This window comes from Helianthus annuus, chromosome 14, assembly GCF_002127325.2.
Source record: "Helianthus annuus cultivar XRQ/B chromosome 14, HanXRQr2.0-SUNRISE, whole genome shotgun sequence".
Lineage (NCBI taxonomy): Eukaryota > Viridiplantae > Streptophyta > Magnoliopsida > Asterales > Asteraceae > Helianthus > Helianthus annuus.
Genome location: NC_035446.2, coordinates 73071204 through 73143292, shown reverse-complemented (window position 1 = coordinate 73143292; position 72089 = coordinate 73071204). Strand labels below are relative to the sequence as shown.

The following is a 72089-nucleotide window of genomic DNA, read 5'->3' as shown; positions in this document are numbered from 1 at the left end:
GAAATCATAGTGATTGTATGTCAGATATAGTAGTTAGGATTAATTGTGTAACTAATGGGTAATTCTATCGCACCTTACACTTGAAGCGCATCGCAAAACCCAACGCGCAAACAAAATGCCGAAACTCAAATCGTCGGAGCTACTCGATCGAGTGACCGCTCGATCGGACAGTCATCCGACCCTGCACTTTCCTTTTTGGGAAACCCTATAAATACCAACCTGTCACATCATTTGTGATGTGACAGCTCTCACTCGACCCAGCCGCACTCAAGCTCTCCTTTCTCTCGATTTCTCGTGATTCTTGTAAGTTTTCAACCTAAATCTTGTACTTTCATAATCTACACGCACTCCTTCACCTTTGTATCTTTTGAATCTTAACTTTTAACCGTGAAATCAGTGGATTTGAGGTGTTCTAGGGTGATGTCATCATGGAGTTCTTATGAACTTCATGTTTTGGCTTCAATCCACCAAGAGCAACCTAGATCTGAACGATTTCCACCTGAATGAACAAAGATCTCTCGTAAATCTGAACATATTCATGGTGAAAATGACTAAAAGATGGTTTCTAACTTTCTTTCAACTCTTTTACACTCAATGCACTAAAGAACCGATAGAATCGGAGCTCGTTCTGACCTTCTACTCCTTGTTGATGTGTTGGTTCAAGATCTGAATTCTATCCGAGAGACTATCGATTTCTGGTTAAACATGAAGCATCGTCTTCAACAATTTAACTGGTCAGACTAGGGAGGTTCCTATCCGATCGGGTCACTTGAGTCTTGACGAGGCTTCTGTTGTTTGGCACGTATCACATCGTCTCGATCAAACTGCAAACTTTCAAAAACAGTCAAGTATCAAGACGATCAGAGTTGTTAGGACAGATTGCTGTCCGATCGGATTGCCATCGATCGGACAGCCGTCCGATCGGCTTGCACTTGGCCCCACACTTAAACATTATTTCAACTTTTCAAAAGTTTTGAACGTCGAACGGGTTGCCGTCCGATCGAACAACCATCCGACCATGTGATGTTGGAACTTCAACACTAAACAATTTTCAACATGTTCGATGCACTACCAGTTCTAACGGATTGCCACCCGATCGGTAGACCATCCGATCGAGTGAAAACACTGCTGTGAACTTGATCTCTGAGAAATACCTCGCCGAACGGATTGTCACCCGATCGAACCGCCGTTCGATCGATCGACCTGAAGGGTAGAGATACTACTCTGTTTTCAAAATGCGACAACGAAAACTTCAAAAAGGCAAACCATCATGCACAAACACATCATCACCAAACGAGATGACAATTCAATCGAATGATTACCTTCCGACACTTGGTATTGTTGCACCGTTTTACACGTCGCTTATCGTTTATGCTATCGTTAACTGTTCAGGCTAATCTCTCTCAACGCTCCCTTCAATCCAAGGTTGTGTTTATTTGTTAAACACAATCTGTGAGTATACTCGAACCCTTTTTGCTTTTAGCACTTTTGGGTGTTACATACGTTACATATTCTAAATCACAATCTACACACAACGCAAACACTATTTATACGCTTATCGCTCTCACATATTATGTGTTATTCGATGAATGCTTGTATGTTATGTTAACACGGTGATTGTTGCCTGACACCTTAGCAACGATAGTACTATAGTTTGGACTCAGCACCTGTTGTGGACAGGGGTTGTTAAGGGCTTTACTTCACGTGTCCCAGTGGGGATATGTGTTGCGCATTCTACAACTCGCAGTCACGTATGTGCATATTTCTCTGTCAATAACCTACTTGCCTTCACTTTGTATACGTTACATGCTGATTATGCGTAAACTATTTCAAACTCTATTACTATTATCAAACTTGTATGCTCACCTTTACACTATGTGTATTGACCTGTATTTTTAACGTATGTGACAGGTGTTTAGGATGCTATCTACTAGGACGCTGTGTTTTTCCTGCTTTTGTGTAATCAAGTAGGATGGAGTCTAGAAACAAACGAACAATTTATTTTTATTTGAAATCTGAGTTGTCGAACATGCTTTTGTTTGGAAAATATTGTAGTCTGTAATAATTAGATTACTTAATGGGTTATGGTATGGGACATAATGTTAACTATTTGGTAATTTAGTCATTATGGAATTTCTCTTAACAATCTGTTCGCTCAGTGCCATGCCCCGAGGTTTCCGCCTTCGGTTGGGGTGTGACACATACACTTGTCACATTCATTGATTTTGAATCCAGCGTCAAGCATGACATGATCAAACTTTTGGTGCCATTGTTTTGGAGCTTGCTTCAATCCATACAAGGATTTTATAAGTTTACACATTTTCTTTTCTTGCCCAATAGTTGTGAAGCCTTCGGGTTGCTCCATGTAGATTTCTTCCTCTAGATTTCCATTCAAGAAAGTTGTTTATACATCCATTTGGTGAACTTCCAAATTTTTAATGGCGGCAATGGCAAGCACCAACCTGATGGATGTTATTCGCGTAACTGGCGAATATATATCCAAGTAATCTAAACCTTCTCGTTGTTTATATCCTTTGATAACCAACCTTGCCTTGTACTTATCGATGGGTCCATCTGGTTTCATCTTCTTCTTGAAGATCCATCGATATCCTAGTGGTTTACATCCTTGAGGAAGATCCACTAGTTCCCATGTATGATTTTGTAAGATAGAATCTATCTCACTTTTGATGGCCTCCCTCCACTGAGGTCCTTCTGAGGAACTCACTGCTTGTTGGTATGTTTGAGGTTCCTCTTCTACCATATAGGTGAGGAAATCAGGGCCAAAGGACTTTTCAGTCCTTTGCCTTTTACTTTTCCTGATTTCAACTTCCTCAGTCTTAGATTGTTCTCGAGGTTCATCATTTTCAACCTCACCTTCAGGAACAATTTCCTCAACTTGTCTCGGTTCACCTTTATCTAGGCATGGGAACACATGTTCAAACCATGATGCATCCTTAGATTCTATTATAGTGCCTTTGCATATCCCAGGGTTCTTAGAATCATGCACAAGAAAACGATAAGGACCATAAGGACTGGTGTATCCAATAAATACACAATCCACTATTTTGGGTCCTATTAGTAGCCGCTTTGGTGGTGTGACCACCACCTTGGCTAAACACCCCCACACTTTCAAGTATTTATATGGTGGTTTCTTTCCCGTCCACAATTCGTATGGTGTTACATCTTTTTTTCTTATTGGGTATCATGTTCAACACATAATTTGCCGATAAGATCGCTTCCCCCCACATGTTTTGTGTTACACCAGAACTTATCATCATGGCATTCATCATTTCTTTCAATGTGTGATTTTTCCGTTCCGCTATGCCATTCGATTGAGGGGAGTAAGGAGTCGTGAGTTCATTTATGATTCCATTTTTCGCACACACATCAATAAAAGGTGAAACATATTCACCTCCTTGGTCGCTCCTTTCGATTTTTATCTTCCGATTTAGTTGATTCTCAACTTCGGCTTTGAACAAGATAAACTTATCAATAGCCTCATCCTTACTCTTAAGTAAGTACACATAGCAATACCTTGTACTATCATGAATGAGCGTGATGAAGTACTTGTTTCCACCACGAGTAGGAATTGTTTTTAGATCACACACATCAGTGTGGATCATCTTGAGGGGTTCGGTGATTCGTTCGACGTTTTCGAATGACGTTTTCGTTTGTTTTGTTTCTACGCAAGTTTCACATTTATTAATTTAGTCGATATCGAATGTTGGTATGCAATCAAGTTTAATTAAACGAAGAATGGAATTATAATTTACGTGACCTAGTCTACCGTGCCAAAGATTAGAAGACTCAATCAAGTAAGTAGAACTAGTAGCGCTTTCTTTCATTGCATTCACGACCATTACATTGAGTTTAAACATTCCATTGAGGGCATAGCCCTTACCAATAACATACCATTTTTGGTCACACGACCTTATCCGACTCATTCACCATTTTGAACCCAAAGTTGTTCAATTTCTGGGACATACAACACATTGGACAATGTGAGCTCTTTTCCAGAAGTCATCTTCAAAACCACATTACCCTCGCCTTTAATTTCTGTCGTGGCGGAGTTTCCCATAAAAACCTTTTCGCCATTAGTCAACTCCTTGAAGGTGTTGAAAAGGCTTTTGTCGGAACACACATGACGGGTAGCCCCCGTATCAACCCACCAATCCTTGTTATTTTTCCCAACCAAATTAACTTCGGTCACCAAAATCGAGAGATCCGTGACCATGGCAACAAGGTTGTCGACTTCATGAACCATGTTCACTTGTCGAGCATTTTCCTTCTAGGGAAGCTTGCATTCGCTGGCTTTGTGGGCTTGCTTTTGACAATTATAACAAGTTCCTTGGAACTTCTTTTTCCCAACTCCTCCCTTAGGACCAAGGTTGGAGCGTTTCCCATGACTTTTCTTTCCACCGTTTCCACTGTTTTTTCCCTTTGAAGATTGGCCATGTTCAACAAGATTGGCCTTCACAGTTTCAGGGCCATCAATCTTTTTTAGGGCCACTTTGTTGTCTTCTTCAATATGAAGACGAACAACAAGATCTTCGATGGTCATCTCCTTTCGCTTATGCTTGAGATAGTTCTTGAAATCAACCCAACTTGGTGGCAGTTTTTCGATCACTGCAGCAACTTGGAATGTCTCCATAGCGATAATGAAAGGAAGGGGGAAATCGGATCCCCTTGTCTAAGGCCCCTCCTACATTGGAACTCTTGGGTTGGAGGCCCATTCACTAAGATTAAGGCCCTAGCCGTGGATACCACCGCCATAATCCACATCCTCCACCTAGGAGGGAAGTTCATTTGCTCTATAATGGAGTCAAGGAAACCTCAATTAAGTGAATCATTTTCCAAGTCCACTTTACAACAAACATACCCTCTTTTTTAGCCCTTTTCATCTAAGCCACAATTTCCTTCAACATAAGTGGGTCGTCCAACTGCTCCTATTTGTCAAGAAAGTCGCTTGTTCCTCCGAAATGAGCCCATGGATGACCGGTTTCAAACGGTTCGCCAACACTTTCGAAATAACTTTGTTTATACAACCTACTAGGCTAATGGGCCGATAGTCCGAAAGACCGCGAGATCACCAACCTTGGAGATCAAGGCAATGAAGGATGACGAGCACCCTTGTGAAAACCCCGGGTTCTGAAAAAGTCATCAAAAACTATAACAACCCTCAAAATATTTTTGACACCCTAAAAACAATTAAAATATCCCAATATGTCCTAAAATACACTTCGAATACGAAGACGGGCCCCGAATACCTTTATTTTTATTAAAATTAAATAAAAACAAAAATTAATGGTCTCTGGCAGGCCGCGTAAGACCAACCCTTGGCTTACGCAGGGCGCGAGTGAGAGGCCAAACGGCAGAGCCCGGTGCCGCCACGTGGCACAGTCGTGTCGAAGCTAGGGATTGAGTCGGATCAGCTAGGGCCTACCCTAGCTGCCCTCACGGGCCGCGTAGCCCTTGGCTACAACCTTCGCAGGGCGCGACGAAGTGTCAGGCAGACACTATAAATAGATGCAATCAGCTTTTCAGTCGAAATCGTTCACAAATCTTTTCTCTCTCGAATTTCTACATAGTTAAAGTAATTTCCAGGCATAATACCCCCTAAATAACGAAGTTCTGCCTCGTTGTAAGTATCATAACCCCGGTTACGTATTAGATACGCTGCCCGATTGATCCAGGGTTCCGTAACGGCTGTCGAGGTTCTACCCGACGTAGTCGTTGGAATGCCGTCTCGGGGAGGGTATTACTAATATAAATATTGGGTTATTATACTAACGCGTGTGCAGTTGTGTATTTAATAGATAATCACCAGGAAATCCTTAAAAAAAACCCTAAGACAGCAATGTGAGTAATCTCCTTTTTGCAAACTGTTTTTACAAAACCTCATACAATTAATATTGTATTAAACAGTGATTGAGTATTTGTATTCTACAATTATCATCGGTATGTTGGGGTTTTGTATACAAAATTTGTTACTACATTGTGAGTAGTAACATGACCACAAGTCGGGTTGACAGTACCGTGGATGGTAATTAAAGTAGATGGAAACAAATGTAATTGCGCGACCGCCCTCAATACTGTACAATGGTTTTACTTAACTTGATTAAACTGAGATTCACTCACCAGTATTTCCCACTGACTAAATGTTTTTAAATGCGTTTCAGGTAACAAAATGAGAAAGCCAAATAGAAGCCAGCTGGACAGCACTGAAGGCTTGGAAAAGTGGCTATAAAGTTACCTAAAATAAAGAGATGTTTTTATTAAATAAAATAGGGTTCATCCCTATGAAAATGTGTGTACTTAAAACTTGGGATTTTCCCACGTGTTTAATATTACAAAAGTGTGGTATTTTACTCTGATAGAATATTTTCTAACTACGGTCTTGATGAAATTTCCGCTGCCAAAATGATAAACACCGATACCACTGAAACTGGCCGCGGCCGCCCGTTCCCGGGCAGATAGGGGACGGGGGTTGAGACAAAAACGCCATAAAATCAGTTTGCACCTCATCCCAAACCCGTTTGAGTAAGCAAAAGTTTATACCTTCCGGACCCAGTGCCTTATCACCATCGCACTCCCACACTGCATTTTTCACTTCCAAGAGTGTAAATGGTCTCACCAGATCTACGGCCTCCTGATCTGATAACGTATTCAAATTAGGGCAAACCAGCTTAGGTCGTAACACCATAGGCTCCTTGAATCTGTCAAAGAAAAATGAATGAACATAATCTTTGACCAATGGAGGAGCCGTTGTCCACACACCATCAATCGTCAACCCATTAATTCTATTACACTTGGTATTTGCATTGATAAATCCCATGGAAATAAAATGTATTCTTACATCAATCGTTATACCATGTTTACTGTCATAACATTAATCATCCTTTAAAAATAGTTAATATTTTTACTATGTCGATTAGGCAAAAAAAACCCTTTTTTACACCAAGACACTAAGGTGTTGTTTGTTTTTTAAGAGGTAAAATATCTACAGTCTGCGGACCACATTTGCAGGAATCTATTGAAGAAGAGGTGGACCAAACCTCTACAATTTGCAAGAAGAAAGCTGTTTGTTTTTTAACGTATATAGACTTTAAAATAATCTGGTGTTTGTGTACGGACGCTGGTGGTGGTGGACGGTGGGTGGTGGTGGTGGTGGTAGACGGTAGTGGTGAGTAGTGGGTGATGGTGGAGGTGGAGACGGACGGTGGTGGAGGTGGGTGGTGGTGGTGTTTAACCCTCTGCAGATCTTAGAAGGTCTTAGAAGTGGCTGAGACAAGTCTGCACCAACAAGACCTCGCGCGGACGTTTTTTAATAAATCGTCTTCAGAAAAACAAACAGTCTAGACAAAAGAAATTTTGCAGGTCTTTTTTAGAAAAACAAACAGAACCTTAAATTTCTCTAGACCGATTTCGAACACACCAACATCATCATCATCATACTCAATAAATCCCACCAATAGCAAAGCAAAGATATGGTACAAAGAGAATAAAATATAGATAACTGTTAGGCCCTAAAGTGTGAGACTGACGCATCAAATTAACACAACGGGTTATGGTTACGAACTGGGGTTTACCGGGTTAGTTTATATTAGGTTGTGGACCTTTATAGGTCATTTGGGCCAAGCTTTAGGCCATGTGGGCCAAGCAGGCCCAAGGGGAGCCCATGTAGGGAAGTAGGCTTGACTTAGTATATAAACAAGTTTCTAACTTGTTTTAGGGTTGGAACCTCATTGTTACAGAATTCCTAGAGAGAGCTAGAGGAAGGCGATTGTTTGTGAACACCTGTACTAGACGGTTTTGCTAGTTGATAGTAATAGAATCGTGTGCAAGTGTTTAAAGGTGATTCGTTGTGTTCTTCGTTTTGGTTCGTATTTCATATTTTTCGGTTTTCTTGAATCATCTTGTGATTGGATTCCGCACTTTCACAAGATTAGGTTTGATATCATTGAAAGATCCATTTCACGGGACTTACAAGTGGTATCAGAGCCATTAGAACCTATTTCTAGGCTCGGTGTGATATCAAAAATTCAAGAATTTCGTAATTTTTGGTTTGGTGTTCTTCGTGTTCTTCGTAGTATTCATCAAAATTTTATAAGAATCATCATATTTTGCTCATTCGATCTGTTTGAAAGTTGTTAAAGGCATTTTTTTCAATTTTTAAAATATTTGAAAAATTCTTTGTTTTAGAAAAATCCCAACTTTTTAGGAAAGTTAACTATTTGTTTTGGAAATCTGTTTTCTAGAAACAAGGAAACAAAATCCTTTCACTTTTAAAATTGTTTAAATTAAAAGGATTTGACAGAAGATTCTAGTTTCAACAAGAGGTTTCGAGTGATCTCCTACGGTCTCGAGTCACTGGGTTGTGATGCGTGTGTAGTGTGTATATAATTTAGATATATAATGAAGCCCTTTTTACACCTTTAGCCAAGTTTTAAATTTATAAAAACACGATATTCACTAACACTAAACACACATATGGGCAAGTGCACCCATCGTGGACGTAGTATAGTGTTGGTAAGATACCGAGGTCGTCCAAGGACACAAGAGCTTTTAATACCGGTTTATCCTCAACGTCTAATCAAATCAAAAAGTGAGAAAAATGTTTTTTAAACTAAGAAAATAAAAACTAACTAAATGCTGAAAAATAAAATAAAAATAAAAACAGATAGACAAGATGAATCACTTGGATCCGACTCGTGTATTAGTATAACCTTTGATTATTTTCGCACTTTTGCACTTGTTTAAGAGATTATCTTAGTTATTGTAGTAGGCCCCTCTTTTGAAGGCGACGTTACCCTCAACCCAGTAGTTTGAGTCAGCAAGGATACAATCCTAAAGGGTCGGATTATTGGAAGATAATGAATTAAGTTATTAATGCAAATTATGGTAGGCCCCGCTTTTGGCGGTGACGTTACCCTCGGCTAAGTAGTCTGAGTAACGGTGAGGTCTTCTCTATACACAGCAGGGATACAGTCCTAAATAGCCGGGTTATAGTATTAATAGTAGTTAACTTATGAGGGGGTCAAAGAGTTTGGATCCCCGCCATCCAATACCTATGGGCATTGAAGGAGATCCTACTAAATTTGACCCAGGTCCCTTGTAGGACCTCTAAACGCTGAACAAGGGCAAGACCCTTACCAAACCGTTCCCTTAACCCCGGACCAGGTAGCCAACATACCCCCATATAGACCGTGGAGATATGAATGGTGAAAATCTTTTATTTTATATAGACAGTAAAATAATGCCAAGACACCACGGACAAACGATAAGGAAAGATCACCTTCAACATAAGCAACTAGTTATTAAAGTCATTAATACAAAACCAAATAAAAAGTGCAAAAGATTAAAAATAAAAAGTATTATACTAAACACTTGTCTTCACCAAGTGATGTAAGAGACTTAGGCAAACATGGCCTTTGATTGTCAAGAACTCTTACGATCAATCTTGGATCCCGAGACGACTCACACACTCTACGATGGACAATGGATGATGGTGGTGGATGATGGTGTTATGGTGGTGGTGGGTGGTGGATGAGGTGTGAGAGAGGTGGTGTGCCAAGGGATGAGATGGAATGAAACCAAGCACCCCTATTTATAGGCTGAACAGAAGGCTGGGCACGGCCCCGTGTCCGCTGGACACGCCCCCGTGCCCGTCTGACAGTCTCTCTCCTCATTAATTGTAATTCGCAATTACAATTAATGCGCCTGCTGTACTTTCACCACGCCCCCGTGCTCACTGGACACGGCCCCGTGGTGGGCAATGGAAGCTTCTACAAGTTTGTCTTTTATGCTGCTTCTTGGGCACGGCCCCGTGCTGGCTGAGCACGGGGCGTGTTCAGGCTTCTGTTTTCTCTTCTTTGCTTTGGAGGATGCCATTGAGGGTCCCGGCAGTCTACTTTTATTCCTTTTCTTGTATTTATACTAGAATTAGTTGTCTTTTTGTTTCTTTTGTGAATTTGAGCTCATTTCATCCTGAAAATACAAAAGGAAGACAAAAACACTCTTTTTCCAACATTAGTACTTAAAAAGGGTTAGTTTTATGCCTTAATTGATGTGATTTATATGTTGCATTTTACACACATCAAATACCCCCACACTTGAACTTTTGCTTGTCCTCAAGCAAAACTCTTTAAATGTGGCTTACACTCCCAAATGGAATAGGTAGAAGAGAATGTTTTTGGTTTGTCATAGAGTGTCGGGAATCCAAGATCTTTTTAGGTTTTATTTTTATTTATTCACAATCCTATTCGTTATGATTTATTGAGAACGTCTCATAGGATAAATTACTTATTTTGGCATAACATGCCTTTTTAAAATTTTATTTATATACAAGTTCACATACCTCACGGGATAAATCACTCAACACTCGGCCGTAGGTGTATTTTTAGTGAATCACTCGAGAGCGGCATGGAACTCACGCCTTCCATAGGCTTGCCAAGCAATCAATCCTCCTCCTTTTTAATTTTTTACCTTTGTAAATATCAAGAGGACTTTTTGGGTGAAGGGTTAGGCTTGGGCTAAAGGTGGGTGGTTGGGTTAGTGGTTAGTAAAAGGGCGAAAAGCGTAAAAAGCGTCGGTTTTCGAAAAAAAATTTCTTTAGTGACTTTTTATTTTGAAGTATTTCTCCAAACAAGCTTTTGTTTGTATAGCTTTGTTTGTTTTTAACTTTATCATTATATATATATATATATATTTAGTCACATAAAAGAACGAGCTTGCGAAAAACCGAGCTTTGTTACTAAAATAAGGGGTGAAAAATAAAAAGGTTTTTGGTGGGTAAAAAGGGTTTTTTTAGGGTAATGAAATGAAAGGTTTAGGCTCAAAGGGGTTAACTAGGGGGATTTTGGGTAGGTGGTAAAAAAATTGAAAAATAATGGTGTAGAAAGAAAAATGGTTAGTCCTAATGCCTCCATTATTTACTTACTTGGGTTTAAGTTGGTAAGGACCGGGAATGAATCGTCGTGGCAAGTTCTAGAGTTGTAAGAACCAAGCGGCTATTCACACAAGAAACGAAAAATGAGCATTTAGTCTAAAGATGTAAATTTGTATGCTTAATAAAGGCTCAAAACTCACTTTTGTGGGAATGGGTTTTTAATGTGATCAAGTATATATAATTAAATTTTAACTAGACTTGTTATGCCGTTTCGTAATTTTCTTATGTTGGTTCTTGTTATCACGACGCTTTCGGTTGTAAATTTTTAAAAATATAACCTTATTAATCTTGTGATTCCCAACTTAAACTTTAGACAAGTAAAAATGAAAGGATTTTTGAAAAAAATTTGGGTGTTTAGCGGTTCCAATAGAGTTTTGTGTAAGGCTTGTTGTTAGGACTTGCAAAATTTCAAAGTGTTAGCTTCCCCCCCCCCCCACACACTTAAATTACACATTGTCCTCAATGTGTCCCAAAAATAAATTTTTAGGTTGATTGGATGTGTGGTGTGGTGTTAAAAAGCAAAGATTTCTGTTACTGGCAGCCTGGACACGGCCCCGTGGTGACCGGGCACGGCCCCGTGGTCAGGTGCCAGTAAAAGAAATTAAAGAAATGAGACAGAAGCCTGGACACGGGGGCGTGTCTGGTGAACACGGCCCGTGTCCAGTTACCTGAACTGGACGTTTTTCTGCAGGTGGCTCAGCACGGGGCCGTGATGGTTGGGCACGGCCCGTGTTGAGCCTTCTGTGATGGAGATTTGTGTCAGGTTGCTCTGTTCTTTGTGCATGGGGCCATTTTTTCTCGTTCCCTTTTTCATCCATTACCACCATGAGTGTGTTTTATTCCTGCAAATTAAAACTAAAAGATTAAACTAAACTAAGGATAGTTCCGCGGAATGCCTCCGTGGTGCGCCACGTTTATAAGGGTCCTTGGCTAGACCCAATGCGAGGTTATATGTTTTCTGAGTGGGATGCTTGGCGTCCCATGTTACACCGTCGGAGAGCAGCATCCAAGCTCGAATCAATAACCTTCATGTAGTTGACCGGGTCGTCGTCCTCTATTCTTTTCCCGACTCCGAATTTTACTTCATCATCCCCATATCTCAAAGTGAGTGTTCCGTCATTCATATCTACCACCGCTTGGGTTGTGGCAAGAAAGGGTCTTCCTAGTATGAGGGGAACCTCGGTGTCTTCTTCCATATCTAGTATGACAAAGTCGGCTGGATAGACGAATCTGCTTACCTTTACCAAAACGTTTTCGATGACACCCTGTGGAAATTTGACGGAGCGATCAGCGAGTTGTATGCTCATTTTTGTGGGACTCGTGGTTCCCAAGCCGAGTCTTTTAAACATAGATGAGGGCATGAGGTTAATGCTAGCCCCAAGGTCGGCTAGAGCATTACGAACGGGGGATTCTCCTATTGAACAGGGAATCGTGAAGCTTCCGGGATCGATTTTCTTTTGGGGAAGTTTATTGAGCACGAGTGCAGAGCATTCTTCGCCTAAATTGACTAATTGCAAATTTTCAATTTTCTTTTTATGCGTAAGGAAGTCCCTCATGAATTTAGAGTATTTGGGCATTTGGGTTAGGACCTCGATAAAAGGAATATTGACATGCAATTGTTTTAACAGACTTTCGAACTTTGCGAATTGCTCATTGGTCTTTTGACGAATTAACCTACCGGGGTATGGAACTCGAGGAGCCTTGGTAGGCTCTGGTGACGGAAGGGAGTTCTTCTCCTGCAGAGGTGTGGGTACTGTTTCTTCTGTTGGTGGTGGCGCTTCTGCAGGCCCTACGGTGCGGTTTCGTAGCGTGATGAGGTGAACTTGCGCTTTTGGGTTTGTTTCGGTATTGCTAGGTAATGCGCCTTGCGGTCTCTCGGCAAAATTTTGAGCTATTTGATTTAATTGTTTTTCTATGTTTTGAATGCTAGCTTGTTGATTTCTAAAATTTGATTCTAATTGTAGAAATCTTTCCGAGTTTTTCTTTTCAGTGTCGGAGATGAGGCGAGATGTAGTATCTTCGAGCCTTTCTCGTCCACTTTGTTGAGTGAAATTTTGTGACTCATTTCTTGGTTGTTGAAAGTTTGTTCGTTGGGTTTGTTGGTTACTACTATTGCCGGGTTCCCTCCAACCAAGGTTTGGGTGGTTTCGCCATCCTTGGTTGTAAGTTCCCGTTGGGGGACCCGACGGCCTAGGTCTATTATCAATGTAGTTTACCATTTCTTGTTGATCGTCCGTTTCTTTCATACAACTCCAATTTTCATGTGACCCACCACACCCTTCACAAGCCATAACCGAGACTGTTTTTGTCATTTCCAACTTTTTTATCTTTGAAGAAAGGACCTCGATTTGGGCTTGTAAAGAAGTGCTTTCATCGACCTTATGGGCGCCCGGGGCAATAGATTTATTTCCCCGAGGGGTGTGCCATTGAAAATTGGTTTGAGCAATTTCCTCAATTTGATTATATATTTCGTGTGGGCGTCGATTACCTAAAAGTCCCCCGGAGCTAGAATCAAGTGTCTGCCTTGTGTGTGGCAACAATCCATTATAGAAAGTGGATACTTGTTGCCATATCGCAAGGCCGTGATGCGGACACTTGCGTAATAACTCCTTAAACCTTTCCCAAGTTTCATATAAGGATTCCCTGTCCTCTTGTGAATATGTATTAATTTCAGTCATTAATTTAGCAGTTTTAGCGGGAGGGAAATACTTATATAGAAATTTTTGGACTAGTTCATCCCAGGTGTTTACCGATCCAGCTGGGAGGGCGTTGAGCCAAGCTTTTGCTCGGTCTTTCAGTGAGAAAGGAAACATACGGAGGCGGATGGCGTCATTTGATGCTCCGTTGATCCGAAAGGTATCACATATTTCTAAGAAATTGGTGATATGTAGATGGGGATCCTCGTCCGCAAGCCCGTGGAAGGTTGCGGAGTTTTGGAGCATTTGTATCAAATGCGGCCGAAGTTCGAAGTTATTAGCTTCGACATTCGGAGCATTGATAGCGGCGCCTAGGTTACCTACGGTAGGTCGTAGATAATCCATGAGGGTACGTTGGTCCGCCATTGGAGGTGGATCACCCGAAACCTTCTTTTGATTTTTAGCTTTTAATCTTTTTCTGAGAAAGCGTTCGGGTTCTTCTAGAGGTTCCTTTATGTCCTTATTAGAACTGGAGCTCATACACTATGTAAGATTGGCGTCGGGTTCCAAGTCCTGCAATAAAAACAGAAAAGAATGCTGGTCAGAAGGTTCACCACGGCCCCGTGTTCAGCGAACACGGCCCGTGGTCGGAGTTTCAGTTAATATTTTCCAGACCCCAGTTACTGGAAGTTGGACACGACCCCGTGTTGCACCAACACGGCCCCGTGGTCAGCCTTCTGTAACTTGGAAAACTAAAAACTGCCAGTAACGATGCTGGGCACGGCCCGTGTCCGACCAGGCACGGCCCGTGCTGAGCTCTGCAGAACCTGAAAAACTAAGAAAAATCCTAAAAATTAAAAAGAAAAATAAAAATATGATTAGGCCGTTGATTCCTAACTTTCTTAAAATCCTTGTGTCCCCGGCAACGGCGCCATAAACTTGATGCGTGTGTAGTGTGTATATAATTTAGATATATAATTAAGCCCTTTTTACACCTTTAGCCAAGTTTTAAATTTATAAAAACACGATATTCACTAACACTAAACACACATATGGGCAAGTGCACCCATCGTGGACGTAGTATAGTGTTGGTAAGATACCGAGGTCGTCCAAGGACACAAGAGCTTTTAATACCGGTTTATCTTCAACGTCTAATCAAATCAAAAAGTGAGAAAAATGTTTTTTAAACTAAGAAAATAAAAACTAACTAAATGCTGAAAAATAAAATAAAAATAAAAACAGATAGACAAGATGAATCACTTGGATCCGACTCGTGTATTAGTATAACCTTTGATTATTTTCGCACTTTTGCACTTGTTTAAGAGATTATCTTAGTTATTGTAGTAGGCCCTCAACCCAGTAGTTTGAGTCAGCAAGGATACAATCCTAAAGGGTCGGATTATTGGAAGATAATGAGTTAAGTTATTAATGCAAATTATGGTAGGCCCCGCTTTTGGCGGTGACGTTACCCTCGGCTAAGTAGTCTGAGTCAGCAGGGATACAGTCCTAAATAGCCGGGTTATAGTATTAATAGTAGTTAACTTATGAGGGGGTCAAAGAGTTTGGATCCCCGCCATCCAATACCTATGGGCATTGAAGGAGATCCTACTAAATTTGACCCAGGTCCCTTGCAGGACCTCTAAACGCTGAACAAGGGCAAGACCCTTACCAAACCGTTCCCTTAACCCCCGACCAGGTAGCCAACATACCTCCATATAGACCGTGGAGATATGAATGGTGAAAATCTTTTATTTTATATAGACAGTAAAATAATGCCAAGACACCACGGACAAACGATAAGGAAAGATCACCTTCAACATAAGCAACTAGTTATTAAAGTCATTAATACAAAACCAAATAAAAAGTGCAAAAGATTAAAAATAAAAAGTATTATACTAAATACTTGTCTTCACCAAGTGATGTAAGAGACTTAGGCAAACATGGCCTTTGATTGTCAAGAACTCTTACGATCAATCTTGGATCCCGAGACGACTCACACACTCTACGATGGACAATGGATGATGGTGGTGGATGATGGTGTTATGGTGGTGGTGGGTGGTGGATGAGGTGTGAGAGAGGTGGTGTGCCAAGGGATGAGATGGAATGAAACCAAGCACCCCTATTTATAGGCTGAACAGAAGGCTGGGCACGGCCCCGTGTCCGCTGGACACGCCCCCGTGCCCGTCTGACAGTCTCTCTCCTCATTAATTGTAATTCGCAATTACAATTAATGTGCCTGCTGTACTTTCACCACGCCCCCGTGCTCACTGGACACGGCCCCGTGGTGGGCAATGGAAGCTTCTACAAGTTTGTCTTTTATGTTGCTTCTTGGGCACGGCCCCGTGCTGGCTGAGCACGGGGCGTGTTCAGGCTTCTGTTTTCTCTTCTTTGCTTTGGAGGATGTCGTTGAGGGTCCGGGCAGTCTACTTTTATTCCTTTTCTTGTATTTATGCTAGAATTAGTTGTCTTTTTTGCTTCTTTTGTGAATTTGAGCTCATTTCATCCTGAAAATACAAAAGGAAGACAAAAACACTCTTTTTCCAACATTAGTACTTAAAAAGGGTTAGTTTTATGCCTTAATTGATGTGATTTATATGTTGCATTTTACACACATCAGTTGCAACCTGTCATCATCTTCAACCTTGTACACTGGTCTCGAGTCCCATCTCCTCGGTCTCGACTCTTCAACATCTTCACGGTCTCGACTAGTCAATCATCATCTGCTACCAAGGTCTCGACTCATCACCAGTCGCAATCAGAACTGAGATCTCGAGTCTCTTCCAAGCCGCAACCACCTTCTACACTACAGTCTCGAGTCGCAATCTTGGTTCCGACTCGCACCGTTCAGACTCGCAAACGTCGTTCCGACTCGCAACTTCCATCACCTCCACCGGTTTCGTGTAACACTAATACACCATCACTGCCGGTTTCGACTTCACAACATCACATAACCACCCTTCGTTCACTGTTAACTCTCTCGTCACCGAGTCACAGCATTCTCCGGTCATCGTTCTTCAATACCATTCATCACCTGTGGACCACTGTGAATCGTCTTAACCTTTACCGTCCGATCACCACTTCCATCGAGCAACTTCATCTCCATCAACACCGTAGTATCACCATATAACACATTGTCAGCATCGTCATACTCCGACCACCACCTTAGTCTTCATCATCTTCGAGTTTCACGTTTCGAGTTGATCTTTATCATCATTGATAAACACTGAACCACCATTACTGATCTTTATCGTCATACTCGCTACCAGACGTCTTCTTCAACGTCATCAACTGTCATCTCCGTCGCCGTTACCTGCAACAACCAGCGACCACCACCTCCGACCACCACTCCAGTCACCGTCATCATAAATCGTTACTGGTGGTTGATTTTTTAAAAAATTAGGGTTTTGGATATTCGGTTTAACGTAGAAGACGACGTACAGGGATATTTTAGGTATTAATCATTAATAATAATAATCAATTAATCATTAACTCATCATTACATAATCATTATTTATAATAATAATAGTTAATAATAATAAACCTTTATTTTTATTAAATTTATTAAAGTAACTTAAAAATCTTTAAAAATTTAATTATTATTTTCTAATTAACAAGGGTTTATTCTATAAAAAAAGGGTTTGTTTGGTGGTGAATTCAGTTTGACAGGTTTTGAGGCGCGATTCAGACAGCGGGTTCATTCGTGTGCAAAGGATTTGAGTCGGCGAGTACATGGGTTCTCGCTTTGAGCTTGTGTTGAGGAAATTGTTAAAAAGGGTCACATTTTTGGGGGATCATATCTTAAAATGTCTTCTAAGAGAGAGGTGCTTGAGCAGGAACTTGAAGGGTTTAGATACTCATATGGTGAATCTATAGAAGCACTTACAGGCCGTTTTGCTGAACTGCTCTCTAAAATGGAGAAGGCAGAGATGGTGGTGTCTACTCACATGAGCAACAGAAAGCTTCTGGATGCTATAAAAGGGATTCCAGATCAGGCGAACTGTAGTTGGTTTCGCAGTGTTAATCAGATAATAGTGACAACCGACTGCCACTGTTACAAAATGAAGTCAGATGAGCTGATCTCACTAATCAAATCTTATGACAATGCTGACTCATCACAAAATTCAGCATTTATGTTTAACAAACCCCTGGCTCGAGAAATTACTAAATAACGTGAAGAGATTCTTTCTGTTTTTTGCACTCCTGAGTGTAGAAAAAGAAATGAGGTGTATCGATTACACAACGCTGAGCTAATCGAAGATTATAATGACATTAAAAAGAAAAATTTCACTTTGGCTAAAAATGAAAAACTTTATAAAGAAAAGATTGAAGCTCAGCGAAAAGACATCATCAAACTCAAGGATGATGTAAGTGTGAAATCAAGTCAACTCCTTTATGTTCAGGAGAAACTTTGCACTGTAACTAAGGAACTGGAAGATATCAGAGATAGATATCAAATAAATGAGCTTAATATTAAGAAATTTGATTCTTCCAGCAAATTAGTCCAAAACCTGTGTGATCAACAACTTGCATACAAGAAAAAGAAGGGGTGTGGGTTGGGATTCAATCAAGTTCCTCCTCCTTATAATGACAACTACACATATTTACCCATGACTGAGGAGGAATTGATGAATGAGGACAAGATGGCTTACCGTCCTAAAACTGATAAGTCATCAATCAACAGCAGACCTGTTGATAAAGGAGCGACTCCTTCGGTAAATCTCGTTTCAAAGGGTATTTTTGATCCTAATGCTTCGTCTTTCCCTGCAGATGAAGTTAAAGTTGAAGGTGTCGTTGGAGATGAACAAGCATCAAGTTCTCATGTGTGTGACATTTTTTGCTCATTTTTTCACTCTATGATTAATTTCAGGTCTGATAATTTGGGCAAAAACGTTGATGCTTGCGTAACAGAGATTGAATCGACAAACGAAACGAATGAGCCAGTTAAACCATCTGATTCCAAATGCGAATCACCTGAAGCAGCTGATTCTGAGAAATTGGAATCAGTTGATTCTAGTGAATTCAGCTCAAGGGTGTCATGTGCAGAACCGTCTTGTGCTGAAAATTCGTCAAATGTTTCAGCTGAAGTTTCTACTAAAGTTTCTGGTATTTCATCCAACAAACCAGAACTCTCGGATCCTACCAAAGCTGATGAAGTGAAAACTGACGTGAACAAGGCTACAAGTGCGCAAGCTGAACAGTCTGAACCCTCTGTTAGTGAAGAAAAGGTTCGGATCAAGCAACAAGAGCTGAAGCGAGCAGGTAAAGGATGCGGAAATAAGAAGCCTAAACATCACAAACGATCAGGCTCTCCACAGTCCTCAACGGGCAGCAATAGTCCTCAAAAGGCCCGTGTTGTGAAAAATGCCTTTGTTAAGCCAGTCAGTAATGGCAAATGTGAAAAATATGCATTTGACTGTGCTAACAAAGCTTTCGGAAAGACTGGTGAGATTTCTGAACAAGACTTGCAGTCTCATCAAAACAAGAAGAATCAAAAGAAATCTCCACCACAGAAGGCCCCGGCAAACGACAAGTATAGGCATCCAAATTCATCTTCGTCTGCTGGAAATGTGCAACAAAAACAAGCACTGAAAGGACCGGTTCATCCTTCAGGGCCTGCAAGAGCTACACAAGCTGATCAGAATGCCTTCTATGTGAAGAGACAAACATGCTTCAATTGCGGCATTGCTGGTCACATTGCTAGAAACTGCACACATCGTCCCTATATACCCTATTATATGCAAAATCGGAGGGTTACGCCAAAGGATAACTACCATTCTAAGCCGATGAAGGTATCTTCACCTAAGGCAATGAAGAATGTGAATCCCAAGGTTAAACCTTCTGATAAGGATTGGAATGCTGCCAAAAACAAACGCAAAGCTTCTCATGAACAAAAATGTTTTTTTTTTTCTAAAACTAACAAACCTGAAACAGCTAAAGGTGCTCAACCGAAGGCAACAAATGCGTTTGCTAGACCGAAACAGATTTGGAAACCCAAATCCAAAGCAGCAATGTCTCCAATCCTTGAAACAAAAGGGGACTTGTGTTTGAAGGAAGTGTCTTATTTTGATGCTTCAGGAAATCCCAGGACCACGATGGCCTGGGTACCCATGTCTTACTAATCTCCTTACTTTTCAGGAACAACCAAGGAGGAGCTGTTGACAATCTTTGGAATGTTGATAGCGGTTGTTCCAGAGATAAAAACGGGTAACATTTCACTGTTGCAAAAAGTTCAATTTTTTTACAGATGATATGTTTCCTTTGGAGGAGATTAGAGAAGTAAGATAAGATCAACAAAAGGTACCGTTTAAATTCAGTACTTTGATTTGAATATTGATTAGTCTTTAATCTGATGATAGAACGGTTAAACAAAAATATTTTCCCTTTTTCTTAGTTTATAACCTTGTATATAAAGTGTCCTTTCTCTTATAAATGGTAAATTTGCGCAAAAATACAAGATTTATGCACAAATTTAGGGGGAGAGAGAGACATATATAGAGTTTAGGGGGAGAAGATGAGAAAAATACAAAAACATTAGAAAAATGAAAAAGCCAAAAAGAAAAATTGCATGATATGGGAAGTGAAATAACTGTTCGTGTTAAAGGGTTTGACTAACACATGTAAGGTGCCATAGCTGAAAAGACTAGGATCTACTGCGATATGTCGATAGGCTTGACGCTCAAAATGATAAAAGATACTAAGTGATATAAACATAACGAACTATGTACCATGTGGGTAACTTACCAACAGCGTATGATTTTATGGTCTTAAATCTTGCGTTGATTGATAGCCAACATTTGAGGTTTCGGGTCTTTATATTGTTGAATCGTCCGGGGATATCTTGGCTGTTCTTCTGCTTAGAACTAAAATTGTACATGACCCCAGGAAAGAAAGTCACTTGGAATTAGCTCATTTCTATTTGAATGTCTGTATGTTGTCCCGATACACACAATTTTGATCTGATTCTGAAATCTTCTCTGAAAAAAGTCGTGTACCTCCTCTGCTGCATCCAGATATATGCTGACCTAGAGGTGCTAGGCAACGTCAGGTTCTGCTGCATCCAGATACATGCTGACCTAGCTGTACGTTGTCGCGCTGTAGATCTAAACACCCGAAAGAGGCCCTCAAGTGCCCAAAAGAAACCCAAAGAAACCTATATCAAATTGAGAAAAACTCATTTGATCTGTATATTATACCATCTCTGCAAAAGATCTATTCTGTTCTTTTCTCAACCTATTCCCAGTTAAGATTTCAGAAATCTGGATTGGACTTGTGAAATATGTGGTAGGGAAGATACTTGCATGATAGAGTGTGCTGTTTACATTTCCGGGATTTGATTAGTCTTTATTTGGGTGTTCATTGTTAAGAAATCAAAACATGATAAAACAGATTATATGCAGATCTAGACACAGTCAGGATATCTTAAAGTTGACATCAGTATACTCACCTGCTACGATGAATCGTTGTGCTTACCTTGATCGCGAGGGTATGTCTTGGAATGGGACACACGGGTATAATAGTATAATATTACCTTAAGAATATCACGAAGTTGAAAAATTGAAAGTTGAGCGTTAAAGTTTAAGTGGACAAACATATTGACAATCGCATAGACCAGTTTGATTAGGCTCGTGCTGAAAAGTGTTCCTTAGTCTGCCTGAGAACGAATTTTGATCCCGTTGAAATTGTAATTGTATATTATGGTAGTTGTTTATATTTTGAGTTTTTATTTGTTTTTAGTTCTTAAAAATTAAAAAAATTAAGAAAATAGAAAAATTCAAAAAATACAAAAATAGTGTCTCGTTTTTCTATAAAACCAAAAATCCAAAAATAGAGTGTTTATTTGTTTCTTAAAATTAAAAAAAATTATTATAACCGTTCTTGAAGATTTGACTGATCATAAAAATTTGAAAGAGTTTGAATTGTGAAATCCGAGTACAAGTACTTGGATGTACCTAGTGTTTATATGGTACTCTCCCTGTGGCATAAGAAATGTTTGCTTATGAGTTTGTGAGCATGTGCAGATCTTGATTTCAATCAAGAACAGGGGTTGATGAAGATTGAGATGCTGTTAGTTGCTGAAGAAGCCTGAAGCAGCACAACAACAAGATGTACCTGAGTCAGAAGAACTGGATACGAAACGCAGTCTGACAATGAAAGTATATTTAAAGAAGTACCGTGAACCTGCTTGGAAGAAAAAGACTGAAGAAGAAAAGAGCTGCTGAGAATCCTCCTCTCACATTCTTTTTGACAAAGATTTTCAAGCAATGCTGATCGTGATCCTGATATGAAGCTAACCACAAAATCTGAAGAAAGAGACCCAGAGCTGAGAGTTCAGAAGTCAAGAACTTCCACAAAATCTGCAGCATAGCGACAACCATAAACTACGTTGAAGACGTTGCTGATTTCAAGTATGAAGACAATTTGATGGCATCAGTCTAGGGGGAGATTGTTAGGCCCTAAAGTGTGAGACTGACGCATCAAATTAACACAACGGGTTATGGTTACGAACTGGGCTTTACCGGGTTAGTTTATATTAGGTTGTGGACCTTTATAGGTCATTTGGGCCAAGCTTTAGGCCATGTGGGCCAAGCAGGCCCAAGAGGAGCCCATGTAGGGAAGTGGGCTTGACTTAGTATATAAACAAGTTTCTAACTTGTTTTAGGGTTGGAACCTCATTGTTACAGAATTCCTAGAGAGAGCTAGAGGAAGGCGATTGTTTGTGAACACTTGTACTAGACGGTTTTGCTAGTTGATAGTAATAGAATCGTGTGCAAGTGTTTAAAGGTGATTCGTTGTGTTCTTCGTTTTGGTTCGTATTTCATATTTTTCGGTTTTCTTGAATCATCTTATGATTGGATTCCGCACTTTCACAAGATTAGGTTTGATATCATTGAAAGATCCGTTTCACGGGACTTACAATAACCTTATCTCTACCCGTATAATTAATCGGTATTTCCTTGTATTACATTACATTATTACAATTACAAATTACATTACATTACATTTACGTTACATTACAATTACAAATTACAAAGGGTTACATTTGGCGAAGGACGATGGCGGATGCATAACACGTCGGCTCTATAATATAACGATTTCTATCTCTCTCTCCAAGCAATTCTCAACAAACACCACTCTTTCAACCCACCAGATCCTGCTCCTTTCCTTTCCTTGCATGCAATCACCAAATTCACCTCAATTTCAATCCAATTCCTTCACAATCTCAATCCACATCTCTTATTTTACATCAATCCAATCCCAATCACTCATCAAACCAACAAAACCCTCTGTTTCCTCCATCTAGGGTTTGAGCCAATCGCATAACAACACAGATCAGCATCAGAACCAATGGATTCGAGCAGGAGAGCGGTGGAATCCTACTGGAGATCGGTGATGATCGACGCAGCGACTTCTGATGAGGATAAAGTTACGCCTGTGTACAAATTGGAAGAGATTTGTGAGCTTTTACGGTCGTCTCATGTCTCTGTTGTTAAAGAAATTTGTGAATTTGTGTTTAAACGCCTGCAGCATAAGTCTCCTATTGTTAAGCAAAAGGTATTGTTATTACTGATTGATTTGATTAAGTTAGATTAGATCTGAAGTTGTTGTGGAACTGGAATTGGTTACTTAGGTTAGTTTTTGTGGTTGTTAGATGACTTATTTGTGGTGTGTTTAAGAGCATGTGATTGTTTTGAGTTTGAATTTGGATGTTATTTAGTCTAATTACTGGAGTTAGGTAGGGGATCAGTTTATAGAATTTGAGATCCTTAACATCTCCTAGCTTTGAAATAAGACCTATGTTGTCAAAAGCCCAAGGCGCGCTCAAGACGGAGGCCAGAGCCTAGGTGCTTATAAAGCGAGGGCTTTGTTAAGCTAGGTGCATAGCTAAAATACCATTTTTAGGGGTTTTCGAGCCGAGGGTCTCTCTGGAAGCAGCCTCTCTATCCCTATGGATAGAGGCAAGGTCTGTCTACATCCCACCCTCCCCAAACCCTATAAGTAGCTTTGCTATTTGTGGGATTTTACTGGGTATGATAGGGGTTTTTGACATGTTTTGGGCTTGTTTAGGGCTAGTTTAGGCTGTTTTATGTTGATTCCAGCTTTATTTAGGGGCTTTTATTTAACCATCTTTGGCCGGAATTTGACAAGAAATGCCCTGATTCCCTGAAGCTGCGCCTGAGAGCATGAAAGTTTGCCTTTCAGAGTGCATCGCATTTGGTGCGCTGGGCTGCGCCTAGGGGGCTTTTGACAGCATAGAATAGAACACAAAGTTTTGAACTTTTGATGAATTGGAACAATCAAATCTCATCCTTTACATTAGCTCTCTTTGTGTCCCACTAAAGAGTCTACAAATCCTACATAATAAATAAACGTAGCCTGCATAATCCCACTCATAGCAGAGCTATTGGTAGGGGGTAGGTCTAAGTGAGTGTGATGTGGCAAACCTTGCCTCTCTGTCGAAGAAGAGAGGTTGTTACAGCTGAGATCCCCTGCTCCAAAAATCTTTTTTTCTAGGTGAACAATATGTCTTTTATAATTGCAATTTGCAAATAAAGTGGACTTTAGTTTGGCAGCATTTGTTCGAACTTTACAGTGTAAATAAGATGAGTTGATCATTTAATTGAATTTTGAAGTTTAATTAGTAACTGTACTGTGAAGACTAAAGAATAAACTGATGTAGAAGATGTAGATGAGATAGCGAGAACCAAAAAAATCTATTTGTACTTCTTGTTAAAAGAAATTGGTTTTGTACAGCTAAGTTTTTGTGATTTGTATATGTAGGCTTTAAGAGTGATTAAGTATGCTGTGGGGAAGTCTGGTGTGGAATTTAGGAGGGAAATGCAAAGGAACTCGGTGGCTGTTCGGCAACTAGTTCACTATAAAGGACAACCGGATCCGTTAAAGGGTGATGCACTTAATAAGTCCGTTAGGGAAACTGCACAGGAGGCTTTAACAGCTATTTTTGCTGGTGAAGACAACAGTAAACCGCCACAAACCGAAGGTCTTGCACGGCGGATAGAAGGTTTCGGTAATACCAATTATAACATGCCACCGTCTGAGGATAAGAAGTCGTTTCTTAGTGAAGTGGTTGGCATTGGAAGCGCGACAATTAAGCTCGGTTTGAATAGCATAGCACAAGCTCAAACCCCTAAAAACGACACGGGAACTTACAGGAGCCCGAATTTGCGAAGATCATTGACTAATGAAACTAGTTACAATGATAACAATCGGTTATCAACAAATGCTTCCGGACCATGGAGTCAGGATAATAAAATAAGTCAAACGTATAATGACAATGGGAATGCAAGCTCAAGTTATTCACAGGAAAAGAGCCGTGAAGAGAGGTTATTAGAGACCATTGTTACATCTGGTGGTGTTCGTCTTCAACCAACTCGGGATGCCATTCAGGTGTTTCTTTCGGAGGCCACAAAGTTGAATGCTTTAGCTTTAAGTCGCGCGTTAGAAGTCAAGCTCCAGTCGCACATGTGGCAGGTATACGTACTCTTGAATCTATTTTATATGTTTCTAAAATCTTCTAAATTCATAAAATATAGAGTAAAATGCCATTTTCGTCCTTGAGGTTTGGCCAGTTTTGCGACTTTCGTTCAAAGGTTTGTTTTTCCGCATCTGGATCCAAGGTTTGAAATCTTGCCATATTTATCCGGCTCGTTAACTTCATCCATTTTTCTCCGTTAAGTCGGGGGTATTTTCATCTTTTTTTTAACCTAAAGAGCAATTCGGTCTTTTTCACTATATGTAAAAGCATTTAGTGTAATGTACGAGTATTCAAAATACCCTTACTAAATAAAAAAGGCGAAAATACCCGACTTAACAGAGAAAAATGGATGGAGTTAACGAGCCGGATGAAAATGGCAAGATTTCAAACCTTTCGGATCCAGATGTGGAAAAACAAACCTCTGGACAAAAGTTGCAAAATTGGTCAAACCTCAGGGACGAAAATGGCATTTTATTCTAAAATTTAACATGCCAAAGATCACTAATTTTGATGCCTTTTTTGCAAGTCATTATGTATGTCTTCTCAAATGAATTACAGCAGTAGAATTTAGTGTTTCACATTGTAATCCCTACGTACCCACATCGTTTTTCTATTCAACGTTTTTCAGGTTCGTGTGAAAGCTTTGTGTGTGCTTGAGGCACTCTTGAGGAAGAAAGAAGATGAACATTTTTCTACCGTCACCTCTTACTTTACGGAAAATATAGATGTAGTCGTAAAATGCTCGGAGTCTCCCCAAGCCTCTTTGAGGGAAAAGGCAAATAAGGTATGCTACCAGCAGTTCTAATCATGTTGCATTTAGTACAACCTTCTTCTCTAGATTAAATGCTTCCAAATTAACCACTCAAAGTTATGCCAAAACATGTTGCATTTTAAAAAATATAGAATTGCTTGTTTTTTGTCTTTCTGCATTTAGTACAGAAAATAGCATACTTTTCTGGATTTGCTTGTTATTTAGTACAGAAAATAGCATAAAGTAAAATGTTATTTTCGTCCCCGAGGTTTGGCTAGATTTGCGACTTTCGTCCAAAGGTTCCAAAAGGTTTTAAATCTTGTCATTTTCATCCGCTCGTTAACTCCTTCCATTTTTTCTCCGTTAAGTCAGAGGTATTTCTGTCTTTTTTATTAACATAAAGGGCAATTTGGTCTTTTTCACTTTATGTAAAAAGAACGAACACCCCTGGGAAAACCGAATTCCCCTTTTTGTTAATAAAAAAGACGAAAATACCCCTGACTTAACGGAGAAAAATGGAAGGAGTTAACAATCCGGATGAAATGACAAGATTTCAAACCTTTTGGATCCAGATGCGGAAAAACAAACCGTTGAACGAAAGTCGCGAAACTGGCCAAACCTTAGGGTCGAAAATGGCATTTCACTCTTGCATTTAATTCACACACATAGTCACCTAAGGTCGAACATTTACTTTCATGTTCAGGTCTTGAGCCTTCTTGACGGGGACCAAAGCGGTAGCAGGATTAGTCAGCCAGATAAAAGTTCGAAGACCGAGAAAACTGTCGTTCACATGCCAGACTTGATCGACACCAATGATTCAGATGAAAATGCAAATTTTATCACAACACAGACAGATGAAAACATTGCATCTCTCTCAACACCAACCGCCACTTTCAGCAACGATTTCTTTATGGATGGTTCAAGTTCAACCAGCGACGTGCATGGGGAAACTAAAACCAGTGATGATCCCTTTGCTGATGTGGCATTTCATGGCCAGAACAGTACAGATGAACATGAAACAGCTGATATTTTTTCAGGAATGGCCACACAGGCACCAGCAGGTGGAAGTGGGCCTGAACTATTTGATATTTTCGGGTCTAACTCTGAAAATACTCAAGGCCAAGGAAATTTGAAAAATGATCTTAACGACTTGATGGCCGGTTTGTCTGTCGATGGGAATGAATCCTTACAAAAGCCGAATGGAAACTCTCAAGTGATGTTTTCGGATTCTATAACGACTTCAAGTCATCAATCGAATGATGTTTTGAATAACATATTGAAATCTCAAGCACCTGGGAATGGAATAGGCGTTAATAACCCCATGTTCTCGATGGATCCTATGACGTATAATGCTTTATCTTCGGGATTGATGTTTAATCCTGCAACGTTTACGTCACAACAAATGAATTATGGTGCCATGAGCAGCATTTTAGCTCAGCAACAGTTTTTAGCAACCATGAGTAACCTACAACAGATGGGGAACCTGCAATCCCATAATATGGGTGCAACGAATGCTTCTGGAACTCAAGTTGGGGGGTATGATTCAGCTCTTCCGGATATCTTTAATCCAACCACTGCAACTCAACCACCTAGTTCGATGATGAACAACTCAAAGAAAGAAGATACTAGAGCGTTTGATTTCATATCGGTACGCTCTTGCTCTTTAAGTTTGTGACTCTTGCTAATTAACCATCACCATGACTTCCCTTCGTTTTATATTTCTTGCATTCTCGTCTTTTGAAACAGTTCCTTTATTTTATTTTCTTGAAAAATAAGCTACTGCACGGGTTTTTTGAACCCGAGATCTTCATGTATGTTCCTATAGATTAAAGTTACCACCTTTCTAATCCAATAGAAAAGATTGAGAACTTGATCAGACCTTGCATAACCTTCAACCCATTCATTTTATTGATCAGACACATTTGACCTTTTTGTTGATGGGTCTTGCAGGATCATCTTGCAGCAGCTCGTGACCCGAGGAGGGTGAACCAATGATCGGGTGATTTTTTGTTTGTGAATGAAAAAATAAAGTTGGATCTGGAGTTTGGACACACCCATAACATTGGTTATGTTAAAAAAAAGTAGATGAATATTTACAATAATAATATATATGCAAGTGTGTATTGTCATCTGAGTTGTTAGATTTAGTACAAGAACAAGGCCCTGTTAATGTTTCTAAGTTGAGCTTGTTTTGAGGATTTGTGTCTGGACAATTCGTTCTTTCTTCTTAATATTGTTGTTGTCATAATCTAAATCTTGTCGATAAAACTGAGTTTCCTGTATAGAAAATTAATTGGAAGAACTTTTTAACTGAGCTTAGAAAGTTGAATACTAATTGAAAGAACAGTTAAAATGCGTCTTTTCACCAACTTATGTGCACATTTCATTTCACTTTAAAGCATTCGGTTTTGAACACACTATTTACAAACAAGTTCAAGGTGAGCATTTCAGTTTGAACACTTCCGGATGCTCAAAAAAGATGTACAAGATAGCGTCATTTCCCAACGGTGTATGATCATTGAAAGGAACATTTTGGGCACTATGCGTACCATGTATGGCTTCTCAAAGCTTGTTATCGTCGGCTGAAAAAACATCACAACATCCGTCATCATCATATGCGTGTCCTGTCAAAAAGATGTTTTTGTTTTGTCAAACACGTGATGTGTTAAAGTTAAACCAACCAAAGGGAACTAAAGAACCAACAAGGTATTTCATTTTTGCTGCTTGGATCATGGCCAACGACTTCTTTTTCTAGTACTCCTTGTAGGCCTCCTAGTTCCACACTCCTTGTCAAGAACGTTTTCTTGAAGCGTGTTTACAGCATCCATGATCACCGTTGTTCTTTCTTGTTTCTTCGGAAACGCGACAGTTTAGCAACTACCTTGCCGGGTTTTTTCCTTCTTGACTTCAGGTTATGAAACAACATAAAATAAGAAAAGGTTAATATATCGGAGAAGAAATGACAGTAGTTTTTATCTGTAGAATGAATGTCAGTCAATATAAAGCTAGGCAGTCAAGGCGCTGGACGCAAAGGGTGAGCCTGTAGCCTGCACTTAAAAAGCGAAGGCCCAAAATAAGCAAGGCACACAATATTAACAGGTCACGTTTAGCTGTTTTAGACATGTTTTGGACTAATTTAGACTGTTTTTGCAAATTTTTGGCCGGTTTTTTCCCAAGTTTTTTGTGCCTTTGGAGCCTTAATGGACGCATGGCACTTTAGCTGAGCGCCTGGGTGTGCGCCGACGCACCATTGGTGCCTTTGACTACTATGACATAAACAAAGTCTATAAACCCACTCACATGATCTGCAAAACCTTTGTGTTCTTCGTTGTCATCTTCAAGAAGACGTTGCAAATCCCTCACGGCTTTCTCCACTGCATAAAGTGCCCTTTTCTTGACCTATAATAAGAATGTTAGAAATTTACATCATTTAATAGCAACTTCTAGAAAGAAAAAAAAAATTGTATACCTCCAACTTGTCTTCTTTTGCCCTATGATTTTGGGGAAGAAGACGCGTATCTTCATTCAATCTGATGCACTCGGTAAAACTTTCAGGAGAAATGAAATCCAGTGTGACGTTTGTACATGACTAAACAATGACAGAAAATGCAACAAGAGACGTATATTAGCACTTAATGAAGCAAGAAACAAATGAAGAATTAGTAGAAATTTAGTTAACCTTCAAATTTCTAACTTGATGGGCACAACCGGCAGGTATAAAGACCGCGTCTCCAAGCTTCTGAACAAATGTCCATGGTTCAATTCCTGATGAAAAGTAAAAAAAAAAAAACCCATAATTAAACATGTCATATGCATTATATTTAAAAAAAGACAGCCCACATTGGACGGGTGAATAACTAACCAAACTCCTCCTTGAGCCGCTTTTTGTGGTCCATGGTTAAGTAAAATGTTTGGTCATGAATAGGATGAATAACCTGAAGCAACAGCATACAAATGAATACAGGAAACAAGTGAGAAACTTATGATTCTTTCCCTAGTTATGAAAAAATTGGTTTATTTTTCGATTTCAACGTTCATAAGATGGTCAAGAATTACACCATATCTAACGTGTCACATCAAAGAAATCAGTTTTAAAAGGGAACGGGTTAAGTGTCGGCCCATATTATTTTTAATGCACAAAACCCTCTACATAAATTTAGTTTAAAGAATTAGATAACTTTTAGAACCGAAAAAAAGAACCTTAATTTTTTGACTTGTTACCTTGTCTTACGGGGGTGCAAACTGCAAACAAGCCGAGCCTTATCGAGCCCGAGCCGAGCTTGAGCCTAAAATAAAGCTCGTTTATTTATCGAGCCCAAGCTCAAGCCTGGCATGTGAAGCTCGTCAGGCTCGTTGAGCCTTATCAAGCCTAAGTGTAATATTAGTTTTTATTAACATTTAATAACATTTACCCCTTGTTTAAAATTTTCTAGTAAACGAGCCAAGCCGAGCTTATTTAAACTTGTTTACGAGCCCAGCCCGAGCTCGAGCTTCACTTATCGAGCTCACGAGTCTATTATTTATATTATTTTTATTTAATATATTAATTAACAGATAACAAATGAGCCGAGCTCGAGCTTGAGAAACTACCAACGAGTCGAGCTCGAGCTTTGAAAACAAAGCTCGAACCTAGCCGGGCTCGGGCTTGGCTCGTTTGCACCCCTTTACTGACCCGCTCCTCTACCACACACACATTACAAGAATATTCTTTTCAACTTGAATGTTCATAAGATGCGTACAAGAATATCACTATGTGAATGTGTATCATTCAATATAGAAAACTTGACTTGTGACAACTAATTACGATTTACCTGCTGTAATGGAAGACAGTACACATGCCTAAACTCTTTAAAATGTTGTTTAAGATACAACTCCAATTTAGGAGTATCTTCCCTTCGGAATATGTCCCACAGAGCACCTCCATCTGCCACATCGAGTCCTTCTGAATCTGTAATGATGACATCGTCAAGTGCCGCCACCTTCCCACTTTCTCCAAAAAATTCCAACCGATCCTGAGCCATGTGCTTCCTTTTCAATCTATTTATGTGTTTCAGTTGATCAGGATCAAGGGTCACAGTTGCAGTATGAGTCAACACATTCACCTGTAAATCAACCGAAATTAAAACTATATATCATAAACAAGTATTATCGCTTACATTATTGAGCTAATATTATAATAGATAATAGAGTAATAAAGTACACAGATGGTCCCTGTGGTTTACCAAAGTTTTGGATTTGGTCCCTAGCTTTCCAAAAGTACACGGATGGTCCTTGTGGTTTGCACTTTGTAACGCATTTAGTCGCTAACCAACAAATCTAAAGGTTTCAACAAGGTTTTAGCAGGTCCAAGCTTGGGACTAAATGCGTCACAAATTGCAAACCACAGGGACCATCCATGTTATTTTTGGAAAAAGTTGGAGACTAAATGCGTTACAAAGTACAAACCACAAGAACCATTTGTATACTTTTGGAAAGCTAGGGACCAAATTCAAAATTTTGGTAAACCACAAGGACCATCTGTGTACTTTACTCTAAATATATATAAACAATACTTGATTTTTAACATAAAGTTAAGCCCATGTCATATCTTAGATGACCTCATAGATTAAGGTATTTTAACAGAATAATAATGTTACATTAATAATTATCTAATAATCATCATCAAATTCACATATGAAAATCTATCATACCACATCAGACATGTTGAACCGAAGTTTAGTTACAGAGTCTCCACGTCCCAACTCTTGAATAAAACCATAAGATATATGTGTTTTGGGACCCAACTCCGACATTACGTCTTTTTGACCATAAATAAAACTTGGTGGCTTAGACAGCTTTGTAGCGTAAAGATTTAAGTTCCCATCTCGAGGATGTGTATATTCTTTGAAGGGTAAACATGATATAAATTCAATAGCATGACGCTCTGATGGAGGGTAGTCAGTTAGCTTTAGGATCTCCGGCCACCCTTTATCATCATACCGGCCCTCTCTATACCATTTAAAGAAATTGCTAAAACTAATATCTACCTGCATGGCACAAAAAAAAATGTTAAATAAAATATTACATTATATTCTGTATGACTTAAATCGCCTCTATGTTAAGAAAATTTACTTGCAACATATTCACTAATTTATAATTTTTTTCGTTCTAAATTTTTACCAAAAAAAAGTTGAGTAAAATACTATTTTCGTCCCTGAGGTTTAACCAATTTTGCAACTTTCGTCCAAAGGTTTGTTTTTCCGCATCTGGGTCTAAAAGGTTTAAAATCTTGCCATTTTCATCCGGCTCGTTAACTCCATCCATTTTTCTTCACTAAGTCAAGGGTATTTTCGTCTTTTTTGTTAACTTAACACGCAATTCGGTCTTTTTAACACTTTATGTACATTATGCTAAATGCTTGTGCATGAAGTGAAAACAACCGACTTGCCCTTTAAGTCAACAAAAAAGACAGAAATAGTTAACGGAGAAAAATGGATGGAGTTGACAAGCCGGATGAAAATGGCAAGATTTCAAACCTTTTGGATCCAGATGGGGAAAAACAAACCTTTGGGTGAAAGTCGAAAAACTGGCCAAACCTCAGGGACGAAAATGGCATTTTACTAAAAAAAAACTAAAACTAAAAAAGAAACTGATAACAAAATGCTGATAACTAACCTTTACCCAATCCAAACAATTGATGGCTTTCGCATTCAGAACCTTGTCATGATTTATATTTGAAATCTGCCGAAAAGATCGCCACATAACCATGGGCTCCCAGCTCAGCCCAAGGCCCATTGCAAGAACATTACTGACCATAACAGGCTCGCCTTTCGACCAGTGACACTGAAAACGCTTTAAACCTTCAGATTCAATATCTACAGCACTCGGGCAATACAGATAATTGTCGTTTGAGTTTTCACGAGAAGATGCTTTACATAGGTGCTTGTTGCCACCATCGTTTTCATCGGTGGAATTACACATCATTGGCACACGTTCCAAGACTTTTTCGCTTTTTAACAACTCTTGCGCGTTCTCCAACAATGTCGAAACCTCGTCAAGTGACCATACGTGAATCAAGTCCAAGATTCCACGACTACAACCACCCATATCTCTTGGAGGACAACGAATGCTACCGTTTTTTAAAGGTTTCCATTCGGCTATTTTCTTAACTTTTGGTTCCGGATTTCGAGTATAACTTTTAACGGCAATATTTGTTCCTTCACCGTGCAAGTATCGTTCACCGGGATTGTCAAAATTTAAAATGACTTCTTTTTTACATCCTTGAAGTTGACCATCGCGTAATTCCCGACAACATGCCAGACAGAGGTCAAACTCACAACGTGGACACCTTCTGTGCAAATCTAATATTGTTGTTTTACAGCAGTCACTGCGTAACGGTGACAACGTCAAAAAACCGAACGGAAGTCTATCGAATACTAGTAAAATCTTCGCAATAACATACCAGTATATATGATCCCATTTGTCAACTGGTTTCTTCAATTTCACCTCTGATATAGAACATCCTTACCAACAACATAATATTATTTAATTAAAATGTAAGTCATAATATTATATAGAGTAAAATGCCATTTCGTCCCTGAGGTTTGGCCAGTTTTGCGACTTTCGTCCAAAGGTTTTTTTTTTCCGCATCTGGATCCAAAAGGTTTGAAATCTTGGCATTTTCGTCCGGCTCGTTAACTCCATCCATTTTTCTCCGTTACGTCAGGGGTATTTTTGTCAACTTAGAGGGCAATTCGGTCTTTTTCACTTTATGTTCAAGCATTTAGCATAATGTGAAAAAGACCAAATTGCCTTTAAGTTAACAAAAAGACGGAAAGACCCTTGACTTAACGGAGAAAAATGGATGGAGTTAACGAGCCGGATAAAAATGGCAAGATTTCAAACCTTTTGGATCCAGACGCGGAAAAACAAACCTTTGGGCGAAAGTCGCAAAACTGACCAAACCACAGGGACAAAAATGGCACTTTACTCTATTATTTAATTAAAAGGTAAGAAAAAAGGCAATGAAATACCTTTAATTTTAGCCTCGATCTCCATCTCCGTTATGTGTTCTTTGTTGACACACTTTAAGAAAGGAAGAAGCGTCTCTAGAATAATCTTGGAACCTTGAAACCGCTGATCTACGTTTGATCCGAAATCAACTTTCTTCTTGAGCTACAAAAACGACCAGACATTATATAGTGAACGGAAAAAAAACACCAAATGAAGCTGAGCTGGAACTAACCGAAGGATGGACATCGCGTAAGCACGGTTTACAGTTGCAGTTACGGAGACAAACAGGACAACGTTCAGCAAACATCTCTTCTGTCATGGTAGGGTACCTATATAACAGTATATAAACATAAGCTTGAAAAACAATATCAAGATGGGCTTCAAATTAGTGAACGGTTTTAAGCACAATGATGAGTATCAAACCAAGTGGTCATGCAAGGCACACAATATCGCTTAACACCACATGTCTGGCACCGAACTACACGCCCCTTGTCATTTCTCTGGCATTGATGGCACATGACTGACTCGACATAACAGAAAATACCCTGCCAAATATGTGCATTAGAGAAACATATGATTAGTTAATTCATGAACTCGAAGGGAATCAAAGAACCAATATGGCCAAGAAATATTACGTTTTCATCCTTAACCATGCGTCTGGAAGCACATCGTGGTCGCTTTTTTGGTTCCAATTTATCTGCTTTATTTCTCTCCACATCATACCCTGACTCACGTTGGCGTTTCTTCGTCTTTTTAACACTACCAACTTTCTTTCCCTCTACATTCTTGCTGTTTGGATCATGTGTCTTTCTGGAAGCCAGCTCAGCTTTCTTGTTTTGTCCATCTTCATTGAATTGGTGAATAATATTATCCCCGTTTTCACGCTCTTCGATGACATGTTCTCGTTGGTCAGTGTCTTTGGTTCCTTGGTTTTCTTGAATCTGATTCGTGTCATCATCATCAGTTTGCACTCGGTGGGTGTGATCAATAACAGGAACATTGAGGGTATTAGCTTCTTCTTGATGATTGTTTTCATCGTTGGTGAAATGAGACATTACAGCATCCATTATCTTCATCTTTTCCTGCAAACGATGGTGTTTAATCTGATGCGCATTGCGCTCTTTATAATAAATTACTAAAAAATTATTTATACATAACAAGTTATAAAAACATATTTAAACTAAAACAACTGACGTAATAGGATAAGAGTTGTGCTTTTTGGTTCAAATAAAGTATACTAAAAAAAACCATCCCAACAAACAACGCTGCGTGCATAGGAGCACATTATGCGAAATCAGCGCAACATTCTCGCATCACGTAAACGCAACGCATCAGTTGTGGCGATGCGCTCTCATCAGCGCATCACACATTATGCGCACATTTTAAAACCGAGATTAGAGAAACAAATGATGTGTTAAACCAAGCGATTAAAAGGAACCAAAGAACCAACAAGGGAAAGAATATTACATTTTTATCAACATCCTTTTGTATACATGATTCTTCATCTAACTTGCTATCTCTCGTTCCCTCTGCATTCTTCCTTTGTTCATCTTCATCAAATTGTTCAGTTAAAATCTCGCTGGTACTCCTCTTAGATCCCTCGTTCTCACACTCCTTTTCCATATTTTGTTGGTCAGAACGACTTCTTTTTCGAGAAGACAACTGAACTTTCTTATTTTGTGCATCTTGGTCAAATTGGTCATCGGATACCGTGCTAGTACTCCTTGTAAACTCCCTATTTTCACACTCCCTTTCAAGAATGTTTTCTTGGTGGTGTTGTATGTCATTTGAATCATCCGAAATGTTTATAACGTCTTGCAGTTCATCATCATCACATCCGGAAGTCTTGTACTTGGTACCTTCTTGTTCAAGATCGATTACAACAACTGATTCTTTGACCAAGTTACCATCTTTCTTTTGTTTCCTTGTTGACTTCAAGTTATAAAACATTTAAGATTTTCAAGAAAGAGTAAATCTATAAGACAAGAAAATGATCAAAGTAGTTTTTTTTTCTTTTCCTTTTTTTTTTTTTTGAAATTTATGTCGATATAAACCTACTTACATGATCTGTATAACCTTGGTGTTCTTTGTCATTTTCAAGAAGATGTTGCAAGTCCTTAACGGCTTCCTCCGCTGCAAAAAGTACCATTTCCTTGACCTACAATAACAATGTTACGAATTTATAAAGAAAAAAAGACACTCAAACCTGTTAAAAATAAAAAACAAAAAATTTCTTATCACTGGCAACAAAATGTATGCATGAGATTATCGCTCGTGGGTTCAACCGACGAACCCGAAAAAATTTAGACGAACCCGAAATCGTGTCATACATATGAACCCGAACACAACCCGAATATTCGTGGGTTGACCTGAATACGACCCGTTCAACCCGAATTTTTTTATTAGTTTATTTTTTTTCGCAAGTTAATATATTGAAATTAAAATTTTACAATAAGAAACACAAATGTGTATAAGACAATTACATTTTAGTTATAAAAGCTTATGTCAATTTCTCTTTTCAATTATAGTAAGAAATACACATCCAATTTAATTTATGACAAAAAACAATTGTAAAATATATAATATAATATAAATGGGTTAAGCGGGTCAACTTGCCAACCTGATGAGGTTGACACGAACCTGACCCGTTTAGCTAAACGGGTTCGTGGGTTCAACCTGAAACTGAACCCAAACCCGTTTAGACTAAACCCAAACCCGCGAATTTCGTGTTAGGTTCGTGTCGTGTCAGAAATTCACACCCCTAAGATTATAAAAATTTACATGGTTTTTTTAGCTCATTACTTTGTGGCAGACTTTTACACTTTTGGGTAAAAATAATTTTTTAAATGCGTTTTTGGGTTTCAAAATAAATTTGTTTCAGTACCAGATGAATATAATGTAACATCACATAATGGCTCCAACTTCTAGAAAGAAAGAAAAAAATGTATACCTCCAACTGGGCTTCTTTTTCCCTGTGATGTCGAGGAAGAATCTGCAGATCTCTCAATCGGATGCACTCGGTAAAACTTTCAGGAGAAACGAAGTCCAGTGTGACGTTTGTACAAGACTAAATAATAATAATATATATTAGAACTAATATTAACAAAATAAGAGTTGGTCGAAACTAGTTAACCTTTAAATATCTAACTTGGTGGACACAGCCAGCCGGAATAAAGACCGCGTCTCCGAGCTTTTGGACCACAGTCCATGGTTCAATTCCTGATAAGAACAAAGATATTTCATAACCAAATATATGGAAAAAAAATAAGATTTGCACTTTGAAGAAATGAAGAACTAACCAAACTCCTGTTTGAGACTCCTTTTTTGGTCCGTTGTTAAGTAAAATGTTTGGTCATGAATAGGATTAATAACCTGAAGCAACAACATACAATATGTAAGTAACTTATGATTCCATAACTATTTATGGAAAATCTGGTTCTTTTCGATTTGAACGTTCATAAGATGGGTACAAAATAACACCGCGTGTATTTGTAACGTGTCCAATCAGAGATGTTAGCTTTAAAACATACGGGTTGAAACATTCTAATCATTTAAGTCAGATGTTTAAATTATCGTTAATAAATATAAAAAAAAATAGAAAACAAAAAACTGAATCTTGAATTGGCATGTTGCCCTGCTTGAATCATTTGCTTCCTCTAATACACACACATTACAAGAACATTCTATTGAACTTGATTGTTCATAAGATGGATACAAAAATTAGGGGCTGTTTGGCAACTTTTGAATGGTTAAGTGTTGAACCAGTAGTAAGAGGTATGAACCATTAAGTGCTGAACCAGTAAGAGGTCTTAACCATTAAGAATCAGTATAATGCTTAACCGTTCAGAGGCAAATGTCTGACCAATCCAGATTAGAGGTCTTAACCATTCAAACTCAGTATAATGCTTATAACCATTCAGAGGCAAATGTCTGAACCATTCAAACATTTGCTCGCGAAACAAACAGTCCGAACCATTAAGTGCTGAACAAGTAAGAGGTCTGAACCATTAAGAGCTAAACAAACAACCCCTAACACTGTGAATTAGGGGTGCGAACGAGCCGAGCGGCTTGCGAGCTGCTCGAGATCGGCTCGAGAAAAAGCTTGAAACGAGACGAGCCTTATCAAGCCCGAGCCGAGCTTGAGCCTAAAATAAAGCTCGTTTATTTATCGAGCCTGAGCTTGAGCCTGGCATGTGAAGCTCGTCAGGCTCGCCGAGCCTTATCGAGCCTTAGTGTAATATTAGTTTTTATTAATATTTAATAACATTTACCCCTTATTTAAAGTTGTCTAGTAAACGAGCCGAGCCGAGCTTATTTAAACTTGTTTACGAGCGGAGCCCGAACCTAAAAATAAGCTTGTTTAGTAGATGAGTCTGAGCCCGAGCTTCACTTATTGAGCTCGCGAGCCTAAACAAGTCTATTATTTATATCTTTTTTTTAATATATTAATAACTAGGTTAGAACCCCGTGTAATACACGGGTTGAATAAATGTAATTTTATATACCAAATAATATAAAATATATCTTTAAAACCTCGTTTATTACACGGGTTGAATAAATGTAATTTTATATACCAAATAATAAAACAGTATATCTTTTAAAACCTCGTTTATTACATGGGTTGAATAAATGTAATTTTATATATTAAATAATAAAAAAGTTATATCATTAAGAACCCCGTGTATTGTACGGGTTGAGTAAATTTAATTTTATATATTAAATATTGAAAAAGTTACATTTTTAAGAACCTCATGTATTGTATGAGTTGAGCACATGTAATTTTATATGTCAATCAATAAAAAGTTATATCTTGTTATATCTTTATAAACCCTGTGTATTATACGGATTGAATAAATCTAATTTTATATACCACATAATAAAAAAGTTATATTTTTTAAAAACCCGGTGTATTACACGAGTTGCATAAATGCAATTTTGTATAGTAAATAATAAAAATATTATATCTTTAAAAAACCTCTTTTATTACACGGGTTGAATGAATCTAATAAAAAATTATATCTTTAAAAAACGAACGAATATACTCGATATATGATGGATGGGGTGATTGCGGTGATGGTTCTTATAAATGCCACATAAACATAGTGAATATCGTATTTGAGTTGAGAGTTGAACACAAAAATAAAAGTATAAAACCAATAAACATTGATTAATGTTTTTGTTTACCCTTTATAAACATTTTTTGAAATAAGTTCTACCCATAACTACTTTAGTTTAATAAAATAAATCAATCATTTACATTATATTAATTTATATTTAGTGTACCTCTTTTTTTAATTTCAGGATAAATAATTTTGAAATCTAATAAATATTTCAAAATATTATATTATCTCCTATACGAATTGTTAAATTTATACTAAATTTAATTTTATAATTATTTTTTAATTAATATTAATTATCTATAATTAAGTATGAGAGAAAAATTAGATGGCTCCAATGAATGACATGTGTCCCTAAATTGGTTTCTTTTATTATATAGTATAGATTAATAGATAACAAACGAGCCAAGCCCGAGCTTGAGAAGCTACCAAAGAGCCGAGCTCGAGCTCGATCTCTCATAAGTTAATCGAGCTTGAGCTCGGGCTTAGCTCGGCTTGTTTGCACCCCTTCTCTGAATGTATATCATTCAACAATGAACAATTGGCTTGTGACGAGATAATTATTTACAGTTTTACCTGTTGTAACGGAAGACAGAAGTCATGCCTAAACTCTTTGAAATGTTTTTTAAGATACAACTCCAACTTAGGAGTATCTTCTCTTCGGAATATGTCCCACAGAGCACCTCCATCTTCCACATCGAGTCCTTCTAACATCGTGGTGACATTATCAACCATTTTCTCACCTTCTCCAAAAAACTCGATCTGATCCTGAGCCATGTGCTTCTTTTTCAATCTATTTATTTCTTCTAGTTGATCGAGACCAAGGGTCACAGTTGTAGCATGAGTCAACACATTCACCTATAAATCACAAGAAATTAAAATTGTACAAACTAGTATTCTTGCTTAAAAGAGGGGGATGGTTAATCATGCATCATGTGGTGGCGTTGATAGCCAAAAGACAAGGGAGTACATGCACTAATCGGCCTTTGGGTTAATTGCAGAGTGTTATGTGCCTTACGTCCAAGGCTTGATGCAAAACTACTATCGAGCCGGGGGTCTCACTGGAAGCAGCCTCTCTATTCCTACGGGGTAGAGGTAAGGTTGTCTACATCTTACCCTCCTCAGACCCTACCTTAGCTTTGCTATTGGTGGGATTTACTGAGTATGATGATGATGATGAAGAAGTATTATTGCTTACATTATTAAACTAATATTATCATGGTTATAAAAATTGGGATTAATCAGCAATCAATGTGGTTCACCGATTAATTTTCACCTAGTCGGACCAAAAAATCAGTAATTGGTCAATATCGATCATAATATTTGAAAAATTGTACTTATTAATCCAATCCAATTTATCAGTTTAAAAAATTATATATAAAATTTCGAAAATTTTTGTATGTATCTATATAAGTTCGAAAATTTACACATAAAATTCCAATCTGATTAATCCCTAATAATCCCCATTAATCCCTAGTCAGTACCCCACCGGCCGACTAGCGCCTAGCGATTCGTACAACACTGAATATTATAATCACATATATATAGGGAGAGGGTCATGACTCATGAGAAAACCCAATCAAAACCCAATTTTTTTAATACAAACATCATTGTAATTAAGATACAACATAAAAAAAATTACAACATCAAATAAGTCATTTCTTCTCTCAAAATCACTCTTACTAGATTTTTTACACATGTGTAAATACAACAAATTTACACGTGTGTAAATGGCAGACTTACACATGTGTAAATTTTCTTTATTTACGAATTCACGTAAATTTCAACGCGTAAATTAAATTTCGAACATTGTATTTGAATAATAATGATAAGTGTAAAAAAAATTGAATTGGAATTGTTTTTGATCATGTTCTCGTGGTTTTTTCATTCGTTCTCACGGTTTTCACGATATTTAGCGTTCTCATTTAAACCTTCCCAGATAGACAGATAGATAGATAGATAGATAGATAGATAGGGGAAAGTTAACGTACAATAGCCCCTTAACGTGCGACGGTGTGGGAGTGAATTACGCATGTTCATGTTTAAAATACGTACGTTATAATACATAATTACGCACGTTATTTGCATAATTACGCAACGCTCGTTCTTTTTTCACTCGCGGACCATCGCATGTTAAGACCCTTTTGTATTTAAGACTTTCACTATATATATAATAATGTAACTTAATGGTCTAATAACGGTCATCAAATTCACATAAGAAAATCTATCATACCACATCATACATGTTGAAGTGAAGTTTAGTTACAGAGTCTCCACGTCCCAACTCTTGACCAAAACCATAAGATATATGAGTTTTGGGACCCACGTCCGGCTTCACACAATTTGTAGGTAGCTTTGTAGCAAGATTAAAGTTGCCATCGTGAGGATGCGTATACTCTTTGAAGGGTAAACATGATATACATTCATCAGCATGACGCTCCGATAGAGGCCCGTCTGTTAACTTTAGGATCTGAGGCCACCCTTTATCGTCATCTCGGCCCTCCGTATACCATTGAAAGAAACTGCTAAAATCAATATCTACCTGCATGGCACAAAAAAAAAATTATTAAATAATTTGCTTTTATTATTTTAGTATGACCGAAACAATATTAACTAGAAGGCATGCAGATAACTAACCGTTTGCCAATCCAAGCAATTGACAACTTTTGTGTTCAGAAGATTGCTATGATTGAGATCGGTAATCTGGCGAAAAGATCGACACATTACCATCGGCTCCCAACTCAGCCCAAGGCCCATTGCAAGAACGTTACTGACCATAACAGGCTCGCCTTTCGACCAGTGACACTGGAAACGCTTTAAACCTTCGGATTCAATGTCTACAGCGCTCGGGCAATACAAGTAATTGTCGTTTGAGCTTTCACGAGAAGATGCTTTACATAAGTGCTTGTTGCCACCATCATTTTCATTGGCGGAGTCACACATCTTAAGATTTTTGCTTTTTAATATCTCTTGTGCTATCTTCAACAATGACGGAACCCTGTTAAGTGGCAGTATATGCATCAACTCTAGAATTTCAAGACCACAACCACCCAAACTTCTTGGAGGACAACGAATGCTACCGTTTTTCAAAGGTTTCCATTCGGGTATTTCGTTAACCGTTGGTGAAGATTCCGAAGAATCAATCTTAACAAAAGTATCGTGTGATTCACCATGATAGTAACTTGGACCAGGATATGTAGCACTAGCTGTCACTACTTCTTCATGTCCCTGAGGTTGGAAGTTACCGTCACGTAATTCCCGACAACATGTCAAACAAAGGTCATATCCGCAATGTGGGCAGCTTCTGTGCAAGTCTAAAATTGTTGTTATACAGCAGTCACTGCACGACGGTGACATCATCAAGAAACCAAAAGAAGTTCATCGAATACGTCATACGCGTAAAATCTTCGAAATTACATACCAGTATACCAGACAATCCGGTGTGCAATCTACTTTCTTCAACTTCAACTCCAATATAGAACATCCTTCCCAACAAGATAAAATTTCAGAAAAGAGTTAAATGCCATTTTAGTCCCTGTGGTTTGGGCCATTTTGCCAGTTTAGTCCAAAGGTTTCATTTTTAACCTGTGGGTCCAAAAAGGTTTCACAGTTGCCATTTTAGTCCACTGGGTTAATTTCATCCATTTTTTCTGTTAACGAGAAGGCCAATTCGGTCATTTTAGATGGCTGAATTGCCCTTTTAGTTAACAGAATTACATACAAAATGACCAAATTGGCCTTCTCGTTAACAGAAAAAAATGGATGAAGTTAACCAAGTGGACTAAAATGGCAACTGTGAAACCTTTTTGGACCCACAAGTTAAAAATGAAACCTTTGGACTAAACTGGCAAAATGGTCCAAACCACAGGGACTAAAATGGCATTTAACTCTTCAGAAAAAGTTAACCATAAACGGTGCGAAAAAGACGATGAAATACCTTTAGTTTCAGCCTCAATCTCCATCTCCCTTATGTGCACTTCATTGATATGCTTCAAGAAAGGAAGAATCATCTGTAGTATATTCTTGGAGCATTCAACTTTCTGACCATCATTTGTTATGAATCGAGTTTTGTCGTTGACCTACAAAAACAATCAAACTTAAGAATAAAGGGTAACACACCAAATGAAGCTGAGCTGGAACTAACCTGAGAAGCATCACGTAAGCATGTGTTACAGTTGCAATTGCCACGACAAACAGGACAACGCTCGGCAAACATATCTTCCGTCATGTTAGGGTACCTATATGACAGGATATGATGTTATGAACATAACATAAGCTTAAACGATTCCATGAAAAACAACAATATGAAGCGGGGCGTCAAATTAGTGAATGGTTTTAAACACAATGATGAATATCAAACCAGGTGTTTATGCATGGCACACAATATCGTTTATGAGCACATGTCAGGCACAGAACGACACGCCCCTTGTCATTCCTCTGGCATTGATGGCACATGTTTGACTCGCGAGTGTCTTTGGTTCCTTGGTGTTCTTGAATGTGATCATTGTCATCATGATCCTTCCCCTTTTGTTGCGGTTCATCGTCGTTTTGCACTTGGTGGGTATGATCGTTAACAGGAACATTAAGGGTATTAGCTTCTTCTTGATGGTTGTTTTCATCATTGGTGGAATGGGACTTTACATCATCCATTATCATCATCTTGTCCTGCAAAAGATGGTGTTTAATCATATGTGTGCATTAGAGAAATAAATGACGGATCAAGGTTGGAGTGTAAACGAGCCAAGCCTCTCATGAGCGACTTGAGATCAGCCGCTAAGAAACTAGAATTGAGCCAAGCTTAAACGAGCTTGAGCTTCAGTTATCAAGCTCAAGCTGCTTTGCGAGCCTAACAAGCCTATTATGTAGATGTGAGTGTATATATATAACTTTTATATAATATATATAAAAATATATTTTTTAATTATTATTATTATACAGAAAATAATAGAAAGTAACTAAATAATATATTGCTTTATATATAAAAACTCTAACTAATAATATATATAAATAGGGTAGGTTCATGGGGAGAACCACCTTTATTGCGATAACTGTGAGAAACAATGTGAACACAACAAAATAAACCCACTACACCACCAAAACCCTAAAAGAACCTAACCCCCAACCCAAGCTAAATGCTAAAAACTAAACCATAAAGCTAAACCCCCAAAAATCCTAAAAAAATCTTAAAAAATCTAAAAAACACACAAAAAAAACTTAATATTTTTTTATAAAAATCGCTACTTTTAGTATCCAAAAAAAATTAAGTTTTTTTCTTTTTAAATTTTTTCTATTAACGAAAAGTAGCGATTTTTATATAAAAAAAGTATTAAAAAATATATTTTGTGTGTTTTTTAGCTATTTTTAGGCATTTTTGGTTGTGTTCACACTGGTTCTCGCGGTTCTCGCAATAAAGGGTGGTTCCTAACGGATCTTTGTCAAAGATCCGTTAGGAACCACCCTTTATTGCGAGAACCGCGAGAACCAGTGTGAACACAACCAAAAATGCCTAAAAATAGCTAAAAAACACACAAAAAACAATTTTTTTAATATTTTTTATATAAAAATCAATATTTTTAGTAGCAAAAAAAAAAATTTAAAAATTTTTTTTTTGCTAAAAAAGTAGCGATTTTAACATAAAAAATATAAAAAAAAATTTAGTTTTTTTTTTATTTTTTAGGTTTTTTGGGGGTTTAGTTTTTAGCTTGGGGGGTGGGGGGTTTAGGTTTTTGGGGGTGGGGGAGGGGGGTTTAGGTTTTTGTGGGGGGGGGGGGGGGGGGGTTAGGTTTTTTTTTTAGGTTTTTTGGGGGTTTTAGTTTTTAGCATTTAGCTTAGGGGGGGGGGGGTTAGGTTTTTTTAGTGTTTTTTTAGCTATTTTAGGTTGTGTTCACATTGGTTCTCGCGGTTCTCGCAATAAAGGTGGTTCTCGCATGAACCTTACCCTATATATATATATATATATATATACTCCTAATAAACAATCTTTTTAGTTATAAATTTTTATATTTAGGATAATTTTATCATTTATTATGTGTATTTTTACAATTACATACATGTTAAGAGTAATTTTTTCATTTTTTATATGTAACTTTTATAATTACACATATGTAAACTAGTTTTTTTACATATATGTAATTAGTTATGACACATATATATAATTTTGGCAATTAAACATATGTAAACTACTTTTAACATGTATGTAATCAAAGAAATACATATAATAGATGATAAAAAGATCCTAAACACAAAAATTTATATATAAAATGATTATTTATTAGGAGTTCTGAAAGTTCTGTAGTTATTTAGAGTTCTGAAATGAACTCAACCCTATATATATATAGGATAGGAGTTGGCCAGAAAGTCCAAATTTCCTAAAAAGTGTAAAAAGTCATAAAACACCATAATGTCAACCATAAAACACACCAAAAACCCACAAATAATATGATGAAGATTACTAAAACATCATGTATGTGGGTTTTGTGTTGTGTTTTAGATGTTAAGGCTCTGATTGTGGAATGACAAATATTATTGTGTTTTATGTTGTTTAGCATTGTGTGTTTTATATTCATGGTTCTACGATGGTGTGTTTGAAGTTTTTATGGACTATTAGAGTTTGAATATGGTGTTTTAGTAATATTCATTCTATTATTTGTGAGTTTTAGGTGTGTTTTATGCCTGAAATTATTGTGTTTTATGACTTTTTACACTTTTTAGGAAAAACACACTTTCCGTAGGATCCCCACTCTATATATATATATATATATATATATATATATATATATATGTATATAATATTTCAAGATAAATTATAACTGCAAACGAACACAAACAACGCCTTGCTCGTGTTCGTTCGTTAATGAAATAAATGTGTTCACGTACTGTTCATACACACTTACTGAACGAGATCTTTTGTCCATGTTCATTCATCAAGGAAATGGACGTGGTCGTGGTCGTTTGTTAATTTTTGGTAACACAAACGAACGTTCATGAACACAGACGAACACAAACAAGTGTTCATGAACAGAATCAAACATAAACAAACATATATTAAATTTCGTATAAAATCAACATTTTCATCACAAACATTACATAGATCCACCCTAGTGATATACAATACACCAAGGTTTAAAAGTATGGAATCGTGCCTCGAGGCGTTTTCCCTTCGCCTCACGAGGCGTAGGCCTGAGGCGGAATTAAAAACTAAATATAAAAATTATATATCTTAAAAAAAATACTAACGAATTTCATCATCACATTCATCAAAAACACACATAAAAAAGACATAAAATGTTTGAAATTGACACAAAAAGTCAAAAAACATCAAAAACAAACATCAAGCGCAGCTTTTCTTAGCCCCTCAGCCCTATGAAGCGTGCACGTACAAAATAACCCCTGGGGTGCCTCAGACTTGTTTTCTGGGCGCCTCGCCTCGACCTCGGCCATTCTTTTAAACTACACAATTCACTAACACTTAATATTTTATTAGTGGGAAACTTGAAGTATTTAAATAATATGTAAAAGTTAAAAACCCTAGTGAGCTATCGAACACAAACAAACATAAACAAACAAACATGTTACTGAACGGTCACGAACATAAATGAACAAACGCCGCCTCTGTTCATGTTCGATGATTTAACTAAATGAACAAAAAAAATGTGTTCGTTTATTTAAACGAACACAAACGAAATTCCAGCCGAACTGTCACAACTGTATGTTGAACATTCAGTTCGTTTGCACCCCTAAGTGTGTGTGTGTGTGTGTGTATTACCCGAGCTTGAAAAACTAGGAACCGAGCACAAGTTATCATAGGCTAACCAAGTAATAGGAGGAAATCAAAAGCAAAGAAACATACATTTTGATGATCATCATCATCACAGCCGGTAGCCTTGTCCCTATTAGCCTTTGCATCTTCATTAAATTGCTCAGTCACTTTGATTTCTTGTTGTTGCTGTTTATAGGCATTTTCTACTGAGTGGGTATGAACATGATCAGCAGCATGAGCAACGGTGTTATCATTACTGGTGGGTTGGGACACGATCACCAGAGTGTGGTCTTGTTTTGTTGGTGAATCAAGAGTTGTGGGGTTGATGAGTTTAGATTGGGGAGTAGAAACCCCCTCATTTCCATTTGGGGTTTGTGGGGATGGAGAAAGAGAAGCAGAGAAATTGGGGGTGTTTTTCCTGATGGTTGATAACCATTGACGACCTCGTTGTCGAGATAGTAGACGAAACCCTAAGCCGGAGGTGGAGGTGGCGTTGTCCATGAGGGTTTTTTCCGGTGCGGTGGTACAGGGGTTTCTCACTCCACTCATAGTCTAGTCCAGTCCGGCAGAACTTTGGTAAGCAGTACAACTTCAGAAAAAAGTATATTTTTTTAAACTAGGAAAATGGTCTTTTGTGAAAGGGAGAATTGCATATTATTTTCTCTATTTTTAAGACTATCTCCGATTCCGAAGGGTCCTTAGGCGTAGGGCTGTCCAAACTGCTCGATGATTACTTGAAAAATGCTCGTTTGATTGCCGCTCAATTTGTAAATAAGCCGCTCGGATCGGTTTGATTCCAAGTGAATGAGTAATGGATTCAATGATTACATGAGGGAGTTACAACAACTATATATACACACAAATAAGGACTAAATAACAAACATAAATTACAAAGAAGTATAACACTTATTTAATATCCCTCGGCAAGCTGAACGGTAGTGGACGAATATTGAGTTGATCACAAAGTTGATAAAACGATGACTTAGGTAAACTTTTGGTGAATATATCAGTCACCTGAAGCTTGGTTGGAATGTATTTAGTGGCTAACTGACCAGAGAGAACAAGTTCCTAAAGAAAGTGATAGTCAAGATCAATATGCTTCGAACGTTTGTGAGATATCGGATTTTGAGTCATGAACAGGGCACTTTGGTTGTCACATAACAAGGTAGGTCTTGAAGGTGGTAATGCCCGAAGTTCTTGTAATAAATGAGTAAGCCAAATAATTTATGCTGCCGCATGAGCCATAGCCCGGTACTCCGACTCGCAGCTTGAATGAGCAACTGTTGCTTGTTTCATAGCACACCATGAGATGAGATTTCCACCTAGAAAATGGAGTAGCCGAAGGTGGATCGTCGTGTTTCAAGGCACGGCGCCCGGTCAGCGTCAGAGTATCCAATGATCGATGGAGACTGAACCCGATTATAATGAAGACCATAAGAAACCGTTCCTCTAAGATAGCGTAGAATACGCTTGACTTCCTAAAAGTGGTCAATGGTAGGAGCTTGCAAGAACTGACTGACTTGATTCACCGCATAGGAAAGATCTGGTCTTGTAATGGTCAAATATTGAAGAGCACCGACTATAGAGCGATAGTGAGTTGGATCTGAAAAAGGTGTACCTGCAGAGACAAAAGAAACATTTGTGCTTAAAGGTGTTGGAGCCGGTTTGGCATCCAACATCTTTGCACGAGTTAAAATATCAGTAGCATACTTAGACTTATTTATAACAATCCCAGAATCCGTATGAGTTACTTCTATACCTAGAAAGTAATTGAGATTCCCCAAGTCCTTGATCCCAAATTCAGAGTTAAGGCTTTGAATGAAAGAGGTCAGTAAGGTAGATTGATTTCCGGTGAGAATAAGATCATCAACATACACGAGTAAGTACATTACACATGTTCCTTGATGAAAAAAGAATAGAGATGGGTCAGCACGGCTACACGTGAACCCATGATGATGAAGAAACGAGCTTAGGCGAGAGAACCAAGCCCTCGGAGTGTCACGCCCCCAAATTCCACCATGCGGAGTATCACCGCTTGGAGGCGTGACATGACCAGGATCGAGCCACCAATCATATTGAACAACGTATTTAAGTAAATAAAACTAACCACAATACAATTGGTGACCAAAAGGAAGTTAACCAAGTTCAGTTTAAACATCGGAAGCATAAGACGTTAAACTAAAACATAAGTTCGCAGTTCATAAGTTTTAAAGACCCAAAACATAAGTTTCATAAGTTCATAAAGTTTATTTATTTAGTACGGGATATAAAAGTTCGCATACCACAACGACCACCTCCATATGCAAGCCCCATAGCATCTAGCGACCTGCAAAGCATGTAACAACGAGTCAACAACAAAGTTGAGTGAGTTCACGGTTGGTTGTCCATTATAGAGTTGTTTCCAAAAACGTAGTTTAACCTTAATCAGCTATCCAGCCGTCGGGGCTACCCCATAGTTCGAAAACGTTTATTAGTTAACCATCCCATGTCCACCTTCCCTGTCTATCCAGCCCGGCACTCCGGCCGTGGGGGCTACCCCATGATTTAAACTACCGGACTCGTTTATCATATCGACTACTAACGAAAATTACTTGTGCCCTAGCGACGGTGTCTATCATCACCGACGTGCCATAGTCCATTAATACACGCCCGTCCAACTGGCACGGTGTCAGGTTTGTTAAACCTAATAGCGCTATTAACTAATGACCCGCTCGCCATAGCCTCGGCGATTAAGTCGATACAAAAAGGGAGGGACTTCGCTGATAGAGTTCTAGTCCAGTAAGTCTAAGTACGTCCCAAGGACGAGGAATTCACATTCCTGAACGTGTCCCAAAGGACGAGGAATCCCTATTCCTGAACCCATTCCCATTCCCACCGGGAATTTACCATGCATTGTAGAAAAGTGTGAACTCACCTCGGTTTGCTCGGTTAGATTAGTTACTCTAATAATCAGGAAATCAAGCACGTCCTAATAAGGTGCAGATAACAATCAATTTCTCATGCACAACACGTATGGTTTATCTACTCATTACTTTTATCACATATCACACAATTTAAACGTCAAGGCACTTTGTTAAGTTATATATTATTTTACCCCTAAATAATATAATGGTAAAATAAACAAGTATTCACACAAGAGTTTTAGTATACAATATATATTCTAAATATATATATTTATCCATTTTACTTGTAAAAGTCAACCTCCGATACTTTGTATTTTGTAATAAAACCTTTGGCGGAGTTCATTTTGAAAACAAACTTAAAAATATATTCGTAGACACTTGTTAGAAGAATATTTTCTAAGTGTCGGATTTTTAGAAAATTTCGCCAGAGTTTCCTTTGTAAATGGAGGTGTCCATGCTTATTAGCATATCATTTTCTTTTCAAAAATTCATTCAAACAATTCTCAATCATCAACATACAATCTCTATTTACCAAACTTGTCAAAAACAAGCATAAACTATAGACTTATGAACTTGAAAATTTATAAAAATATGTAGTAACTTACTAACATACTTAGTAAGTCTTGTTACCTTCTAAAATGTGATTAGTTCTTTAAAAACTTTATTTTTAAAGACTTTAAGTGTTTACAACTTCCACCATATTTTCCAAAAATATTTCTTCATGAAAGTTTCTAGTTGCACAAGTGTTTCTACACTTGTTTATCTACCAAAAATGTGATTAGTTTTTGTAAGGTCCAATATTTAATGAAACTTATATTTTTCACTTGGTTCTTTTGAGAAACCACTCATGGATCTTTAGATCTACAAGATTGTAACCTATTTTGCTCTTTATTTTTCAAGAAAACATTTATTTATTCAAGTTCATAGTTTATGTGTGGATGATTCCATCATCCTACACATTTCTAACTTTCTCATCTTGCTAGATCATGTTTTTAATCATGATCTAGCAAGATCATATGATGACTCATATCAACTACTAGCAAACAATAATCAACAAGCATCACAACATATGAATATCATGATTTCTTCATCATTTCAACACTACTTTACTACCAAGTTAGTTTATGTTCAAGACTTCTTCATAAGATTCATTAGGGTTCTTAACATTTTGATTATTATACATCATTAACCACTTAAACAACATGTAAAATGCAAGGATCTAAGTTCTTACCACTAGTTCAAGACTAGGGAAGTTCAAGTGTATAAATGTGGTGGATAAAAGAAAATGAGAGAGGTCCTTGAGCTTCCGAACACACCGAGCTTCGTTGTATGATCTCTAACACCCTTGGAAGTATGTGGATTGCATGAATGAGCTTGGATGATGATGATGATGGTGGGTGTGGTGGCTCACGGCCGAACCAAGGGAGGAGGAGAGAAAGAATTTTTGGGTGAAATGAGAATTCATGATCTAATGGTTAGTCTTATAATCCTCCAACAAGTCCTTAACCATTGTGTTTTATGTCACCAAAGTACTTAACAAATCTAATAAATAACTAAGATAAAATCATGGTGGGTCCCACTTGTTCCATAACCGGTTGGGGGGGGGGGTTGTCTTAGTTGAAATGTAATGGTAGTTAGATTAGTTAGTTAGATGTTAAGTGAACTAGTTAAGGGTTTAAGTGTTATGTCAAAAAAATAGTGTGTTATGATGTTCGGGAACCATAACTAGTTTAGAAAAATATAAACAATGCTTCTAGCATTATTTTGGTGTTTCGGGTGGTGTCCGGTTGTTCGGTTAGATACCGGTTCGTTAAAGTGGCAAGTTATTCCGTTTAGTGTCCTATATCTATGTTTTTGTAACATTTTTAATTCTCAACACTTAGGAAAGCACATAGGACTATTTAGTAACTTTTCTGTACACTACTAGTATGTTAACAAGCACATGTAAGTATAACACAGTAATCAGAAAGCAGTTAAGTGATTCAGCACAGTCATCAAGCACTTTAATTATCATTAATAAATCATACGGGTACATGGAATTATGAGGGTTGTCACATTCTCCCCCTGTTAAGAAAATTTCGTCCCGAAATTTAGCTCGTGGTTACTGAGGAAGCTAGTTATGTTGCGTTGGTTTCCTGGTTTTCCTGGGGTGTCACATCATCCCCCCGTTGATTTGGAATTTCGTCCCGAAATTCTGCAGTAGCTTCAGCCTCAGTAGTGGTTGCACTTTTCTTAAACAGCTGGGGATACTTGAGTTTCATTTGGTCTTCTCGTTCCCAGGTATACTCTGGGCCACGACGGGAATCCCAACAGACTCGAACAAGAGGTATTCTCGTACGCTTGAGAATCTTAACATCTCGATCAGTAATCTCTACTGGTTCCTCGATGAATCGCAGCTGGTCGTCGATTGTGAGCTCCTTGAGGGGAACTATGAGGGTCTCATCTGACAGACACTTCTTCAGATTCGACACGTGGAATACGTTGTGAACTCCACTGAGTTCTTCAGGTAGATTCAACCTGTAAGCGACTTTGCCAATCTTCCCAATGATTTCGAACGGTCCGACATAACGCGGATTGAGCTTGCCTCATTTGCCAAAACGAACTACACCCTTCCAAGGTGAGACTTTGAGTAGCACTCGATCCCCAGCCTGGAACTCGAGTAGCTTTCTTCGCTTATCAGCATAGCTTTTCTGACGGTCACGAGTTGCCGCCATTCGTTGTCGTATCTGAGCAATCTTCTCTGTTGTATCTACTACAAGTTCTGGGCCAGTGATTTGACTGTCACCAACTTCTGCCCAACAGAGAGGTGATCGGCACTTCCGTCCATACAATGCCTCAAACGGAACGGGCTGGATGCTGGTGTGGTAACTGTTGTTATATGAAAACTCCATTAACAGGAGGTGTTTTTCCCAGCCGTTACCAAAGTCGATTACACATGCCCTAAGCATGTCTTCAAGGGTCTGGATGGTGCGTTCAGATTGCCCATCCGTCTGTGGTTGATAAGCAGTGCTCATATCTAAACGTGAGCCAAAAGACTTGTGCATGGCTTGCCACAGTTCAGAAGTAAAACGCGCGTCACGATCAGAAATGATGGAGGTTGGCACTCCGTGCCTTGATACCACTTCTTTTTGGTAGATATCTACTAAAGTAGAAAACTTATCTGTTTCCTTGATGGCCAGAAAATGTGCAAACTTGGTCAGTCGATCCACGATCACCCAAATGGTATCGTTTCCGCGTTGAGATCTAGGCAGGCCAGTAACGAAATCCATGGAAATTTGTTCCCATTTCCATTTAGGTATCTCTGGTTGTTGCAGTAGGCCTGATGGTTTCTAGTACTCAGTCTTGACTCTCGCACAAGTCAAACATTTGCTGACGTAGGTTGCTATGCTGGCTTTCATGCCAGGCCACCAGTATGTAGACTTTAGGTCGTGGTACATCTTATCCAAACCAGGATGTACTGAATAACGAGACTTATGTGCTTCATCCATCACAAGCTCGCGTAAATCTCCATAAAGTGGAACCCAGATGCGTCTGTTAACATAGCAGGCGCCGTTTTCCTTTTGTTCTAGCCGTTGCCTCGATCCTCGTAAGGACTCAGCCCTGATGTTCTCTGCTTTCAATGCTTCAACCTGAGCATCGCGAATCTATGTGGGAAGGTTGGATTGAATGGTAAGCTGTAAAGCACGTACACACTTAGGTATAGTATCCTTTCGACTGAGGGCGTCGGCCACAACATTGGCCTTGCCCGGATGGTATTTGATAGCGCATTCAGAATCGTTCAAGAGCTCGACCCATCGGCGTTGACTCATGTTTAATTCCTTTTGCTTGAAGATATGCTCGAGACTCTTGTGATTGGTGTAAATGGTGCACTTGGTACTGTACAGGTAATGTCTCCATATCTTAAGTGCGAAAACAACTGCTCCCTATTCCAAGTCGTGCGTAGTGTAGTTCCTTTTGTGAACTTTAAGTTGGCGCGATGCGTAGGCAATGACCTTGTCACGTTGTATCAACACCAACCAAGTCCTTGAATGGAAGCGTTGTAATAAACCACAAAATCATCTATGTCTTCAGGCAATGAGAGGATAGGCGCGCTACAAAGTCTATCTTTCAAGTGCTGAAATGCGGACTCCTGTGCATCACCCCAATGATAGGTGACACCTTTCTGAGTCAGTGAAGTGAGAGGTTGTGCAATCTTGGAGAAATATTTGATAAACCTTCTGTAATATCCTGCCAAACCCAAGAATTGGCGGATTTCTGTCGGTGTACGGGGTGTAGGCCAGTTCTTGATTGAGTCAACCTTGGATGGATCAACATGAATCCCATCCTTGTTTACTACGTGGCCTAGAAAGTTTACTTCGTGAAGCCAGAAGTCACATTTCGAAAACTTGGCATACAACTGCTCTTTTCGGAGAAGTTCCAGAATAAGCCTCAGATGTTGCTCGTGTTCCTCCTGACTCTTAGAATAGATCTGAATGTCGTCGATGAACACTATGACAAACTTATCCAGGTAAGGCTTGCACACTCGGTTCATGAGATCCATGAAGACTGCAGGTGCATTCGTCAATCCGAAAGGCATAACCAGAAACTCGTAATGGCCGTAACGAGTTCTGAACACTGTTTTGGAGACGTCCTCCTCTCGGACTCTCAGCTGATGGTATCCCGATCTCAAATCAATCTTAGAGTAATAACTCGACCTTTGCAACTGGTCGAACAAATCATCAATGCGTGGAAGAGGATAGCGATTCTTCACGGTCACCTTGTTGAGTTCGCGGTAGTCAATACACATTCTGAAGGTACCGTCTTTCTTCTTCACGAATAACACTGGAGCTCCCCAAGGCGAAGAGCTAGGACGCATGAAACCCTTTTCCAAGAGTTCTTGTAGTTGCGTGGACAGTTCTTCAAGTTCTGATGGAGCTAGACGATAAGGTGCTCGAGCTATGGGTGCTGCTCTAGGAGTTAGCTCGATTTGAAACTCAACTTGGCGATGAGGCGGAAGACCAGGTAATTCCTCGGGAAATACCTCAGGAAAGTCGCGCACGATAGGAATGTCTTCTATCTTCCTTTCTTCCGAGGATATATCAGAAAAAAGAGCTAGAATAGCGGTGTGGCCCTTTCGCAAACACTTCTGGGCCTTAAGGAAAGAGATGATGCCTATAACATCACCACCCTTGTCGCCACGAATCACGAGGGTTCTTTACCAGAACGAGGGATATGGACGATTTTCTCCTTGCAAATAATCTCCGCTTGGTGTTGAGATAACCAATCCATCCCAATGACAACGTCAAAACTACCCAGAACGATATGAATGAGGTCGATAGAAAAGGTCTGATCGGCAAGGACAAGCTTGCAACCCTTAACTACATGTGTAGCCTCTAAACTTTTACCATTTGCTAACTCCACGATGTGCTTGGTGTTCAAAAGTGTTGGAGTACGCTTAAGCATCTGACTAACTTTTAAGGACACGTAGCTAGTATCGGCACCCGAATCAAATAAAACAGTAACGAAGAAATCATCCAGAAGAAACTTACCCATCACAACGTTGGGATCGTTCCTTGCATCACCTTGACCAATCACGAACGCACGACCCCTTGCCCCATTACCATTGTTGTTTCCCCCATTGTCGTTTCCATTCCCCTGATTATTGTTGTTCTGGTTCGGATTTAGCTGGGGGCAGTCCTTCTTGGAATGGCCCTCAGCACCACATTGAAAGCACCCTTTGTTGTTACCTTGTTGTTGCTGCTGCTGGCGTTGATTTGGTGGGGCTTGCTGATGATGCCGGTTCTGATTCGCTAGAGGCTGACTCCTGCAATCCCTTGCAATGTGACCAGGCTTGTTGCATCGATGACAGTTGCCTTTACCACATGGCCCGCTGTGGTGCAAGTTACAGCGATTACATTTGGGGTGATTTCCCTTGTACCCACCCTGACCTTGATTTCCAGAAGACTGCTGACTGGGGCTCCTGTACTCATATGTCTTTCGCTGCTGGGGCTGAGCTGAAGTAGAACCTTTGCCCAAATTTCCATCCCACTTGTGCTTATTATCATTGGGAGCATCAGAAGTAGTAGCGCTAATACGTTTGGGCAGCCTGTTCTGCTCAACTGCCTGATCGGTGAGACGATGAGCCAACTTGATGATTTGTTGAATGGTGCCAAGATTAGCTGAGGTTACGTAACTCTGAATCTCTGGTACAAGACCCTTGAGGTACAACTCAATACGTTTGATAGGAGGGTCCACCATTGTAGGACACAAGATGGCTAGCTCGTTTGACCTTTTCGTGTATGCCTCGATCTCAGACCCCGTCATCTTCAAATTGAAAAATTCCTCCTCCAGCTTGTGGATGTCGTCACGACTGCAGTACTCTTCCTTGATTAGTTCCTTGAAGTCATTCCATGGGGTGGCATTAGCAACTGCCAACCCAAGCAGTTGAACCTGTGCTTTCCACCAGGTTAGTGCAGCACCTTCGAGTGTTCCCGTTGCATATTTCACCCTACGATCTTCATGGCATTCACACATTTCGAAGACATATTCGAGCTTCTCGAATCAGTGTAGGAGGCCTACAGCTCCTTCAGTGCCGCTGAAGGTACTTGGTCGACAGTCCATGAAGGTTTTGAACGTGCACACAGGAGGTTGTTTAGGTTGACCTGTCGCGCGAGAATAAAAGACAAGGTTAAGCACGAGGGTTGGTTTGCGAAGGTAGGATCTAAACGTCCTAGGATAGGTCGAGATAGCAGGTTATACCTCCTGCTGGAGCTACTGCGAGTGCCTCAGCCACTCGTTCGTTGATTAGAGCCGTCAGCTGGGCTTGAGTTAGGTTGATACGTCCTCCGCGTCCGTTCATGATCTTCACAACGAAGCAACGTAAGTGAGAAAAGTGTCGCGAAAGTGTGGGACGACAGTAGAGAGTAAGCACACAAAGTTCAATTAGCAGTTATCACGTTAACTAATGCACAGTGTGAACTATCTAACCGACAATATAACGCAAATCATACCACCTATTGTGTTGAGTCTTGCACGTGGAGCGAAACATCGTTGTGGATCGTTGAGCACTGTACCAGTTATAGTCTGGTTTTATCAAAAAGCTTTTCCCTTTTTAAAACCAAGTTCACTATAACCAATGGCTCTGATACCAATCTGTCACACCCCCAAATTCCACCATGCGGAGTATCACCGCTTGGAGGCGTGACATGACCAGGATCGAGCCACCAATCATATTGAACAATGTATTTAAGTAAATAAAACTAACCACAATACAATTGGTGACCAAAAGGAAGTTAACCAAGTTCAGTTTAAACAGCGGAAGCATAAGACGTTAAACCAAAACATAAGTTCGCAGTTCATAAGTTTTAAAGACCCAAAACATAAGTTTCATAAGTTCATAAAGTTTATTTATTTAGTACGGGACATAACAGTTCGCATCCCACAACGACCACCTCCATATGCAAGCCCCATAGCATCTAGCGACCTGCAAAGCATGTAACAACGAGTCAACAACAAAGTTGAGTGAGTTCACGGTTGGTTGTCCATTTTAGAGTTGTTTCCAAAAACGTAGTTTAACCTTAATCAGCTAACCAGCCGTGGGGGTTACCCCATAGTTCGAAAACGTGTATTAGTTAACCATCCCATGTCCACCTTCCCTGTCTATCCAGCCCGGCACTCCGGCCGTGGGGGCTACCCCATGATTTAAACTACCGGACTCGTTTATCATATCGACTACTAACGAAAATTACTTGTGCCCTAGCGACGGTGTCTATCATCACCGACGTGCCATAGTCCATTAGTACACACCCGTCCAACTGGCACGGTGTCAGGTTTGTTAAACCTAATAGCGCTGTTAACTAATGACCCGCTCGCCATAGCCTCGGCGATTAAGTCGATACAAAAAGGGAGGGACTTCGCTGATAGAGTTCTAGTCCAGTAAGTCTAAGTACGTCCCAAGGACGAGGAATTCACATTCCTGAACGTGTCCCAAAGGACGAGGAATCCCTATTCCTGAACCCATTCCCATTCCCACCGGGAATTTACCATGCTTTGTAGAAAAGTGTGAACTCACCTTGGTTTGCTCGGTTAGATTAGTTACTCTAATAATCAGGAAATCAAGCACGTCCTAATAAGGTACAGATAACAATCAATTTCTCATGCACAACAAGTATGGTTTATCTACTCATCACTTTTATCACAGATCACACAATTTAAACGTCAAGGCACTTTGTTAAGTTATATATTATTTTACCCCTAAATAATATAATGGTAAAATAAACAAGTATTCACACAAGAGTTTTAGTATACAATATATATTCTAAATATATATTTATCCATTTTACTTGTAAAAGTCAACCTCCGATACTTTGTATTTTGTAATAAAACCTTTGGCGGAGTTCATTTTGAAAACAAACTTAAAAATATATTCGTAAACACTTGTTAGAAGAATATTTTCTAAGTGTCAGATTTTTAGAAAATTTCGCCAGAGTTTCCTTTGTAAATGGAGGTGTCCATGCTTATTAGCATATCATTTTCTTTTCAAAAATTCATTCAAACAATTCTCAATCATCAACATACAATCTCTATTTACCAAACTTGTCAAAAACAAGCATAAACTATAGACTTATGAACTTGAAAATTTATAAAAATATGTAGTAACTTACTAACATACTTAGCAAGTCTTGTTACCTTCTAAAATGTGATTAGTTCTTTAAAAACTTTATTTTTAAAGACTTTAAGTGTTTACAACTTCCACCATATTTTCCAAAAATATTTCTTCATGAAAGTTTCTAGTTGCACAAGTGTTTCTACACTTGTTTATCTACCAAAAATGTGATTAGTTTTTGTAAGGTCCAATATTTAATGAAACTTATATTTTTCACTTGGTTCTTTTGAGAAACCACTCATGGATCTTTAGATCTACAAGATTGTAACCTGCTTTGCTCTTTATTTTTCAAGAAAACATTTATTTATTCAAGTTCATAGTTTATGTGTGGATGATTCCATCATCCTACACATTTCTAACTTTCTCATCTTGCTAGATTATGTTTTTAATCATGATCTAGCAAGATCATATGATGAATCATATCAACTACTAGCAAACAATAATCAACAAGCATCACAACATATGAATATCATGATTTCTTCATCATTTCAACACTACTTTACTACCAAGTTAGTTTATGTTCAAGACTTCTTCATAAGATTCATTAGGGTTCTTAACATTTTGATTATTATACATCATTAACCACTTAAACAACATGTAAAATGCAAGGATCTAAGTTCTTACCACTAGTTCAAGACTAGGGAAGTTCAAGTGTATAAATGTGGTGGATAAAAGAAAATGAGAGATGTCCTTGAGCTTCCGAACACACCGAGCTTCGTTGTATGATCTCTAACACCCTTGGAAGTATGTGGATTGCATGAATGAGCTTGGATGATGATGATGATGGTGGGTGTGGTGGCTCACGGCCGAACCAAGGGAGGAGGAGAGAAAGAATTTTTGGGTGAAATGAGAATTCATGATCTAATGGTTAGTCTTATAATCCTCCAACAAGTCCAAATCTGATAAATAACTAAGATAAAATCATGGTGGGTCCCTCTTGTTCCATAACCGGTTGGGGGGGGGGGTTGTCTTAGTTGAAATGTAATGGTAGTTAGATTAGTTAGTTAGATGGTAAGTGAACTAGTTAAGGGTTTAAGTGTTATGTCAAAAAAATAGTGTGTTATGATGTTTGGGAACCATAACTAGTTCAGAAAAATATAAACAATGCTTTTAGCATTATTTTGGTGTTTCGGGTGGTGTCCGGTTGTTCGGTTAGATAACAGTTCGTTAAAGTGCCAAGTTATTCCGTTTAGTGTCCTGTATCTATCTTTTTGTAACATTTTTAATTCTCAACACTTAGGAAAGCACATAGGACTATTTAGTAACTTTTTTGTACACTACTAGTATGTTAACAAGCACATGTAAGTATAACACAGTAATCAGAAAGCAGTTAAGTGATTCAGCACAGTCATCAAGCACTTTAATTATCATTAATAAATCGTACGGGTACATGGAATTATGAGGGTTGTCAGACGGAGCTTGCTTGAGGCCATAGATGGCTTTGTTTAGATGGCACACATGATTTGGAAAATTAGGATTGACAAAGCCAGGTGGTTGTTCCATATAAACATTTTCGGTTAAGTCCCCATGTAAAAACGCATTATTAACATCGAGTTGGTGAAGTTTCCAATTATTAATGGTGGCAAGCGCTAAAACTGTACGAATAGTTGTTGCTTTAACAACAGGACTAAATGTATTAGAGAAATCTAACCCGGGAACTTGAGAAAAGCCTTGAGCAACTAGGCGTGCTTTATACCTTTCAATAGATCTATCGGCACGAAACTTGGTTCGAAACAACCATTTCGACCCCACAATATTTGCGGCACACGGTCGTGGAACAAGTGTCCACGTATTATTTTTGTGTAAAGTATTAAGCTCGGTTTGCATGGCATGAACCCACTTTTCTTCTTTCATAGCGACCCGATACGAGACGGGGTCCGTAGTCGAGAATAAGGCTTGATGTATTGGAGAGGTTTCCATGTATGCAATATCAACAATATATTTCAGTTTGTATATGCCTGCCTTCGATCTACTGAGCATGGGATAAGACGACATGGGTGGTGGCGGCTGGGCTGATGAAGTTGCGGGTTGCGGCTAAGAAGGTGGCGGTTGCTGTTGGGAGGTGAACGACTGTTGGGGAGTGGGTAAGGGCTGATGTAGAGTAGTTGGCGAGTGCGGAGGGGATGAGTTTGTGAGTGGTATAATCCCGCAAACATGGGTAAACCCGACATCCAAAAGACCGAAAAGACGAATAGTTTGGAGCATCATTATAAAGCATCTCAAAAGGTGATTTGCCATTTAAGATAGTTGTGGGTAACCAATTTAAAATAAAGACGGCCGATGAAAAGGCTTCGACCCAATAAGTGACGGGAACATGGGAATTGAATAGCATTGCTGACCCGGTTTCAACAATGCTACGATGTTTTCGTTCAACCCGACCATTTTTTTGGGGGTATATGGGCAAGAAAGACGATGAAAAGTACCATTTTGAGTAAATAAATTATGGACTCTTCGATTTGTAAATTCGGTGCCACCATCACTTTGGAATATTTTTAATTTTGTGCCAAATTGAGTTTGGACAAATGGTAAGAATATTTGTAGGGTGTTATAAAATTCGGCTTTGGTTTTTAACGGAAATAGCCACGTAAAACGAGAAAAATCATCAACGAATGCAACATAGTATCGATAGTTTCCATGAGAAGTAATTGGAGAAGGTCCCCATAAATCACAATGAACCAATTCAAGTGGTGCAGTGGCACGTTTTGTATTATTGTCAAATGGTAGACGTTTAGATTTTGCCATTTCCCATGATTGACAAATTATTGGTTTAGGTAGAAGAGAAGTAAAAGTCAAATGTTCATTATTTTTTAATTTTATTAAGGTGTCAAAATTGACGTGCCCAAGACGAGCATGCCACAACTCAAAGGAGATGGAAGGACATTTAGTAGCAGCAACAAAACTAGAACCAACAATATTATTTTTTAGAATATATAATCCATCTTCAGGACATCCTTGGGCTAGAACCCTCTTGGTGAACCGATCCTGAATGAAAAAAATAAGGATGTGAGAACAAAACATCCACAAAATTATCTTGCATTAAATGACTAACCGATAGTAAATTTTTAGAGATGTTGGGAACCACAAGAATATTGTTAAGTTTGAGATTACCACAAATTTGAGAGGAACCGGTATGAGAGATAGGTAGAGATTGACCATTACCAAAATATACTTTAGGATTACCTGTAGTGGGAGTAGGATTGGTAACACCATGTGTAGTAGGCAACATATGAGTAGAAGCATCGGTATCACACGTCTAGTCGGGCATGCTCGAATTCACCGAGCATTGAGCATGAAAAGCCCTGGCAAGATCAACACTTGGAGCGCCGGCCGATGTAGCATATGAAGAGAGATTGGGACACTAAGACGCGTAGTGACCGGTGTTACGACAAAGTTGGCATGAGGGACCACGTCTCCCGTGATCACCATAAGGGCGGCTTCGGCCCCGACCCCCATAGCGGCCTCGAGATTGATTGAAAGAAGAGGAGCAATTGTTGACACAGGAGCGGTTGTTATTGGATGGTGGGAATTGTTGTTAAGCCGAAAAAGCAAGAGTATGTGAGGACATTCCATGAAGAGATCTGGAGAAGATCTCGTGGTTTTCGGTACGAATGAGAAGATCCGAGAAAGTAGGAATGGAGGCCATAGCACGAACAATTGTGGAAAAACCTTCAAATGTAGGACCCAAACCACATAAGAACCAATGCACTTGATCATGCAAATCGACCGGGTGACCAATAGCGGAAAGTTGATCACAAGTTGCCTTGAAGGCACGACCAAATTCCGCAACAGTTTTGGAACCTTTTTACATTGTTTGAAGAGAGTCATGAAGATTTTGTACCCGTTCAACGGAAGGGTTACAAAAGGCTGATTCAAGAATAGTCCAAATATCTCTTGCGGACTGAAGACCAACAATGGTTGCAAGGGCTTCTTCGGTCAAGGAGGAGGTAAGAATGATAATGGTTTTTTGATCAAGTTTGTACCACTCATTGTAGGCTGGATTTGGTGCAACCTTGGCATCAACGAGAGTGGTCTTGGCGGGTGGTACTGATGAGCCATCAACATAGTCCATAAGTTGATGACAATTCAGTAGTGGTTCCATTTGGGTCTTCCCAAACAAGTAGTTTGTGGGTGCAAGCTTGATAGCAATGGTGGGAGCAAGAGAGGGAAGGGGAGAATCGGTTGAGGTAGGGGTGGTAGAGGAAGATGGAGAAGCCATGGAAGGAGGGGAAAGAAGAAATGAAAGGATGAGGGAAGATCAAGTGGGAGAATCTCAATCACTAAGCTCTGATACCATGAATGAGTAATTGATTGAATGATTACATGAGGGAGTTACAACAACTATATATACACACACATAAGGACTAAATAACAAATATAAATTACAAAGAAGTATAACACTTATTTAATACCAAGCATGAGCAAAGGTTCGCTCGCTCGTCGATTGCTCGGTTTCGCTCGAATTATTTTACTAATAATTAATATATATATATATAAATATATATTTATATATTATAGATTTTAAAGATTAAAAACCCAAAAAATATACTAGCCCAAAAAATTAAAAGCCTAAAATATATACTAGCCCAACTTAATAGTTAATATCAAAATCTAACCCTAAGTCCCTAATTCCTAAAACAATACTCATGAACTGATTGTTCGAACTTCGAAGATCTGCATATCGCCACTGCCAGTTGCCTTGCCACACACCAAAATCTAACCCTAAATTCGAAGATTAAGCCCTCGTCGTTGCCTGTCTGCTACACAATCAAGCCCTCTTCGCTGTAGACGGGTCTGATAATAAATGAAAGGTATTTTTATAATTAACAAACCATAAAAGTTGTTTTGTAATGTGTAGAATTTAATGGTTTTGTTTAATGCTTGTGTTTATAGGTTATATGTTGATTTAAAGTTGAATTTTGTGGATGGAGATGATCAAGCTTAAAGAAGAAGTTTATGGCTTTTGAACTAAATGACAATTTGTATTCCGCACTTTATTTTATGCTTCTTGATATTGTTAAGAACAATTTTAGAATCATGATTTTAGTTATGTATTGCTTTTGTTAGTAAAGTGTTGGACATGTTTTAATCAAGTTAGGATTTGTTTTTGTTGAACGCAACCTTATATTCAATCGAGCAAAACCGAGCGAAAACGATCCGCTCGATTTTAGTTAGGATTTGATAAAAACCGAGTGAAAACGATCCGATCGATTCAAATTCAATCCGAGCATGAGCATCACTTTTGTGCTCGAATCGGATCGGTTGTAATTCATTCCGAGCATGAGCAGACCCTCGAACGGATCGGATCGGCTCATGAACACCCCTACTTAGGCGTCCTTACCTGCCTAATCAGCTGCCACGTCATATCCTTACAAATCCTTAAAAACTCTCAATTTCACTTCCAACCATACAAACATCCTTACATATCCTTACATTTTCCACATAATCACTCACTTTTTCTTTATATTCAATTACGTAAATTATTAAGATGCATTTAAATAATTAATAGAAGCAATATCTAAAATAAATAAAAAATAAACTGAATATAAGTAAAAAGGTAATATTTAAAATAAATGTATTTATAGAAAAGTTAAAAACAGAGAACTTGTATTAGAGCATTCACATTCATTCCACCAAAATATGTTAGTAACGTTTTTATAATATAAAGAGTATAAAAGTGGTTGTGAGTGGAGCAGAGAGAAAATGTTACTATTAATCTGTATATTTGAGGGGACACTGTGCACCCCATATAATTTTTTAGTATATTTTGAAAGTGTTTGTGAGTTTTAAAAGTGTTTGTGAGTGGAGGAGAGAAAAAAGGTGATGGTAAAGGTATAAAAAATATTATTTAATTGAAAAGAAGAGAGAAAATGTAGTGTTTTTAGTATAATGTAGGGTAAAAATATGGTTGAATGGATGTGAATGCTCTGCAGCGGATATTATAATTGAATTAAAAACAGAGAAATTGTATTAGACATGCAGCGAATATTTTAATTGAATGATAGAAAAGGGGCAGCCTATCCCAAGTTATGTAGCCTTTGGGCGTTGATGGCCCAATTGTGTGTTTAATTAATAAAGTCTATTAAGCCCATAAAACTGTAGGATCGAGGATTGACCCGAACGAGTCGTTCAGAGGCGTTCTTCTATGTTTCAGGTGCGGAATAACAAGAAACGTAGGTAGAAATAGTTGTTCTTCACTTTAATCTACTGTTTTATTGATTTGACAAGGATTACAGCTCAAACGTCACACCGGCAGCACCTCGGTATGGAAATCGTCAAAGTTACAAATGATTTCGCTTATAAGGTATATATAGTGATGAAGGTTCCGCTTATACATACATCTCCACAAGAGCGGAACCTCTTGTGTACATATAAGCGGAACTATCATGTCCGTTCAAGCGAAACCTTTATACCATGTCCTTATAAGCGAAACCTGTTCACTCAACATGTATATTCTCCTATTTTCTTGTAAAAAGCGCCCTAATCTATACAATACAATATATGACTCGATCTAAGACGAAATCAACAGATGTAGTGCACCAACAGACTCCCCCTCAGATGTTGATGGAGTCGTTCATTGTGTCACGACCATGCTGTGTCTTTACATCTTCAGTCTTGATCAGTCTCTGGGCTTTTCTCTTTCTGTCTTCAGACTCCCCCTCTCGATTTACTGGCATTCCTTTGTTCTTAAGTAAACATCTTCAGGATCTTTGTCTAGCCTTCATAGGTTCTCAGGATCGATCAGCCTGGCTCAAACAGAGATCTTCAGGAATCGAAACCTGGCATTCAAACTTTAGATCCAAGATCAAAAACTGACTATACCTGCACATTCTTAACCCAGCAATAAAATTTCTAATTTTAACAACTTGAGAGCACCAATACTAACTCCCTCTCAAATCCATGTGCACCAACTACAACCTTTCCTTAGATTACTTTCTCTAAGATGAACCACTTGTTGATTAATCAAAACAAAATTATTTTGACAATTTAGACACACTCTGTGACAACTCGAAACTTAGAACCTTTCGTTGTATCTTGATGTAACTTGCTTGAACGTTACGTGACTAGTTAACCTGTTAATTTAACGATATAAGTAAACATTCTATGTGATTAGGTGTTATGATTATGTGTTATGCTTGTATGTATGAGTGTGATTATGTGAACCAAGACACAAGGACACGACTCGAGACCATGCGGTCTCGAGTGAACAGTAACAGTTGGGCCGGTTGGGCCGTTTAATCACACCCGAAACCCTTAGGGTGCACCATGTAGAACTAGTATATACATTACACTCCTAGCCATCTTTGCCATTTTCTTGGGCAAACCATACACACTCTCCTACACACACACTCCCACATTCTCTCACTAAAACCCTAGAGATCAAACTTCACATTTCCTCTCCTTCTTCTCGGATTCAATCGGCATCAACAAGGACTCGGTCAAGCTCATCACCAACACTCGGACACTCCATTTTATTCATCTTCTTTACCATCTCGGTGCCTTTCACAATCGGTTAGTGTTTCTAGATGCTCACTAGGTGTTTATGTGACTAATGATGCTACTTGCCTTGATGAAATAGCATGATGATGTTCTTAATGTGTATGATGATGATAATCGGTTAACATGTCTTGAATTCGGATATATTGCATGATGGGTTAATGATATCTTGTATCTAAATGTGATTTAAACCACTTATTGTTGATGTTCATGAAACCGGCTTGCATATGTATTAGATAATGTCATGTAACCGGATTAGTGTAGAGCCGAGTTTGAGGTGTTATGTGATGATTGAAACCATTAGATGAGTATGTTTAAGTGTTTTGATTGTTGTTCATGTTATGACCATGATTAATGCTAAAAACCCTAAAATATGATGAACAAGTTTGATGATCAACATGAACATGACTTGAATATATGAAGAACTTGTTGAGTATGATATGAATGTGTTATGAATATTTGAAATCTGATTGTTTAATCCATTTTGGTTAATTATTAGACAACAAAACATGTTATAATGGATAGTACACACTGTTGCATGATATTGGAATTTCATTGGATAGTACAACTGTGCAGAATCAACAGTTGTGGGGGGTCGAGACCCCTGATTCCGCCTCGAGACCATAAACATGATAACTCGAGAACATAGATTGCGACACAGGTTGCGAGTCGAGAACCCCTAGTCTCGACTCGAGACCACACATGATCATCACACAAACATCATGACCCGAGACCCTGCTTGCGAGTCCGATTACGACTCGAGACCAATACATGCATGACCCAAAACCACCTCGGTTGCGACTCGAGACCTTGTAAGCTACACTCGAGACCGCACAGTCTCGACTAGAGACCGCACAGTCTCGACTCGAGACCATATGCATGTACACACTATTTGGACTTCCACACTGCTACGGGTTTGGGTATTTGGGCCGGACTTATGGGCTTCTTGTGTTACTGTTGAATGCGTATTTTGGGCTTGCATGCTATTACGAGACCAACTGTTTGAGTCACACTTAGACTTTGGTTATTATATGAATGTTACTGTGGAACTCGTTGCGAACTGTTGTTGAACTGCCATGCTAGATATGTATGCCATGATTATTACTTGTGTACAATATGTGTAGAACGTACGTGCACTACTTGGATACAAACCTGACTCGAATGGTATCTATGTTAGGACGTAGTTGACCACTTACAACTTGATTGACTTTTCTGTGTATCTGCCGAGCAAACCAAGGTGAGTTCACACCCTCTACAAAGCATGGGATTCCCTGGGTTGGGAATGGGGTTAAGGAACGTAGATTCCTCGTCCTCCTAGGGTAGGACAGCAATGGTTCAGGAATGAAATTCCTCGTCCTCACAGACAGATAACTCGTACTAGACCAAAACTCTATCACGAAGTCCCTCCTTTTATATCGACTTAATCGCCGGGCCAATGGCGAGCGGGTCATTAGTTAGATAGCGCTATTTAGGTCTGACAAACCTCACACCGTGCCGCAGAGGACGGGCGTGAACTAATGGATCTGGGGCACGTCAATGATGATAGACATTGACAGTTTCAGGGCACATAAACATGACTACAGTCAGCAGTCGATATGGTAACGAGTCTAGTGTATACATGGGGTAGCGCCCACGGCCGAAATGCCAGATAACTAGCACGGGGTAGCCCCCACGGCTGGAATGCCAGAGTAACCGGGATAAACAAGTCACACTTTTAACTATGGGGTAACCCCCACGGCAGGATGCCAGATAAAGGAAACTGTTTTCGAAACAACTTAAAACAAACACCCAACCGTGAACTCACTCAACTTGTTGTTGACTCGTTACTACATGCTTTGCAGGACCATAGGTACTTAGCTGGAGCTTGCATGGAGGGGAGTCGTTGTGGGACATGGATAGCTGCGTGCCATGTTACACTTGGAAACAATTGAACTTATGTTTTGGTTTTAAATCTTATGCTTCCGCTTGCAACTTAAACTATGTTTTGTTTGAACACCAATTGTATTGGTTGGATTTTATAACTACTTATATGCCTGTTCAATATGATTGGTGGCTGGATCCTGGTCAGTCACTCCTTCAAGCGGTAGTACTCCGCAGGTGGATTTTTGGGGGTGTGACAGATTGGTATCAGAGCCATTGGTTATAGTGAACTTGGTTTTAATAAAGGAGAAACGTTTTTGTTAAAACCAGACTATAACCTGTGCAGTGCTCAACGGTCCACAACGACGCTTCACTCCACATGCAAGGCTCGACATTCTAGGTGATATGATCTATAACCTACTTGTTAGTTACATAGTACAATGCTTATGGTATGCTTGGTTAGTATAACTACTATTGCTTGAACACATGTGTGCTTACTCCCTTCTGCCATCGCACTTTCGCGAACCTCTCTCACTCATGTTTCCCTCTTGTATGAAGATCATGAGTGGACGCGTTAACATGACTCAAGCCCAGTTGACGGCTCTGATTAACGAACGAGTTGCCGCGGCACTTGCAGCTGCATACGCAGGAGGTATATCCTGCAGTCCGAACTCATTCTAGGATCTTTAGGATCCTACTCTCGTGAACCAACCTTTGTGTTAAACTCTGTCTTTTCTTTCGCCCACGATAGGTCAGCATGCTCAGCCACCGGTGTGCACCTTTAAGACCTTTATGGACTGCCGACCCACTACTTTTAGCGGAACTGAAGGAGCAGTAGGTCTCCTCCACTGGTTTGAGAAACTAGAATCTGTGTTCGAAATGTGTGAATGCCCTGAAGCGCGCAGGGTGAAGTATGCTACCGGTACTCTCGAGGGTTTAGCCCTCACGTGGTGGAACGCTCAAGTTCAAATGCTGGGGTTGGTTGCTGCCAACGCCACCCCATGGGAAACTTTCAAGGAAATGATCAGGGAGGAATAATGCAGTCGTGATGACATTCATAAGCTGGAAGACGAGTTCTACAACCTCAAGATGACGGGGTCAGAAATTGAGGGAATTGAACTCTATCTCAAGGGCTTGGTGCCCGAAATCCAAAGTCATGTGACTTCAGCAAACCTGGCCACTATCCAGCAGGTTGTTCAGTTGGCTCACCGTCTTACTGATCAGGCGGTGGAGCAGAACAAGTTACCAAAGCGCATAGGTGCTGCAACTACTTCTGGTACCTCTAGTGACAACAAACGGAAATGGGATGGAGCTTCAAGCAAGGGTTCAACTTCTGTGCAATCTCAGTCTCAGCAGAGAAAGACTGATGACTACAAGAGCCCCAGTCAGCAATCGTCTGGTGGTCAAAGTCATGGTGGGTACAAAGGGAATCACCCCAAATGCAATCGCTGCAACCTACACCACAGTGGGCCATGCACCAGGGGCAACTGTCATCGGTGCAACAAGCCTGGTCACGCTGCAAAGGATTGCAGGAGTTTATACCCCGCCAATCTGAACCGTCAACAAGCTCAACAGAATCAGCGGCAGCAACAGGGTAACAACAAAGGGTGCTTTCAGTGTGGAGCTGAAGGCCACTTCAAGAAAGATTGTCCCCAACTGAACCAGAACCAGAACAACAACAACAACAATCAGGGGAACGGTAACAATGGGAACCCCAACAACAACAATGGTGCCAGGGGGCGAGTGTTCGTGATTGGCCAAGGTGAAGCAAGGAATGACCCCAACGTGGTGACGGGTAAGTTCCTTCTCGACGACTTTTATGTTACAGTTTTATTTGATTCGGGTGTCGATACTAGCTATGTGTCACTAGAAGTTAGTCAAATGCTTAAGCGTATCCCAACACCCTTGAGCAACAAGCACACTGTAGAGCTAGCTAATGGTAAGAGTTTGGAGGCTTCACACGTAGTCAAAGGTTGCAAACTTATTCTCGCTAACCAGACCTTCTCTATTGACCTTATTCCTATCGTCTTGGGTAGTTTCGACGTTGTCATTGGGATGGATTGGTTATCCCAACACCGAGCAGAGATCCTTTGCAACGAGAAGATCGTTCGTGTTCCTGGTTCCGGTAGTGAACCTCTCATAATTCGTGGCGACAAGAGAAGTGCTGTTGAGAACATCATCTCTCTCCTTAAGGCCCAAAAGTGCTTACGAAAGGGCCACACTGTCGTTTTGGCTCTTGTTACTGACACCTCGGAGAAAGAAAAGAAGATAGAAGATTTTCCAATTGTATGTGACTATCCTGAGGTATTCCCTGAGGAATTACCTGGTCTTCCACCCCATCGCCAAGTCGAGTTTCAGATTGAACTAGCTCCTGGAGCTGCGCCTATAGCTCGTGCACCTTATCGTTTAGCCCCATCGGAGTTGGAGGAACTCTCTACACAACTACAAGAACTCTTGGATAAGGGTTTCATTCGTCCAAGTTCATCGCCCTGGGGAGCCCCAGTGTTATTTGTGAAGAAGAAAGATGGTACCTTCAGAATGTGTATCGACTATCGTGAACTCAACAAGGTGATTGTGAAGAACCGTTATCCTCTACCACGTATTGACGACTTGTTCGACCAGTTGCAGGGGTCGAGCTACTATTCAAAGATCGATTTGAGATCGGGATATCACCAGCTGAGAGTTCGAGAAGAGGATGTCTCTAAGACAGCCTTTAGAACTCGTTACGGGCACTATGAGTTTTTGGTCATGCCGTTTGGGCTGACAAACGCACCTGCGGTTTTCATGGACTTGATGAACCGAGTGTGCAAGCCATACCTGGACAAATTCGTTATAGTCTTCATCGACGACATCCTGATCTATTCTAAGAGTCAGGAGGAACACGAGCAGCATCGACGACTTATTCTGGAACTCCTTCGAACCGAACAACTTTACGCAAAGTTCTCGAAATGCGACTTCTGGCTTCGTGAGGTCCATTTCCTAGGCCACGTGGTAAACAAGGATGGGATTCACGTTGATCCATCCAAGGTAGACTCTATTAAGAACTGGCCTGCACCTCGCACACCAAAGGAAATTCGCCAATTCTTGGGATTGGCAGGTTACTACAGGAGGTTCATTAAGGATTTTTCTAAGATCGCACAGCCTCTCACCTCGCTAACGCAGAAAGGCGTTGTTTATCGCTGGGGAAATGCACAAGAGTTAGCCTTTCAGCACCTAAAGGATAGACTTTGTAGTGCACCTATTCTTTCACTGCCAGAGGGCACAGACGATTTTGTGGTTTACTGCGACGCATCAATTCAAGGCCTTGGTTGTGTATTGATGCAACGAGATAAGGTTATAGCCTACGCCTCGCGCCAACTCAAAGTTCACGAGAAGAACTACACTACACACGATTTAGAGCTGGGAGCTGTTGTTTTCGCACTTAAGATATGGCGACATTACCTGTACGGTACCAAGTGCGCCATCTACACCGACCATAGGAGCCTCGAGCACATCTTCAAGCAGAAGGAACTGAATATGCGGCAACGACGGTGGGTCGAGCTACTGAATGACTACGAGTGCTCCATCAGGTATCACCCGGGCAAGGCCAAAGTCGTGGCAGACGCCCTTAGTCGAAAGGACACCGCACCTAAGCGCGTGAGAGCTTTACAACTCACGATCCATTCTAGTCTCCCTTCCCAAATACGAGGTGCTCAGATGGAAGCACTGAAACCAGAAAACGTCAGGGCTGAAGCCCTACGCGGGTCAAGACAACGTTTAGAACAAAAGGAAGACGGTGCTTACTACGTAACAGGACGCATTTGGATTCCACTCTATGGCAACCTACGAGAACTTGTGATGGATGAGGCACACAAGTCCCGCTACTCGGTACACCCTGGTTCGGATAAGATGTACCACGATATTAAAACTACGTATTGGTGGCCTAGCATGAAGGCCCACATAGCAACTTATGTCAGCAAGTGTTTGACTTGTGCGAGAGTCAAGACAGAATACCAGAAGCCCTCAGGTTTACTTCAACAACCAGAGATACCCCAATGGAAATGGGAGCAAATTTCCATGGATTTTGTTACTGGCTTGCCTAGATCCCAGCGCGGAAACGATACTATATGGGTGATCATGGATCGACTCACAAAATCCGCACACTTCTTGGCGATTAAGGAAACGGATAAATTCTCCACTCTAGCGGAAATATACCTCTAGGAAGTTGTTTCGAGGCACGGGGTGCCCACCTCTATCATCTCCGATCGAGATGCACATTTTACTTCAGAGCTGTGGCAAGCAATGCACAAGTCCTTTGGCTCACGTTTAGATATGAGCACAACGTATCACCCTCAGACGGACGGGCAGTCCGAGCGCACTATTCAGACCTTAGAAGACATGCTTCGTGCATGCGTAATCGACTTTGGCAACAGCTGGGAAAAGCATCTACCACTTGTGGAATTCTCATACAATAACAGCTACCACACCAGCATTAAAGTTGCTCCGTTTGAG

The 72089-nt window shown here is 39.4% G+C and overlaps 2 protein-coding genes and 1 non-coding gene across 8 annotated transcripts; 2 read left to right on the top strand and 1 right to left on the bottom strand.

The window, feature by feature from the left end:
- The first annotated feature begins 13525 nt into the window (after positions 1–13525).
- On the top strand, positions 13526–13632 carry LOC118486972. The gene has a single exon (XR_004880138.1). It is a non-coding gene; the product is annotated as a small nucleolar RNA R71 (small nucleolar RNA).
- An 8989-nt stretch (positions 13633–22621) lies between these two features.
- LOC110908468 (protein MODIFIED TRANSPORT TO THE VACUOLE 1) lies at positions 22622–28077 on the top strand. Its single transcript, XM_022153417.2, has 5 exons — positions 22622–23136; positions 24364–25074; positions 25707–25862; positions 26533–27477; positions 27780–28077. The coding sequence occupies exons 1-5, from the start codon at positions 22930–22932 to the stop codon at positions 27822–27824; spliced, it is 2064 nt and encodes a 687-aa protein (XP_022009109.1). The 5' UTR covers positions 22622–22929; the 3' UTR covers positions 27825–28077.
- Positions 28078–28176: 99 nt separating this feature from the next.
- LOC110908467 (lysine-specific demethylase JMJ25) lies at positions 28177–47317 on the bottom strand. 6 transcript variants are annotated; one of them, XM_035982708.1, is made up of 27 exons: positions 46788–47317; positions 43299–43603; positions 43083–43176; positions 42876–43017; positions 42360–42423; positions 41576–42278; positions 41172–41480; positions 39515–39796; positions 37121–37193; positions 36955–37040; positions 36772–36888; positions 35884–35979; positions 35289–35753; positions 34457–34924; positions 34245–34366; positions 34054–34150; positions 33842–33983; positions 33271–33331; positions 32484–33195; positions 31520–31855; positions 30641–30931; positions 29692–29764; positions 29509–29594; positions 29299–29418; positions 29130–29228; positions 28533–28734; positions 28177–28453 (listed from the first exon to the last, which is right to left on the bottom strand). In XM_035982708.1, the coding sequence occupies exons 1-26, from the start codon at positions 47244–47246 to the stop codon at positions 28660–28662; spliced, it is 5877 nt and encodes a 1958-aa protein (XP_035838601.1). In that variant the 5' UTR covers positions 47247–47317; the 3' UTR covers positions 28177–28453; positions 28533–28659. The 6 variants fall into 6 exon arrangements, with proteins under 6 accessions (XP_035838601.1, XP_035838602.1, XP_035838604.1 ...); XM_035982709.1 differs by having other exon boundaries at positions 28543–28734; XM_035982711.1 differs by having other exon boundaries at positions 33271–33316.
- Positions 47318–72089: the final 24772 nt, after the last annotated feature.

Coding starts and splice junctions, on each gene's coding strand:
- LOC110908468 (XM_022153417.2), top strand. CDS start 22,930: ATGGATTCGAGCAGGAGAGCGGTGGAATCCTACTGGAGATCGGTGATG. Junction 25,863..26,532: donor TGAGGGAAAAGGCAAATAAG/GTATGCTACCAG, acceptor TTTCATGTTCAG/GTCTTGAGCCTTCTTGACGG. Junction 27,478..27,779: donor GAGCGTTTGATTTCATATCG/GTACGCTCTTGC, acceptor TGGGTCTTGCAG/GATCATCTTGCAGCAGCTCG.
- LOC110908467 (XM_035982708.1), bottom strand. CDS start 47,246: ATGAGTGGAGTGAGAAACCCCTGTACCACCGCACCGGAAAAAACCCTC. Junction 29,419..29,508: donor ATCAAGTTAGAAATTTGAAG/GTTAACTAAATT, acceptor GTCATTGTTTAG/TCATGTACAAACGTCACACT. Junction 29,229..29,298: donor CAAAAGAAGACAAGTTGGAG/GTATACAATTTT, acceptor TTCTTATTATAG/GTCAAGAAAAGGGCACTTTA.